The sequence below is a fragment of the Pinus tabuliformis genome, chromosome 8 (genome assembly GCF_031772625.1).
Source record: "Pinus tabuliformis cultivar Carrire ecotype Pingquan chromosome 8, CPIR1, whole genome shotgun sequence".
Taxonomy (NCBI): domain Eukaryota; kingdom Viridiplantae; phylum Streptophyta; class Pinopsida; order Pinales; family Pinaceae; genus Pinus; species Pinus tabuliformis.
Window position 1 is genome coordinate 1,417,905,139 of NC_142294.1, and position 72,089 is coordinate 1,417,977,227.

Genomic DNA, 72,089 nt, shown 5'->3' on the forward strand with positions numbered 1-72,089 from the left:
TGGATAAAGGTTGTAATAGACCCGGTGTCTTAATTGTTTCAACTTTATTTTGCTGGCAAACCAAACATTCCGCCACAAACTTTTGAATATCTGATTTAAGGCCATCCCAAAAAAATTCCTTCTTAACCCTGTGGTAAGTTTTTAAAAATCCTGAGTGCCCTCCTAAGGGAGAAGTGTTCAATTCCATAAGAATCTTTTGTTTTAGCTGGGAATTCTTACAGAGGTATAAGCGATCTTTGTACCATAACGAATCATTTTGCCAGCTAAATGTATCAGAAGTACTGGAATCTTGTTGTAGCTTTCGAATAAGTGCCCACACTTCTTCGTCATTCTTCCATTCCTCCCTTGCTTCGTTTATCCAATCTGGTTGGATAATAGAAATGGCACACAACAATGCTTCCACATCCTCATCCTTTCTTGAGAGTGCATCTGCCACCACATTTTGCTTCCCTTTTTTGTAGATGATTTCAAAGTCATAACCCAACATCTTTGTGACCCACTTTTGTTGCTCTTCAGAGGATAATCTTTGTTCTAAAAAGTATTTAAGGCTATCATGATCCGTTTTTACCTTGAAGTGTCTTCCCATTAGGTAGGGTCGCCATTTCTTAAGTGCATGGAGTATTGCCAACATTTCCTTCTCATAAATAGCTTTGCTTAAAAACTTTCCCTTGATTGGACGACTTTCAAAAGCAATGGGTCTTTCATCTTGCATTAGAATAGCACCAATTCCATTTCCTGAAGCATCACATTCCACAATAAAGGTTTTTGTGAAGTCCGGTGTAGCTAAGACCAGTGCTTGGCACATTGCCTCTTTAAGATGTTCAAAGGCCTTTGTTGCTTCCGGAGTCCATGAAAATGAATCTTTCTTCAATAATGTTGTTAGAGGTGCTGCTATTCTCCCATAATTCTTAACAAACTTGCGATAATACCCTGTCAACCCAAGAAATCCTCGCAAATGCTTTATGGATGTGGGGATTTTCCATTCCTTAATGGCTTTAATTTTGCTAGGGTCTACCTTAACTCCTTCATGAGATACAATATGACCCAAATATTCCACCTCCTGGACTCCAAAGAAACATTTGGATCTTTTTGCATATAATTGTTTCTCCTCCAATAGTTGTAGCACCCTGTCAACATGTTCAACATGATCCTTCCAAGACTTGCTGTAGATTAGTATATCATCAAAAAATACTAACACAAATTTTCTAAGGAATGGTTTGAAAATTGAATTCATCAAACCTTGAAATGTTGAAGGTGCATTGGTAAGGCCAAAAGGCATGACCAAAAATTCATAATGACCCTCATGAGTTCTAAATGCCGTTTTTGGAATGTCTTCAATCTTCATTCTGATTTGATGATATCCCGAACGAAGATCCAACTTGGTGAAGTAAATTGATCCATGCAATTCATCCAGTAATTCATCAATAACAGGAATGGGGAACTTATCTTTAATAGTGAGCTTGTTGAGCTCCCTATAATCTGGACACATGCGCCATGATCCATCCTTCTTGTGCACCAATACTACTGGAGCTGAGAAAGAACTTTGACTCGGTTGAATTATACCAGCCTCTAGCATTTCTGCAACCATACATTCAATTTCACTTTTTTGGACATAGGGATATCTGTACGGCCTGATGTTTGGAGGAACACTTCCGGAATCAGATGAATAGCATGATCATGATCACGCATAGGTGGGAGACCCTTGAGAGTCTCAAATACCTTGGAATGATTGTCCAAGACTTTTTGGAGATCTGGAGAAATAGATGATTCCAATGTGGAAACATCTAGCGAGCATAATTGTGCAATTACACCTCTTTGCTCCTTTTTTAGAAGCTTTGTCATACCATGAGAGCTGATTATCTTTCCTGGTTTCCCTGCAATACCCCTTAATTCAACTTCCTTTCCTTCCGTATAAAATTTGATGAAAAGTTCTTGAAAATTAAAAGCTATTGTACCCAAGGATTGTAGCCATTGGACTCCTAGTACAACATCAGCACCTCCCATTGGAATGGAAAGCATTGGGCTAGTCAATACATATTCTCCCATGGATAGCTTGATATTATGGCACTTTCCAGAGCAATTTATTGTTCCTCCATTTGCAATCATCACTTGACACTCTGGTGCTGGATATAGGAAGCAATTCAATTCTTTTGCTACCCTACAATGAATAAAATTGTGGGTGCTTCCTGAATCAATCAACACTATTACCTTTTTCTTCTTGATTTGTCCTTCTATCTTGATGGTTTGAGGAGTGGTAATTCCCACCAATGCATTACAAGATATGGTCGGATTTATTTGTTCTTCATCTAGGCTTTGTTCCTGGAGTATATCTTCTTCTTTTGACCTTTCTTGCTCCTTTTCTTCTTCCTCTTCACAATCTATGTAGAATAATTTCTTCTCAGCACACTTATGACCTTTAGTGTATTTGCTATCACAACTGTAACAAAGCCCTTTTGCTCTTTTTTCTTCCAATTGTTGTGGTATCAACCTTATAGGTTGTGGAAGACTAGGGGCAACAACACTTCCTTCTTTATAGTTGTGAGTGGTATGCTTCCTGGTTGCCATAATTTTGCTTTCCATTTTTCTTGCTAACCTGAATGCCTTCTCTAATGAATCAGGTTCCCAAAGGCGAACATCATGTTGGATATTATCCTTTAAAGACCCTATGAACACATCAATCCTATGCTCCTCTGGAATATCTTTTACCCTTATGTTCAATTTTTGGAACTCCTCAATGTGCTCCATTACTGAACCCTTTTGTTTGAGACTTATCAATTGGCTAAAAAAAGTGTTGCTTTTTGTATCTTCATAATGTGCTATCAATTCTTCCGTAAAAATTGCCCAAGTGATAAATTGTTTACGAGAGTAAAGCCATTGATACCATACAAACTGATTTGGTTCCAAATATACAGTTGCCATACGTACCTTTTGTGCGTTTTGCACATTATTGAGATCGAAGAATTGCTCCATCTGTAATATCCATGTAGCGGGATCCTTGCCATCAAACTTCCTCATATCGATTTTTGGAATATGGTGATTCTTCGATCCAACATTAGCATCTATGGTATCATGATTAACATTTCTTTTGTTCTCATCATGAGTTTCCTTTACTACCTTTTCACCATTAGTGACCCTTTCTTGTAGCAACTTCTTCAATTCTTCCATGTCTGTCTTCAAATCTATCTTCAAATCTGCCATGTCTCTCTTCAAATCTGTCTTCGAATCATCCATCTTAGCTTCCATGCCCTTTATCTTAGATTCCACGCCACTTATCTTAGCTTCTGTTAGCTTTTGTGAGCGTGACATTTGTTGCACTTGTTCTTGTAATTTTGATATATCATGTAGCATTTCTTCTTCTTCTTCATGAGTCATGCTAGAGCTTTCAGGTTCCTTACTAGATGTTTGCATTTTCTTTCCTCGGGGCATCAGTTACCGATAATAATGCTTTACTATGCCCTTTGAATTCCGTTAAACCAAGCTTACACAAAAATTTAAAAAAAAACTACACACCTTTTTTCACTTTATAGAAGCCTGATATTGAATCTGATGTATCTCTGTAATTTCGGATCATCCAGTTCTGAAATTGCTACCTGTAGTAGCCTTCTGCATCCTCTTTCCAATGCCACAAGTTTGAGCCAAATTGGATTCTCCAAGGAAGAGTTATGTGAAATCTCCCACAGTGACTTGCTTTTAGACTGGTTCAGTAGAGCGAAATTGTACGACGTGCCACGAGTCACTGTTTCAACCTTTGAATCTAAAACACACACACAAGAAACTACAGTCCGTCCTCTTTTTTTATCTTTTTACGAAATTTCAATCCGATCCTCAGAGAGAGAGTTATGACGATTTTCCCCAGGTCACCTGTTTTGAATGTAATTTAGGAGTCTGCAAAAATGCCAACTTCCTCAGATCATATCTCCGAAAATATCACGCAAAAAGCTCTGAAATTTGGACCCAAGGTTCAGCGCCAATTCGTCTCAAATGGGTTTTTTTTGTGACTTCTGAAACGTCACAGAAGAAAAGTTATAGTGAAAATTCCACGATGACCTGTTTGGAGCAGCGAAACCCTAGAATCCAAAGCTCTGACACCAAATGTTATGAAACCAGCTCAAGAAAAGATAGAAAAGATAGATCAACACCTTCGAATTCAGCCTCTTCGAGGGGGCAACCTCCTTTACATTACATAAATGAACAATTCTTGGATGATACAAATGACAAAACCTCCTTTCTATATATAGGAGTCTAAGGAGTTACTATATAATCCAGCCGACCTAACAATAATAATATAAAGCCACAAAAATAACAATAGAGGGATTCTATGGGGCACAGAAATAACAATATGGGGGTTATAGGGGCACAACAATATAAATAAGGGGTATAACTACAATAGTAATGGGGTAATCACTAGTATTATAGGGACCCAACACTACTACCCCGTAAGGTAATAGGCTCTGCAATTACCTCCTCTACCTCTACCCAGTGCTGCTCATGATTTTGTCAGAGGGACAACTCCCTTGCTTTCACCGGGGCAATAGGTCTTGTGATTTGTGCTAATGAGTACTTTAGGGTAGGCACTTTTATTTTGTCAAAGGGTGAAGGAAAATTACTGCCTCCTTGTTTGAAATCAATCTCTTAGAAATGGTATCATGCAGTTTTAGAATTATTTATTCTCTCTTGATCAATACACTATGAACATTTTTGTGGAGGTAGCCCATATAAGTGTGTTTTCTATTTCAGCTTGAGAGATTACAGCCCAACCAATCTAATTGAAATGGCAGTGACATCTAAGGATGTTCATGTCAACTGAATTAAATTAAAACCATAACAACATTTACAGCATTCTCTAACAGGCAGTAGATCAAAATGCTTTGGAAAGGGAATAGAGGATGTTCATGTCAACTGAATTAAATTAAAACCATAACAACATTTACAACATTCTCTAACAGGCAGTAGATCAAAATGCTTTGGAAAGGGAATAGAGTAGATTCCAATTGCAAAACATATGCCAACAAATATTTTTGCTATGTTGTGACTTTGAAGTATGAGGTGTAGATGTGTGGGGCCTCCTATTATTAGGGGGCTTGCCTTTAGGTTGCTGATATTGTGTGAGAAAAGAGAGGATATTTAGTTGTTCAAGACTTTCTATTAGCATGCTTTTACATTTACTCCTATGGATAATTCATGCATAACTATATATATTACACTTTATTACTTTTGATTTCATGTGAAATGCATGGGGAAATTTATAAAAGGAAAATTTCTATTGTGTATCACATTTATTTATTTTGAATTGGATTTGAAAGAATATTTAATTAATTGTATTTTGTATTTATTGTATAAAGATAAAATTGCTATTAAACATTTAACCTTCTTATGATATGAAACAGATGGAATGAGGAGGAGAGCAGAGATGGAATATGGTTTAACAAAAGAGTAACATCTTTTTGGTGAGTTGGAAGGTAAGAAGGAAATTCAATTCATGATATAGACCAATAGGATAAAAGTTAGATTTGAGAGAATATTTAGGTAATTGTTTTTGTTTTTATTAATGGACACTAAAATTGCTACTAAATATTTAATTCTCTTGTGATATGAAACAGATATATGGAAAATGTTCTTTACAAGAGTAAGGTATTGTGCAAGACAAGGTACATGCAGAGGGGAGGTTGATGGAAGGTCCAAATCATATAGGAGTAGCAAGTAGATGATGTGTAATTGGTTAATACAATTATATTATTGTTGATGTATTCAGAAAAAAAAATAGATATATAATCAAGCATTTTCTTTTTGAGAGGGGCTTGCCCCTTCTCCCAACCTTCATGGATAGCCATGACCAAAGCTATCATGGAGGAGTGTCTGCTTTTATTGTGTTTCTCATGCTTTGTGGTTTAGTTTTTAAATTTTTAATTATTTTTCTGTGCCTTTGGTTTTTAAAACTCTAATTTTAAATTTATTTCTGCCATCATTTTATAATAACAATTTTTTAAATTATTTATTTTGAACTTGAAAGATTAATAATATTTTCTTACTTTTTTAATTAAGTGTTCTTTTCATAATATTTTTAAAATAAAATTGCTAACAAAATATTACCTTGAAATTTTTACTGCACTCTTTATGTAAAAACTTTTGATATATTTAATTTTCAACCTCACATTTCAAAATTTAATTTTTGCATTTTAAAACTTGGATGTGTAGAGCTTCTATTTATTTTAAATATCCCATCTCAAAATTTAAATCTTAGCACATTTACATAATAACAATTGTAAAACTACATTTAAAAATTTCCATCTTTGATAAATCTGCAATTGCATTTTTAATAGAAACTAATCTTCAAAGTTCTAAAATCTATACAAGAACATTTTTACATGCCAACCACATTTATGAAAATCACATTTAAAAATTTCAATGTTTGATGACTTGGACACTTATACTATTTAATTTTGAATTCCACTACTTAAAATTTGATGCTTATACACACATTTACATACTCCAATGACATTCATAAAATTACATTTGTGAACTTTCATGTTAAAATCTGATATATTTAATAAACTGGAACATTATAGAGAGAAGCTTAAATCTAACATTATAAACAGAAGCTTAAATCTATATATTTGTGTTGTGTTGTAGTGTTTTGTTGTGTATCCTCTTAATGTCAAATGTTATGTTGTTGTTGTTGTTGTGTTTGTGTGTATAAGGTGATACACATAACACTCTCTATTTAAGTTGATTTAACTATTCAAAAATTGATGTTTGACAAACACATACTTTTATTGCATTCATATAATATTTAATTTCTAATTTAGTTTTATCAAAATAATTTAAATACTTTTGATGTTCTACACACCTAACCTGGAAAAAAATAGTGTTTCATTAATTGTATGTTAAACTATAATTTTTTCAAAAACATTATAAACAGAAGCTTAAATCTATATATTTGTGTTGTGTTGTAGTGTTTTGTTGTGTATCCTCTTAATGTCAAATGTTATGTTGTTGTTGTTGTGTTTGTGTGTATAAGGTGATACACATAACACTCTCTATTTAAGTTGATTTAACTATTCAAAAATTGATGTTTGACAAACACATACTTTTATTGCATTCATATAATATTTAATTTCTAATTTAGCTTTATCAAAATAATTTAAATACTTTTGATGTTCTACACACCTAAGCTGGAAAAAAATAGTGTTTCATTAATTGTATGTTAAACTATAATTTTTTCAAAAACATGTGATTTTTGTATGAAATTTTCAAATATAATGATTATATTGTTATCAAATTTATATTTTAATATATTATAATGACGAGTTTGAGAATGTAAATTTGTATTTCAAATTAATTTACATCCATTTGGACTACATTGTATGATATCCAAGTATATAATTGTAAATTGAACTATAATTTTATGAAGAGTTTGCCCTTTTTTTTATATATGGGGTGAATTTTTAATTATAATGATCCTTGTTTTTTGTTGATGCATTTTTTATGTTTCAAGTGAATCTAAATATAGATTGAATTTTTTTGGAATTTCTAAATTTATTTTGTACTTTATGACATTTTATTTGATAAATTTTTGAGTTTTCCATCAAATATTTAAATCTCAAATTTTCAATTTTTAATTAAACTAATTTATATCTATAATATAATGTATTTTAAATTAATTTGAGAGCTTGCATTTTAAATTCCACTTTTGTGTATTTTATATTCCATATTATAAAATTTCAAGTTTGGATATATGTTAATAACAATGGGAAAATGGAATTTAAAATTATTTTTTGATTTTTGAACATTTATACAATCACTTTTTACATTTTCATAATTGCTTTTAAAAGTTTTCGCCCTTTCAGTTTCACATTTTAAAATTTGATGCTTGTAGACACACATTTATATAGACCAATTGCATTTAAAATTCTTTGGGTTTGATTCCTTTATTAATTAATATGTACATTTAAAATTACAAAACACATAAAAAATAAATATCATAAAGAAACTAAAAATAAAAATAAAAAATGATGATTTCAAATTCTAAAATTTATATAAAACAAAAACTTTTAATTTATATGTTTTATTATATTTAGTGTCCTATGTTGTACCATGTTAATGTTTTATGTAAATGTTGTGTTGTTTGTATTTGGTTATGGTTGTAACACTGTGTGTTTTTACAAGAGTTTAAAATAATGTAAGTGTTTGGAAATTTGATGTTACATGAACATTTAAAAAAATTGTGTATTGTGTTTGTATGGTGTTAGAATTTTATATTGTATATTAAAACTATGTTTGTTTATAAATAAAATCTGTGAATTTTTGTTGAAATGTTTAAATATTTAATTAATTGTGTTGTGATTTTTGTATTTTGAATTAATTTGAATAAGTGTGCAAAGTTTGTGTCTTTTAAAATGATTCAAATACATTGAAATTTGATGGTTGGGGGGAGTGACTTGTAAATAAAAACAAAAACAAAAATGTATTTGATTGTATGACATCTAATTCTATAATTTTCAATTGCATATTAAGCTATGCTTTCACTAATACTTTCACATTTTTCATTAAGTGTTTAGATACAATAAATTAACACTTTAAGTTTTACAATAGTTCAAGATAATGCAAGTACTTAGAAATTTGATGTTTGAGAAACATGGACATTTAAAAAAAGGTGTATTTTGTTTGTATGATATTATAATTTTATATTGTATATTAAACTATATTTGTTTATAAAAAAAGTGTTATTTTTTCTTGAAATGTTTAAATTTTTAATTAATTCTCAATACATGTGTGAAATTTGTGTATTTTAAAATAATTTAAATACATTGAAATTTGATGTTTTGGGGGACTCACTTGTGTAGTTACAATAGGTTAATTTAACCAAGAAAGAAATGAAACTGAATGCAACCACACAATGCATTCACACAAGTAAAAACTCAAGATTTACGTGGTAAAACCTCACCGGGTGTCAAGGAAACATCCACGGGGCAAGGGATTGGAATTTCTATTCAATCAATAAATGATTCTCCTTACAATAGTTCGGGCATTCATTAGTTTTATATGAGCCTCCTCAGTTACATAACTGTTGATTCGGTATGAAACTAACTTGTCAATAACTAATACAACTTTACCCAAATTTACATTAATTAGTTGTCAATTACCAACAAACTCCACCTTGACAACAATTTCCCTAATCCCTTGCCCATGCCCATCGATCACATGTCTCATAAAATGATACCTTACATCAATGTGCTTGGTTCTGCTGTGATAAGCAGGATTTGTAGCCAAGTGAATAGAACTCTCACTGTCACAAAGTACATTCACTTTCTCCTGCGTCCTTCCAATCTCATCAAGTAGACCCTTTAACGAGATTGCTTCTTTACTGGCATCTGAAGCAGCTATATATTATGCTTCGGTAGTGGACAATGCAACTGTTTCTTGAAGCTTTGACATCCAACTAATTGCTCCACCTGCAAGAGTAAAGACATAACTTGTAGTAGATCTTCTTTTGTCTGATTCACCTGCATAATCACCATCTACATATCCACAGATTGATTCTTCACTACCATTAAAGATGTTGCAATGGTCACTTGTGCCTCTTAGATATCGAAGCACCCATTTCATTGCTCGCCAATCTTCTTCATCTAGATTTTCCATGAACCTGCTGACAACTCCAACTGCGTGTGAAATGTGAGGTCTTGTAGATACCATCGCATACATTAAGTTTCCTACAACATTTGCATATGGTACATGAAACATATACTGTTTTTCTTCATCAGTTCTAGGACTCAAAACCGAAGAAAGCTTAAAATGGGAAGCTAATGGAAAATTAACACGTTACACATTGTTCATACAGAACTTTTCAAGTACTTTCTCCACATACTTCTGCTATGATAACAAAAGCTTACCATTTTTCATGTCTATGTGTATCTCCATGCCCAAGGTATGTTTTTCTCCTCCAAGATCTGTCATATCAAATGTCCTAGAGAGCTGAGCCTTTAACCTATTGATCTCTTCCATGCTTTTGCTTACAATAAGCATATCGTCAACATACAAAGCTAAGATAATGAATATTCCATTGAAACTCTTGAAGTATACACAATGATCATACTCACTTCTAATAAAGTTCTCGCTCACCATGAAGGAATCAAACTTCTTGTACCATTGTCTGGGAGACTGCCTCATACCATACAATGATTTCCTGAGCTTGCAAACTAATCTTTTGCTGCGACCTTGTACAAAACCTTCTGGTTGTTCCATATGTCACTCTTCATTCAAATCACCATGTAGAAAAGCTGTTTTAACATCTTACTGTTCTAACTCAAGGTTAAGTAATGCAGTTAGTGCCAACACAATATGAATAGAAATAAGTTTTACAACTAGTGAAAAAATCTCACGAAAGTCGATACCTTCAACCTAAGAAGACCCTTTTGCTACCAGTCTCGCCTTATACCTTTCGATACTTCCATCAACTTTCCGTTTCAGTTTGAAGACCCATTTGCTTCCAACAACACTTCTCCCTTTAGGAAGCTCTACAAGATCCCAGGTATTTTTCTTGGCTAAGTAATCCATTTCTTCTTCCATAGTCATTTTCCATTTTTCACTATCCATATCATCTACTGCTTCCTGATAACAAGAAGGTTCCCCATCTTTAGTAATCAAAGCAAAAGATGAAGTAGAATCTTCATACCTTTTGGGAGTTTTTCTTTCCCTTGTAGACCTTCTTAGAGTAACTGGTTGCTGAACTGGTTCAAAAACTTCAATAGTTTCCTTTGTATCTTCAACACCTTTTTCTCCATAAGTCTCTTTTTCCTTTTGACTATCACCGAAAGGTCTAACCTCCAACTGAATTTGTTGATTTGGCGATACTTGTTCCTCTTCAATTCTTTCAACATTTGATTTTAAAAGAAAAGATTCATCAAATGTTACATCTCTACTAATGACTATCTTCCGCAATGTAGGATCCCACAAGCTGTATCATTTCACTGCATAGTCATACCCAACAAAGACATAACATTTCGATTTTGGACCTAATTTTGAACGCTGATTTTTAGGAATAAGAGCATAAGCATCATAACTAAATAACCTTAAATGTGAATAATCACAAGACCGACCTGACCAAACTTCTTCAGGAATTTTACAATTAATTGCTACTGAAGGTGATATGTTAACTAAATAACAAGCAGTGGATACTACTTTTGCCCACAACTCCTTTTACAAGTTAGCATTTTTTATCATACTTCTAGCTCTTTCCATAAGTGTTCGATTCATATGTTCAGAAACACCATTTTGCTGAGTATAAACAGCAGTTTTGTGTCTAACAATTCCTTCATCCTTATAGTATTATTCAAATTATATTGAAGTAATTTCACCACCATTGTCAGTTCTTAAAAATTTAATTGATTTGCATGTTCTTTTCTCTACCATTGCTTTAAATTATTTACAGATATTGAATACATCAACTTTCTTTTTCAGCATAAAGACCCAAACTTTACGAGAGAAATAATCAATAAACGTTAAAAAATATAGAGCACCTCCATACGATACAACAGGAGATGGTCCCCATAGATCAGAATGAATATAGTCTAAAATATCTTTACTATTATGATTTCCAGTTTTAAATCTCTGTTTACACTGTTTTCCATACACACAATGTTTACATAAATCCAACTTCAAAGATTTCAGATTAGGAAGTGATTTACGATTCATCAGTACCTGAAGACCTTTCTTTCTCATGTGACTCAATCTCTGATGCCATCGGTGAGTACCTTCTTCTTTTTCTAACACAATCGCTGCTTCACTAACCTGATTACTTCCTTTGAGTTTGTAAATATTTCCGACCTTTTCTGCTTTCATAAAAACTAGGGCACCTTTAGATACTTTCAACACTCCATTCCGACCTACAAACTTATAACCATCCAAATCCAACACTCCCAAAGAAATCAAATTTTTCTTCAATTCAGGTACATGTCTAACACTAGTTAGATTTCTAACCATGTTATCATACATTTTAATCTTGATATTTCCCATCCCAATAGTCTGACATGATACATTATTACCCATAAACACAGAACTACCATTTACATATTCATATGAAGTAAACCAATTGTTGTGTGGACACATGTGATGAGAAGCACCAGAGTCTAACAACCAACTTTCAAAACCCTGAGAGACATTACATACACGTAAAGTTTCATCTATCATACATAATTCTTCAGCAGATAAAACTTCGTCTGTCATACTTGAATCAACCTGATTTGCTTCCTTCTTCGGGTTATCACACTCTTTTCGTTTCCAACAGTCTTTCTTAAGGTGTCCAATTTTGTTGCAATGCCAACATTTTGCCTTACACTTCTTTCCCTTTGATTTAGATCTGGAAGACCCCCTTGTTTTTTCTCCTCTTTCCTTTAACCGTCCTCTAGCTATCATGGCTTTTGGTGTTGTTGTTTCAGTACTGGATTTCCTTCGTACTTCTTCAGATAAGAGAGCTCCCACAACTAATTCAAATTTCAAAGAATCAGCGGTGCTCAAACTGATTGAAGTTACAAAGGGGTCCCATGACACGGGAAGAGAACACAACAAGGTTATAACTTTGTATTCTTCTTGAATTTTAACTTCCATATCTGATAATTGGCATATAAGTGTATTAAAAACATTTAAATGCTCTCCAACTTTTGAACCCTCCCTCATTCGAAGACTGTACCATTATCTTTTCAAATAAATTCTATTGGTTAATGACTTTCTCATATATAGTTTTTCCAGTTTTTCCCGTAAGCCTAAAGGTGTACTCTCTTTAACAATGTTGAAGAGAACTTCATCCGCCAGGCATAACCTGATGGTACTAAGAGCTCGGGCATTCATGTCCTCCCAGTCTGAATATTTCATGCTAGAAGGTTTCTTATTTACCCCCTTCCAAAGCTTTGTGCAACCCTTGTTGCACCAGAAAATCCCTAACTTTCAGTTTCGAGAGAGCAAAGTTGTTTTGGCCAGTGAATTTCTCCACCTCGAACTTTGCATTCATCATTTTAGCCATTTCTTTCTAATTTGCTTCTAAACTATTACTTCTAGGGTTGAATTTCTCCACAATCTTCCTTCAATTAGCAACTAGGGTTTCTTTCTTTTCAACAAAAAAAAACTTAATTTTGTTGCCCCTTTCTTAAACCCTGATTACTGTCTTCAACTAGGGTTTATTTCTTTTCAACAAAAAAACTTAATTTTGTTGCCCTTTTTTTTTAAAAACACCCTGATTTATTTCCTAGAATTTCTTTTACACATATTGATTCCTTGAAATATACATGAAACAATTCAATTTTCCAGAAAAAATTACTTCAAACCCCAAAAAATTTCAAATTCACGAGCGTCTGAGTAACAAATTCTTATTTCTATTGTTGTTTTTTTTTAATTACCTGGACTTATTTATGTTGATCTATTTCCTCTAGCGACAAGCTCGATGGCTCTTCGACGGCTCTTCCTTTCGCAGCAAGCTCTTCGACAAGCTAGCAAACACACGTAGGCCCTCCTCGGCGGCTCTTCCTCTAGCAGCAGGTTCTTCGACTCTTCCAGCAACTCGACGAGCAGCATGCAGAGCAGAGAGCAATGGTTGCTCCACCTTGCTCCAATTCTGGACAAGAAACAGGCCTCTATGTAGGTTCTAGGCGACGGTTCTGGAACGGGCTCTTTGACAAGCCAGCAAACACATGCAGACCCTCCTCAGCGACTCTTCCTTCGGTGGCAGGCTCTTTGACTCTTCCAGCAACTCAACGGGTAACACGCAGAGCAGAGAGAAATGGTTGCTCCACCTTACTTCGGTTCTGGACAAGCAACGGGCCTCTACGTAGGTTCTGGGTGACGGTTCTGGAATGGGCCACCTTGCTCCAGTTCTGAACAAGCAACGGGCCTCCACGATAGCTCTGGTCCACGCAGAGAGCAATGTGGTAACGATTTTTCTACGCAGAGACGAGGCTCAGTTTCATACAAATCAAGCTGGTTTGGCAGCGTAGACTCCTCCTCGCTCCTTCTGGTCTTTAACACGCAACAACCATTCCACCGAAACAAATGACCCAACTGGCCTTTGATACCACGCAATGGCTCTTTGACCTTTTCTTTTGCAGCGTCTCCTCAACTCAACTCATTTTCCCTGATACCATTTATAGTTATAATAGGTTAATTTAACCAAGAAAGAAATGAAAGTGAATGCAACCACACAAGTGAAATATTCTTAGTGGAGTTAAACTGGACTTATTCATTTGGTTGAGTTCTTCAACAATACACAGTGATGCTTGCAATACAACAAAAAAAAATGATAAGTCATTATGCTTACGAATGTGGAACTACCTTGGTGCAGGTAATCATGTTTGTGTATTTTATAGGCATGTCCTTATTTTTCTAGTTTAAGAGTGATTCGTAATGTTTGTGTCGGCATTGTTAGCACTTGATATATATTTTCGCCTACTTTTTAGGTTGATAATTTGGTATGAGATTTCAGTATTGAAGCAACTAATTGTTCGTACCCTTATTGTAAAACCAATCTTATACAGTTAGTTATGAGTAGATTACAGATGTTATGTTCCATTGCATTTTAGATCAAACATGTTCATGAAAATATCTCAATAGTTATTGCTTGTTCACTTGTTGTTGAGTCAATACTCCATAGCCATCTTTCATTGTTGACACAACAAAGATAATAACTCTGAAATGTTAACTGTAAATTCTATAGGCATTAATTACAATTTTACCTTCAATTACCATTCACATTATGCACAATGCATTGTTGGAATGTAAGAGGCAAAAATGGTTCATGTTGATATCCTATTCAATAGAGATCAAAATGTTTCATTATATTATTTCTTCATTTAGTCACAATTTACATTATGCATGTCATTGGAATTGGAAGGGCAACATGACTAATACGAGATCTTGATATATCAAATACAACCTTTGTACGCACCTCCTCTAATCTAGACTTGTTCAGGAATGCAACAAAATATAAATACAAACATAAAGAGAGAGATGCAACAAAAATAAATCTTTATTTCATTAATATCAAATAACTAAAAAATGCTTACATACATAATGGAAATAAGCTAGCTCGGGTGATGGTAGCTTATCTTTGAGAAGATATGTGGTAGATACATGCCTCTGAACTGTGTTACAATGAGGCTTGGAGGCCTATTTATTATTGAGAAACAATGGAAAACCCTAAACATCCAAAAACCTATCCCTAGGAGATGAAGCACAAAAACTGTGGGGCCCGTTGGGGTAAATTTGCCATCAATTTCTATGGGTCGTAACTTTGGCATACTATCTTTGTTTGATGTGCACGATACCTCGTTAGAAACATCTATCCGAGGACTATAACTTTCACCTGCAGTTGTTTGATTAATTCACACTTTTGCTTGTTTTATGAAAAAAAATCGTTTAGGGCCTCAAAACGGCTCTGGAAGATAACGACCCAAAAAACTGCCAAAAATAATAAATTGTGATACAATTAAGGAAACTAAAATTGTGCTACAATTAAGGAAATTAAAAGAGAAAATGGTGGGTGTCTAAGTGGAATAGGTGGGTGGCCACCAATATCGACCTGGATCATCCTCTTCAATGAATGAAGTGATAAGATGTTTGACTACAGTTATAGGTTGGAGTAGGTACTTTGTCCAAAGAGAGAAAGATGCATCCCTAATAATTTCATGTGGGGTACAACATGATAATTATGTGCATCATCATCATCCACAATAATCATAGATTAACGATAAAAAACCTTATACAATGAAGGTGTAGAATGAGTTAAACTCCTCACAATAGGTTGTATTACTGCCGAGTCTGACCTCACAAAATTTTTAGGAAATTCTTGATTTCCTAACTATCTATCAAGACTAGTAATTGGTTAGTTAACTCCCTTCCTAACATGACATTTGGATGACCTTCAAAAATAAAACTGACCACATGATCTCAGATCCATGTTTGATGGAAAATAACTTTCTTATGATAGAAGTTCCTTCAACAATTGGGATTAGCCTTTATAGAGTGGTGACTAAGAAATTATATTTTGATGGAGCTAATGTAGGAAAAAGAAAGAATGTAGTGAAATACAACTAGGTCTATTACTCTGAATTGACATTTAAAGGATATCTTGAAAAACATAAATCTTCAAATTCAGGGAGAATATAAGTTAGAACATGTGATGGAGTTTGTTCTCCTTGTCTTGGATCAGCCCTAGTTAAAGGAGTAATGTTGTCACATTCAAGAAAACTAGGGGATTTGACAATGCATGGAGTCACCAAAGAAATGTTTGAAAATTTCATCGATCAATCAATTCCTCAATGATTCATAAGGGAAGTAGACCTACTTCCTCCCCGAAAACTATGTCAAAAATGTTACTGCTCAATCTAGCAGGGGTCCTAGGAGGGGTTCCAAAGGCGCAACTACTAGACCAAGTGGAAACAATGGGGAAAGGCCCACATTCACCTCAATCAATGTCCCCTGCTCTATACAGGCTTTTACGAATGGGAGGAGTCCCATTATATGGGAAATCACTAAGAATGATGCCTCAATGATGGAAGGATAGTGATTTTCAGAGCCCATACATAGGGGAGACTCAGATGATAGATCTTACTTACTCAAGAAATAAGGTCTATGACTCTCCAAGAAAGGCTCGAAGGGAATCCTAGATATAGGGTTTAGGGATATTTCTTAGTAATGGATAGCCTAAAGCTTAGAGTCCCATAGAAGAATGTTTCTAAGATGATCCTTGTGAAATTTGAAGTGATAAAGGGTGTGGGACTATAAATAATCCCAAGTGGACCCAAACAAGGTTAAGGGTTTTGGGTGAAACTTCAAACAAAAGGTCTTGACCATGTGACGGAGGAGTAAAGGATGAATGAAATTATATTTGACTTGATTTTTCAACAGAGTGATCCTTAATGAATCAACTAACAAAGGAAACCTAAAGCTAAGAACAAAGTTATAGCTAGGGCTTGGGATAATTCTGAATCTAGCCATGGGAAACTTCTCAAAATTTGTGAGGGCCTCAAGCACATGCCAATGAAATTGTAGCCCAATTGATCTTGAAATTTATAGGTGCAATGAACTTTTTGTGATGCACTAGGATATCCTTAGGGTTAGGGATTAGAAAAGAGAGGAAGAGGTGAAAAAGGTATTAGTTGAGGTCATCACTAAGGATATGATTATTGCTTGGTCTACTTGGAGAATGGATTCAATGATATTTCAACCTTTGGAGTTCTTTTACGCAATCAAGGAGTTCCCCAACAACTTCATATGGCCCTAAAGGTAGCAACTAGGTTACCAAAAAAATGTATACTTCTTATTGCTCCAATTTGATGACTTATCAAGGCAATTATATAGATAATGCACCCATGGGAACATTCATTCACTATACCAAACATATAACATATGAAATACCCTCACAAAATCAAATTAGCATTTCAATTAGAGAAGAATTTAGATTCCATGAGCAAAAATTCCATACATTATACATGTGTGCATGAAATAGAGAAATAAACTCGGAAAAATCACTTACAGGTATAGAAAATATATCCAATCATCAAAGAGAGAAAAAATTGAAGCTCCAAGACCAAGAAAATATTTCCAAGTGTCAAATGCATCAATTTTCATCCAATTCATCCTCCAATAGCTATAACGATTTTCAAGAAGAAAAAAGTTACAAATCAAAGTGCTGAAGAGACTCCATAATCCTCCCATCAATATATATCATCCTCTAAGGGTTTAGTTTTCCTAGTGAGGAATAATGATTCCTGAACTAATAAAATAATATACAAACTAATAATACTAATATTCATGAACAAATAATAATAATAATTAAAGAAGAAATTAAAAAATTAATATCAAAGCAATATTTTTGAGACAAAGCAATAGAATTAATTAATATATAATTTATATATATCCCTGGGTAAGGGAAGATATTGGTGAATTTTGATTTCAAACTCAACGGCCACATTTCAAATTTTATATGAGTTATGATCCAACTGTTATGAAACCAGCTCAAGAAAAGATAGATCAACGCCTTAAAATTCAGCCTCTTTGAGGGGGCAACCTCCTTTATATTACATAAATGAACAATTCTTGGATGATTCAAATGACAAAACCTCCTTTCTATATATAGGAGTCTAAGGAGTCACAATATAATCCAGCCGACCTAACAATAATAATATAAAGCCACAAAAATAACAATAGAGGGATTCTATGGGGCACAGTAATAACAATATGGGGGCAATAGGGGCACAACAATATTAATAAGGGGTATAACTACAATAGTAATGGGGTAATCACTAGTATTATGGGGACCCAACATGCCCCTCTCCTTCAAAAAAGTGTTGTCCTCAATGCTTGAGTAGTTCTGGATACTTCTGCATAAAATTTTCATCCTCCCATGTGGAATCTTCAGCGGATAAGTTCTTCCACTTGATAAGATACTCTGAAATTGATCGATTTCGTAGCTGTCGAGTTCTTGTTTCTATGACTGCTTCCGGTTCCAATATAATTTTTCCTTCCTCGTCAAGTTCTGGCAATATTGTTTGAACTGGGAGCTTGTCGCCTATAACCTTCTTTAAACATGAAACATGGAAAACTGGGTGCAATTGAGAAGCTGCAAGAAGCTCCAATTTGTATGCCATAGTACCAATCTTTTGCAACAACTTGTACGGACCATAATACTTTGGTGATAATTTATTATCCTTCTTAGTTTGCTTGACGGACATTTGCTTATATGGTTGTAGCCGTAGGAATACCCAATCACCTACATCAAAACTTCTTTCACTGCGATGTTGATCCGCCTGTCGTTTCATTCTATTTTGTGCCAACACGAGGTTATCCTTTAAGAGTTGGAGGACTTGTTGTTGATATTCAAGGTGATGTTCCACTTCCTGAACCTTATAATTTTCTCTTAAATATGATATGATGGATGGTGGTTGATACCCATAAAGTGCCATAAATGGGGTCATTTTTGTTGTTGTATGGAAGGAAGTGTTATACGACCATTCAGCCAGAGGCAACCATTTGACCCATTGTGTCTGTTTATCAGATACAAAGCAACAAAGATATCCTTCCAAACATTTGTTTACTATCTCAGTTTGCCCATCAGATTGAGGATGATAAGATGAGCTATGAGCGAACTGAGTACCAAGACAAGAAAATAATTATGTCCAAAAATTTCCAGTGAAAATGGGATCTCTGTCACTTACAATAATCTTTGGGTTTTCATGTAGCTTTTGAATTGTTTCCATAAATGCAGTGGAAACTGTACTGGCTTTAAATGGATGTGATAATGCACAAAAGTGTGCATACTTGGTAAGTTTGTCAACTACCACCATGATGACACTCTTTCCCTCAGACTTGGGTAAACCTTTGATAAAATCCATTGAAACCTCCTCCCAACGTTGGCTTGGAATGGATAAAGGTTGTAATAGACCCGGTGTCTTAATTGTTTCAACTTTATTTTGTTGGAAAACCAAACATTCTGCCACAAACTTTTGAATATCTTATTTAAGGCCATCCCAAAAAAATTCCTTCTTAACCCTGTGGTAAGTTTTTAAAAATCCTGAGTGCCCTCCTAAGGGAGAAGTGTGCAATTCCATAAGAATCTTTTGTTTTAGCAGGGAATTCTTACAGAGGTATAAGCGATCTTTGTACCATAATGAATCATTTTTCCAGCTAAATGTATCAGACGTACTGGAATCTTGTTGTAATGTTCGAATAAGTGCCCACACTTCTTTGTCATTCTTCCACTCCTCCCTTGCTTCATTTATCCAATCTGGTTGGATAATAGAAATGGCACACAACAATGCTTCCACATCCTCATCCTTTCTTGAGAGTGCATCTGCCACCACATTTTGCTTCCCTTTTTTGTAGATGATTTCAAAGTCATAACCCAACATCTTTGTGACCCACTTTTGTTGCTCTTCAGAGGATAACCTTTGTTCTAAAAAGTATTTAAGGCTATCATGATCCGTTTTTACCTTGAAGTGTCTTCCCATTAGGTAGGGTCACCATTTCTTAAGTACATGGAGTATTGCCAACATTTCCTTCTCATAAATAGCTTTGCTTAAAAACTTTCCCTTGATTAGACGACTTTCAAAGCAATGGGTCTTTCATCTTGCATTAGAACAGCACCAATTCCATTTCCTGAAGCATCACATTCCACAATAAAGGTTTTTGTGAAGTCCGGTGTAGCTAAGACCGGTGCTTGGCACATTGCCTCTTTAAGATGTTCAAAGGCCTTTGTTGCTTCCAGAGTCCATGAAAATGCATCTTTCTTCAATAATGTTGTTAGAGGTGCTACTATTCTCCCATAATTCTTGACAAAATTGCGATAATACCCTGTCAACCCGAGAAATCCTCGCAGATGCTTTATGGATGTGGGGATTTTCCATTCCTTAATGGCTTTAATTTTTCTAGGGTCTACCTTAACTCCTTCATGAGATACAATATGACCCAGATATTCCACCTCCTGGACTCCAAAGAAACATTTGGATCTTTTTTCATATACTTGTTTCTCCTCCAATAGTTGTAGCACCCTGTCAACATGTTCAACATGATCCTTCCAAGACTTGCTGTAGATTAGTATATCATCAAAAAATACTAACACAAATTTTCTAAGGAATGGTTTGAAAATTGAATTCATCAAACCTTGAAATGTTGAAGGTGCATTGGTAAGGCCAAAAGGCATGACCAAAAATTCATAATGACCCTCATGAGTTCTAAATGTTGTTTTCGGAATGTCTTCAATCTTCATTCTGATTTGATGATATCCTGAACGAAAATCCAACTTGGTGAAGTAAATTGATCCATGCAATTCATCCAATAATTCATCAATGACAGGAATGGGGAACTTATCTTTAATAGTGAGCTTGTTGAGCTCCCTATAATCCGGACACATGCGCCATGATCCATCCTTCTTGTGCACCAATACTACTGGAGCAGAGAAAGAACTTTGACTCGGTTGAATTATACCAGCCTCTAGAATTTCTGCAACCATACGTTCAATTTCACTCTTTTGGACATAGGGATATATGTACGGCCTAATGTTTGGAGGAACACTTCCTAGAATCAGATGAATAGCATGATCATGATCACGCATAGTTGGGAGACCTTTTGGAGTCTCAAATACCTTGGAATGATTGTCCAAGACTTTTTGGAGATCTGGAGAAATAGATGATTCCGATGTAGAAACATCTAGCGAACATAATTGTGCAATTACACCTCTTTGCTCCTTTTTTAGAAGCTTTGTCATACCATTAGAGCTTATTATCTTTCCTGGTTTCCCTGCAATACTCCTTAATTCAACTTCCTTTCCTTCCGTAGAAAATTTGATGAAAATTCTTGAAAATTAAAAGCTATTGTACCCAAGGATTGTAGTCATTGGACTCCTAGTACAACATCAGCACCTCCCATTGGAATGGAAAGCATTGGGCTAGTCAATACATATTCTCCAAGGGATAGATTGATATTATGGCACTTTCTAGAGCAATTTATTGTTCCTCCATTTGCAATCATCACTTGACACTCTGGTGCTGCATATAGGAAGCAATTCAATTCTTTTGCTACCTTACAATGAATAAAATTGTGGGTGCTTCCTGAATCAATCAACACTATTACCTTTTTCTTCTTGATTTGTCCTTCTATCTTGATGGTTTGAGGAGTGGTAATTCTCGCCAATGCATTACAAGATATGGTCATATTTATTTGTTCTTCATCTAGGCTTTGTTCCTGGAGTATATCCTCTTCTTTTGACCTTTCTTGCTCCTTTTCTTCTTCCTCTTCACAATCTATGTAGAATAATTTCTTCTCAGCACACTTATGACCTTTAGTGTATTTGCTATCACAACTGTAACAAAGCCCTTTTGCTCTTTTTTCTTCCAAATGTTGTGGTGTCAATCTTATAGATTGTGGAAGACTAGGGGAAAAAACACTTCCGTCTTTATAGTTGTGAGTGGTATGCTTCCTGGTTGCCATAATTTTGCTTTCCATTTTTCTTGCTAACCTGAATGCCTTCTCTAATGAATCGGGTTCCCAAAGGTGAACATCATGTTGGATATTATCCTTTAAAGACCCTATGAACACATCAATCCTATGCTCCTTTGGAATATCTTTTACCCTTATGTTCAATTTTTTGAACTCCTCAATGTGCTCCATTATTGAACCCTTTTGTTTGAGACTTATCAATTGGCTAAAAAAAGTGTTGCTTTTTGTATCCTCATAATGTGCTATCAATTCTTCCGTAAAAATTGCCCAAGTGATAAATTGTTTACGAGAGTAAAGCCATTGATACCATACAAACTGATTTGGTTCCAAATATAAAGTTGCCATACGTACCTTTTGTGTGTTTTGCACATTATTGAGATCAAAGAATTGCTCCATCTGTAATATCCATGTTGCGGGATCCTTGCCATCAAACTTCCTCATATCGATTTTTGGAATATGGTGGGTCTTCGATCCAACATTAGAGTCTATGGAATCATGATTAACATTTCTTTTGTTCTCATCATGAGTTTCCTTTACTACCCTTTCACCATTAGTGACCCTTTCTTGTAGCAACTTCTTCAATTCTTCCATGTCTGTCTTCAAATCTATCTTCAAATCGTTGATCTTAGCTTCTACGCCTTTCTTTAAACCATCCATCTTAGCTTCTACATCTTTCTTTAAACCATCCATCTTAGATTCTGTTCCTTTTTGTGCAAGTGACACTTGTTGCACTTGGTCTCTTAATTTTGCTATATCATGTTGCATTTCTTTCTCTTCTTCATAAGTCATGCTAAAGCTTTTAGGTTGCTTAATAGGTGTTTGAATTTTCTTTCCTCGGGGCATCATTTACCGATAATGATGCTTTACTATGCCCTTTGAATTCCTTCAAACCAAGCTTACACAAAAATTTAAAAAAAAACTACACACCTTTTTTCACTTTGTAGAAGCCTGATATTGAATCTGATGTATCTCTGTAATTTCAAATCATCTAGTTCTGAAATTGTGACCTGTAGTAGCCTTCTGTGTCCTCTTTCCAATGCCACTAGTCTAATCCAAATTGGATTCTCCAAGAAAGAGTTATGCACAATCTCCCGCAGTGACCTGATTGTAGACTAGTTCAGTAGAGCGAACTTATATGAAGTGCCACGTGTCACTGTTTCGACCTTTGACTCTGAAAAATATATACAAGAAAACTACAGTCTGTCCTCTTTTTTTACCTTCTTGTGAAATTTCAATCCGATGCTCAGAAAGAAAGTTATGACGATTTTCCGCAGGTCACCTGTTTGGAATGTAATTCAAGAGTATACAAAAATACCAACTTCCTCAGATCATATCTCCGCAAATATAGCGCGAAAAGCTCTGAAATTCGGACCCGAGGTTCAGCGTGATTTCTTCTCAAATGGTTTTTTTTTGCAACTTCTAAAACATCACAGAAAAAAAGTTATAGCGAAAATTCCACGATGACCTGTTTAGAGCAGCGAAACCCTAGAATCCAAAGCTCTGATACCAAATGTTATGAAACCATCTCAAAAAAAGATAGAAAAGATAGATCAACGCCTTAGAATTCAGCCTCTTCAAGGGGGCAACATCCTTTATATTACATAAATGAACAATTCTTGGATGATTCAAATGACAAAACCTCCTTTCTATATATAGGAGTCTAAGGAGTCACAATATAATCCAGCCGACCTAACAATTATAATATAAAGCCACAAAAATAACAATAGAGGGATTCTATGGGGCACAGTAATAACAATATGGGGGCAATAGGGGCACAACAATATTAATAAGGGGTATAACTACAATAGTAATGGGGTAATCACTAGTATTATGGGACCCCAACACTGCCTCACCTCCTGCTAGCCTGTCGGATTCCAAAATCTTTAGGGATACGAAATGAAATCCGATATCAATATAATTAGTATAAGCCTGCGGCATTAGGGAGGTTGTACAGGTGAAGCGAGGTGAGGATGGGAATCCTGTCCTTATGACAGTAAATAAATGGGTAGAGGAACCAGGCATGTGGGCGTTGTTTTTTACCTTCCCTGATTATGCCTTTACATTTGGTATTGTTCCATCTGAGGGTAACCGTGGAGTTTCATAATCCGCCGACCCATACCAGTGCCTGGAATTTAATTTGTGAGTTGGCTGAGCCGGAGATTGGACATGGTTGGGCTTTTTAGGTTGGTAGAAGAAATCAGAGCCAAATTTGTTAGATGTTTTTACCAGTTTTCTGGTTTGTTTTTGTTGTTTTTCAAGCATGGCCATGCTTAATTGAATAATTGTTTCAGTGTCTATCTCTTTCTGGGTTTTTGTTTTTTCTTTTATTTTAGAATTTTTGTTTTGGCTTGGTTCTAGTTTTCTCTTTTCAGTCTCTAGTTGGTTGGGGTTATGAGGGAGAGGAGTTTGGCTCTAGTTGGTTGGGGTTAGGAGGGAGGATGATGCTAAAGAGAAGAGAAGAGGACATGGGATCCTACTGGGACAAGGTATGCACCCTTTTATTTTTTATTTGTATTTTAAGATGGTTTTGTAATGGATCATCTGAATTAATTGTGTGTGCACTTGGATAATTTTATTATGCACATTTGTTTCCCTAATACTCTTTGTTTTGGATTTGTGTTTGGAGTACAAGAACACTATGGATTGCTATGGGTTTTTGCTATTGCAGGTGAGAATCTAAATTATGGCTTCCCTAATTAACAATTTATTCATAAATAAAACAGACTAGGGTTTAAATACCTGATAGTTTTCCCTTGTATTCCAACTCCAGGTAAAGTAAACATAGACCCAATTTAAAGAATCCATGATCTCTGATGCCTTGGATTTCTGAGACTGTATTCAAGAGCTGGGGATAATCGTCAATGCTTTTTTTCATTCAATGTTCTTGGATAGTTACACGTTTATTTTCTTTTATAATCTTCGTTCTTAATAGAGCAGGGTTATATTTTCGAGTATGGGTTGTTTTGTTTTTGCTTTTAGAGAAACCCGATAGAAGTTAAATCAATGAAAACTTTTCTAAAAAATTGGGGTTTATCCGGATTCGTTCAACTATATGGTCTCACACAACCCCAGTTGGCATAGCTATGGAAACAAATACTTGCGTGAGGGTCAGCGCCCTTGGTTTCTCCAAGGCAATGCGGCCCTGTTCTTGTTTTTGTTTTGTTCTTGCCTCTGTCACCCGGTAAGGTAATAGGCTCTGCAATAACCTCCTCTGCCTCTGCCCAGTGCTGCTCACGGTTTTGCCAGAGGGACAACGCCCTTGCTTTCTCGGCGGCAATAGGTGTTGTGATTTGTGCTCACGAGTAGTTTAGGGTAGGCACTTTTATTTTGTCAAAGGTTGAAGCAAAATTACTGCCTCCTTGTTTGAAATCAATCTCTTAGAAATGGTATCATGCAGGTTTAGAATTCTTTATTCTCTCTTGATCAATATACTATGAACATTTTTGTGGAGTAGCCCATATAAGTGTGTTTTCTATTTCATCTTGAGAGATTAAACCCCAACCAATCTAATTGAAATGGTAGTGACATCTAAAGATGTTCATGTCAACTGAATTAAACTAAAACCATAACAACATTTACAGCATTCTCTAACAGGCAGTAGATCAAAATGCTTTGGAAAGGGAATAGAGGATGTTCATGTCAACTGAATTAAATTAAAACCATAACGACATTTACAGCAGTCTCTAACAGGAAGTAGATCAAAGTGCTTTGGAAAGGGAATAGAGTAGATTCCAATTGCAAAACATATGCCAATAAATATTTTTTCTATGTTGTGACTTTGAACTATGAGGTGTAGATGTGTGGGGCCTCCTATTATTGGGGGCTTGCCTTTAGGTTGCTAATAGTGTGCGAGAAAAGAGAGAATACTTAGTTGTTCAAGACTTTCTATTAGCATGCTTTTACATTTACTCCTATGGATAATTCATGCATAACTATATATTACACTTTATTACTTTTGATTTCATGTGAAATGCATGGGGAAATTTATAAAAGGAAAATTTATATTGTGTATCACATTTATTTATTTATTTATTTATTAACTGAAACGGTTGTGTTTTATTGATAAATTCAGGTTGGGCGAAGCCTAATCAACCATTACAATTCGTAGATTTTATATGAGCTCCTATCTCGGTTAGGGAATAATTGTCATTTTCAAGGCACCTGCATTTATGTTGATCATTCCATTTTGTAGAGTGCATCCTATGTTTGCCAATTTGTCCGCTTCCTTGTTTAGATCTCTGAGTATGTGAAATGTTTTCACCGAGGAGAAGTCCTTCAGGATTCTTCTCACTCTTGAGAGCTGTTTGTTTAACGCTGGATCCTTGAGCCGTTTCTTGCTTATTAGTGACTTTATCAACAATTCTGAATCCCCAAAAATGAGCATTTCGCTTGGGCTTTCTTTTCTGGCTAATTGGCAAGATTTTAAAAGACTGAGAGCTTCAGCCTGATTGTTGGTTTTCATTCCGAGTCCCCAGCTGAAATCTTCTTTTTCCCCGTTCGGATGGAAGATTACCCATCCTGCTCCTGATGTGCCTAGATTTCCTTTTGAGGCACCATCAAAGAAGATAGTGCACTTGCCCTGGGATTTCCACCACTGTTGAAATCTATCCATGGATTCTCGAATCTGCCATCTTTCCTTATGGGTTGGCCAAGTGATCGATGAAGGTCTGGTCTTGCAAGAGAAGTCATCCAGCCATGCCCTTTCCTCTGTTCGTAGGGAGTTATCATCTTTGATTGAAGAGTAGTTCATGGTTTCTAAAAGGAGTTTCTTTGCCTGTTTTGCCACTTTTTCTGCAGGTATTTCATTTTGGTTGAAGATGATTTCATTCCGAGCTAGCCATAGCTTCCAGCATACATATTTTGGGGCAGCAATCCATACCTTATACCATAGAGATTTGCCAGCGATATTGTGAGAATAACTGGCTTTCCAAGTGGAGAACATATCTGCAATCGAACAATGAGCTGTGGGTCTCACATTTAGTCCGGTCAGAAAGATAGACCAGACCTTCTTAGCATACTCACAATTAATAAACATATGATCTGAGGTTTCCAGTGCATTTTTGCATAGAGCGCATCGATGGGGGCCTGCTATGTTCCTCCTACACAGGTTTTCTCCAATCAGGATTTTGTTATGGAACAATGTCCAAAAGAAGAAATTGATCTTGGGTATGCTAAAACTGTCCCAAACCTGCTTCCACACTGATTTCGGATGTGGCGAATCCTTTTTTCTTTGCATCTGTAAATATCCTTGTCTTGCTGTGTACACCCCCATCTTTCCCCATCCCCAGGTATCTTCTTCATCTTTATGAACTGGAGCAAAGTCTGAAATTGCCTCTTTAAGGGCGTTTAGCTGAGGGATTAGATGCGCTGGTGCCTTGGGAAAATTCCAGCGCTGCCAATCTCCTTTGTTGTCCCAGCCAGAGATGTCTTCAATTTTCTGAATTCCTTTTGATTGTAACCATATTCTTATCTCTGATATTTCATTGTTTTCTGTCATTGGGGGATGGCCCATGACTCTGTCTTTCCATAGCAGAGTGTTTTTGTCGTTCCCAGGAATTCTGTACAGGTGAGATCTGAAGAATTCGATGCCTTTGCTGCATAGCTTCCAGGCTTGCATTCCTTTTGGGGCTTTCTCCGGGATGAAGGATTTGATTGACTGGTGTTTGAGGTATTTAAACTTTAATATCTGGCTGACTAGGTGATTGGGCTCAGCAAGAAATTGCCACAGTAATTTACAACCCAACGTTACGTTTGCATGCAGGGGATCTCAGATTTGAAGGCCGCCTTCCTCTAATGGTCTTTTCGCTATTTCCCATTTTATTAAATGAAATTTGTTATCATTTCCTCGCCCTCCATTCCACAGGAAATTACGCATGAGACTAGAGATTTGGTCTCAAATTTTCTTTGGGGCCATCATTAAGTAGGCCTGAAACGTTGGCAATGCCAAGAGGACCGATCTAATGAGCGTGAGTTTGCCTCCTGTGGTAAGCCAATAGCCCCCCCACCCTGTGATCTTTTTTTTTAATTTCGATATCACCTCTTCCCACAGCTGATTTCTGTTGGATCCCATCGTTATTGGGAGACCCAAGTATTTGAATTTGTCCCAATCTGCGTATCCGTTGAAGCCCAGATCACTGGCAATTCTGTCGATAGCATGCTGCTCTGTATTCCATCCGTAGACAGCGCTTTTCCTTTCACTGATTAACGCTCCAGAGATACTGCAATATTTTTTAAGTATGGTTCTGAAGGAGTTTGCAATTCTTGGAGATGCACCCCCAAGCAACAGTGAATCGTCAGCGAACAGCGCGTGATTTATTAGTGTGATTTCTTTCACGATTCTGATCCCAGGGATGTTGCCATTTTGTTTTTCCAAGATCAATTTTCTGCTCAGGGAATCTGCCATCAGGATGTAAAGAAATGGTGAAAGGGGGCAGCCCTGCCTCAATCCCCTGGTGGCTAAAAAGAAATCTGCTGGTCTCCCATTTACCATTGGAGCTATCTAGATCTTCTCTAGGCAAGCTTTGATTAAATTTATAAAGTCCTGGTTAAATCCAAAGGATGAAAGGACCCTGTACAGAAAGGAGTGGTTAACTCTATCAAAAGCATTACACATATCCAGTTTTATAAGCATACCTTGTTCTTTGCGTGAGTGGCTCGAGTGCAGGGCTTCTTGGACTTGGATAACGTTGTCCAGGATATGTCTTCCTTTCACAAATCCCCCTTGGGCTGGAGAAATGAGCTTTTGCAGGAAAGGCTTGATTCTGTTCGCCAGAAGTTTGGCCACTATCATTCTGAGGAGATCAGGTTTGATTAGTTCCCAACAGATTCTGTAAAAGTGGATTGAAAATCCATCAGGTCCTACCGCTTTGTCTGGCTCCATGGACCAGACAATATTAGAAATCTCTTCTTCCGTGACTGAGCTCGTAAGATTTTCATTATCCTCCGTGCTGACTAGATTTGGTATGTTTGCGAGGAACTCTGATATATCTTCCTCGCTCCCATCCTTTTCTGCAGTAAGGAGAGTCTGGAAATGTTTCACTGCAGCTTCCTTGATTTGGGCAAATCCTTTGCATACCTGTCCATTAGATGTGGTGATTTCTGCTATGTGATTTCGGGAAAGTCGAGCCCTGTACTGTCTATGGAAATATGTGGTGTTTCTATCCCCAGCTTTAAGCCACAAGCTGCGGGACTTTAAGCGCCAATACTCTTCCTCGCTTCTGAAGGAACAATATGTTTTCCTTTGTGCAGATTTTTCTTTGTCTAAATCCATGGGGTAAATATCTTTCTCTTCCAATTCAAATTGCATTTCTTCCAGCTGAATGACAGCCTCTTTCCTCTGGCTGGTGGGGGTTTTCATAGGTTTCTTTATCCATTCTTTTAGGGCCTTCTTTGCATTTTTCATTTTTTTCTCCCACACATAGCTTGGGGAGCCTGAAACATCTATTCTCCAAGCTGTTTGAACTGTTTCAAAGAACCCTTCTCTTTCTTCCCAGAGAGGACTGAAGCGAAAGGGGAGGGGGCCTAGGTCTTCTTCATCTTTCAGGCAGAGGAGAATTGGTTTGTGATCCGAGGTGAGTTTTGGAAGAATCTTGTTGATGACTATTCTTTTCCCCATCATTATAGAGCTGCTGATGAGGAATCTGTCCAGCCTTGCTGCTATATGATTTTCTCCTGTTCTGTTGTTGGTCCAAGTGTATTTTCCTTTAACTGGCTTGAAGTCTACTAAGTCCCTCTGTAGTATCATATTCTCCACTGTGGTGAGAAAAGGGTCTCTTGAGTAAATCCCTCCTCTCTTCTCTTTAGAGTCAAGAATTATGTTCAGGTCGCCTCCTATAACTATGTTCCTGGGATTGATATGGTCTAGAAACTCCGAGAGTGTCTTCCAGCACTCTTTCTTTTCCTCATAGTGTACAGGAACATACATATTAAACAAAGCTAGGTTGAGATTGCTTGCTGTGTGGCGCAATTCAGTAAATATCCAATGCTGGGTCTCGAAGGATCTTTCTAAAGAAAAGGAGTTTTTTTACCAGAATGTACCTATTCCTCCAGTCGTGCCTCTGGCGCTGACAACCTTTCCAGAGTCGAATTTCCATTTGGTGTTACTGGTATTTAGAAGGATCTCCCCTATTACCTTTGTTTCTTGGAGCATGAGGATGTCTATGGGTTCCTTTTTCACTAGATCTTTAATGGCCTCTGCCTTAGTGGGATTCCCCAAACCCCTGCAGTTCCAAGAGACCAGCTGCATCATTTACCACTTGTTGGGGTAGGCCCTCCTCCCTTGGGGACCCTAGGTCTGGTATTCCTCCCAAGTGTCATCTCTATGGTAGCTTGACTGCCAAGGGTTTTTTGCCTTTCTGACTCTTCTTCCCTGGTTTCCCTGTTTGTTCTTCTTCCAACTTTTTTTGTTGGCCTTTCAAAGGTTTCATCGTCTGATGAGCCCATGTTCTCTGTGTTTTTCTTCTTTTGTTTGATTATATCAGCATAAGAAGGAGAGGAAGTATTACTTGGGGTTAGGTTTAGATTATTACCTGGCTCTAAAGTGTCGTTATTATCCAGCTGAGGTAGATCTTCTCGCTCTGTCTCTGGAGGATCTGGAGGTGGCTTAAGAGATTCAAAGGGGTTTTTGTCCTCCACGATGCTAATGGTTTCTCTGCTTCCAGTGTTTTGATTGCTTGCACTTTCTTGCCCTGCTTTATTCTCTGTCTCTTTAGCTTTATTTTTGTTGTTCTGCCTGTTACTTGTTGTTTTCTTTGCTTGTTTCCATTGTTCGCCCTTTTCTTTCTCTGATACCTCCTCATTTCTCTTTTTGCAGTATCTTGCGAAGTGCCCGTATTCGTGACAGTGTCGACACTTGAAGGGCAGCTGTTCATAGTCGAGCTCTTGGATGTGTGTCCAATCCGTCACCGAGAGTTTGATTGCATGAGGCAGCTCAATTTCCAGATCAACCTCTACACAGATACGGGTGCAAGAGTATTGATCCTTCCTCGGTGCCTGATCTATGTATCTTCCTAGGGCATTGCCGATGGATTGTAGCGAGTTCTGACTCCAGCAATGAAGGGGAAGGTGTGGGAGACGCACCCAAACAGGTACTGCCGTGGGCACATCTTGTGCTGGATCAAAGTCTGGGGACCATTTGTTCAAGTAGAGGCCTTGGGGACCCATGAAGTATGGCCCATTTCTGAAGATCAGGCTTCTGTCTTCTGCGTTATCAAACACGAAAACGAAGAACCCTTTGCCTACAAAATGACTCTTTATTCCTTCATTAACCAGTGGTATCCAGTTTCTTTTAACCCATTCTTCTACTGCTTTCGGGGATGGCCATAGCCCTGTAAACTGGCCAATGAGGCCTCTTTCTGCTAGATTCAACGTTGTTCTACAGGTTTCCTCCATAGGCAAGGTCACCGTGGGGATGTTGTCCAGTTTTTTCACAAACTTTTGTTGCGAGCTTGTGGTCTGATGTTTCCCTGCAGCTGCTATTAGAGATCTGAAGGCTTCGAGCTCCGGAGGTGAGGGAGGAGGGGCCGCTGGGCCACCTCCGAGCTCCATAGGGGACAAGATCGCGTGAAGGAGGGAGGGATCAGTTGGACGTGGCTAGGGCTGCAGCAGCCCAAAGCACTGCGGAGTTCTAACCAATGGTTTTCACAAACAATATTTTTTTACATTTATTTATTTTGAATTGGATTTGAAAGAATATTTAATTGTATTTTGTATTTATTTTATAGAGATAAAATTGCTATTAAACATTTAACCTTCTTATGATATGAAACAGGTGGACTGAGGAGGAGAGCAGACATGGAATATTGTTTAACAAAAGAGTAACATCTTTTTGGTGAGTTGGAAGGTAAGAAGGAAATTCAATTCATGATATAGATCAATAGGATAATAGTTAGATTTGAAAGAATATTTAAGTAATTGTTTTTGTTTTTATTAATGGACACTAAAATTGCTACTAAATATTTAATTCTCTTGTGATATGAAATAGGTATATGGAAAATGTTCTTTACAATAGTAAGGTATTGTCCCAGACAAGGTACATGGGGAGGTTGATGGAAGGTCCAAATCATATAGGTGTAGCAAGTAGATGATGTGTAATTGGTTCATACAATTATATTATTGTTGATGTAAAAAAAATAGATATATAATCAAGCATTTTCTTTTTGAGAGGGGCTTTCCCCTTCTCCCAACCTTCATGGATAGCCATGACCAAAGCTATCATGGAGGAGTGTTTGTTTTTATTGTGTTTCTCATGCTTTGTGGTTTAGTTTTTAAATTTTTATTATTATTTTTCTATGCCTTTTGTTTTTAAAATTCTAATTTTAAATTTATTTCTGCCATCATTTTATAATAACAATTTTTTAAATTATTTATTTTGAACATTAATAATATTTTTTTACTTTTTTAATGAAGTGATTTTTTTCATAATAATTTTATAATAAAATTGCTAACAAAATATTACCTTGAAATTTTTACTGCACTCTTTATGTAAAAACTTTTGATATATTTAATTTTCAACCTCACATTTCAAAATTTAATTTTTTTCATTTTAAAACTTGGATGTGTAGAGCTTCTATTTAATTTAAATATCCCATCTCAAAATTTAAATCTTAGCACATTTACATAATAACAATTGTAAAACTACATTTAAAAATTTCCATCTTTGATAAATTTGCAATTGCATTTTTAATAGAAACTAATCTTCAAAGTTATAAAATCTATACAAGAACATTTTTACATGCCAACCACATTTAGGAAAATCACATTTAAAAATTTCAATGTTTGATGACTTGGACACTTATACTATTTAATTTTCAATTCCACTACTTAAAATTTGATGCTTATACACACATTTACATACTCCAATGACATTCATAAAATTACATTTGTGAACTTTCTACAACCTCATGTTAAAATCTGATATATTTAATAAACTGGAACATTATAGAGAGAAGCTTAAATCTAACATTATATACAGAAGCTTAAATCTATATATTTGTGTTGTGTTGTGTGGTAGTGTTTTGTTGTGTGTCCTCTTAATGTCAAATGTTATGTTGTTGTGTTTGAGTGTATAAGGTGATACACATAACTCTCTCTATTTAAGTGGATTCAACTATTCAAAAATTGATGTTTGATAAGCACATACTTTTATGGCATTCATATGACATTTAATTTCTAATTTAGTTTAATCAAAACAATTTAAAAACTTTTGATGTTCTACACACCTAAGCTGGAAAAAAATAGTGTTTCATTAATTGTATGTTAAACTACAATTTTTTCAAAAACATTATAAACAGAAGCTCAAGTCTATATATTTGTGTTGTGTTGTGTTGTATCCTTTTAATGTCAAATGTTAGGTTGTTGTTGTTGTGTTTGTGTATATAAGGTGATACACATAACACTCTCTATTTAATTTGATTTAACTATTCAAAAATTGATGTTTGATAAGCACATACTTTTATGGCATTCATATGACATTTAATTTCTAATTTAGTTTAATCAAAACAATTTAAAAACTTTTGATGTTCTACACACCTAAGCTGGAAAAAAATAGTGTTTCATTAATTGTATGTTAAACTACAATTTTTTCAAAAAACATGTGATTTTTGTATGAAATTTTCAAATATAATGATTATATTGTTATCAAATTTATGTTTTAATGTATTATAATGATGAGTTTTAGATAGTGAATTTGTATTTCAAATTAATTTACATGCATTTGGACTGCATTGTATGATGTCCAGGTATATAATTGTAAATTGAACTATAAGTTTATGAAGAGTTTGTCCTTTCTTTCTTTTTTAATATGGGTTGAATTTTTTAAATTTTAATTATAATGATCCTTGGTTTTTTTGGATGCATTTTTTATGTTTCAAGTTTATTTAAATATAGATTAATTTTTTTTAGTTCTAGACGTGAATTTCTAAATTTATTTTGTACTTTATGACATTTTATTTTATAAATTTTTGGGTTTTCCATCAAATATTTAAATCTGAAATTTTCAATTTTTAATTAAACTAATTTATATCTATAATATAATGTATTTTAAATTAATTTGAGAGCTTGCATTTTAAATTCCACTTTTGTGTATTTTATATTCCATATTATAAAATTTAAAGTTTGGATATATTTTAATGACAATGAGAAAATGGAATTTAAAATTATTTTTTGATTTTTGAACATTTATACAATCACTTTTTACATTTTCATAATTGCTTTTAAAAGTTTTCACCCTTTCAGTTTCACATTTTAAAATTTGATGCTTGTAGACACACATTTATATAGACCAATTGCATTTAAAATTCTTTGGGTTTGATTCCTTTATTAATTAAGATGTACATTTAAAATTACAAAACACATAAAAAATAAATATCATAAAGAAACTTAAAATAAAAATAAAAAAATGATGATTTCAAATTCTAAAATTTATATAAAACAAAAACTTTTAATTTATATGTTTTACTATATTTAATTATATTTAGTGTCCTATGTTAATGTTTTTTGTAAATGTTGGGTTGTTTGTATTTGGTTATGGTTGTAACACTGTGTGTTTTTACAAGAGTTTAAAATAATGTAAGTGCTTGGAAATTTGATGTTTGAGAGACATGAACATTTACAAAAATTGTGTATTGTGTTTGTATGGTGTTATAATTTTATATTGTATATTAAAACTATGTTTGTTTATAAATAAAATCTGTGAATTTTTGTTGAAATATTTAAATATTTAATTAATTGTGTTGTGACTTTTGTATTTTGAATTAATTTGAATAAGTGTGCAAAGTTTGTGTATTTTAAAATGATTTAAATACATTGAAATTTGATGGTTGGGGGGAGTGACTTGTAAATAAAAAAATAAAAAAAAAAATGTATTTGATTGTATGACATCTAATTCTATAATTTTCAATTGCATATTAAGCTATGCTTTCACTAATACTTTCACATTTTTCATTAAGTGTTTAGTTAAAATAAATTAACACTTTAAGTTTTACAATAGTTCAAGATAATGCAATTACTTAGAAATTTGATGTTTGAGAAACATGGACATTTTAAAAAAGGTGTATTTTGTTTGTATGATACTATAATTTTATATTGTATATTAAACTATATTTGTTTATAAAAAAGTGTTATTTTTTCTTGAAATGTTTAGATTTTTAATTAATTCTCAATACATGTGTGAAATTTGTGTATATTAAAATAATTTAAATACATTGAAATTTGATGTTTTGGGGGACTTACTTATGTAGTTACAATAGGTTAATTTAACCAGAAAGAAATGAAACTGAATGCAACCACACAATGCATTCACACAAGTAGAAACTCAAGATTTACGTGGTAACCTCACCGGGTGTCAAGGAAACATCCACGGGGCAATGGATTGGAATTTCTATTCAATCAATAAATGATTCTCCTTACAATAGTTCGGGCATTCATCAGTTTTATATGAGCCTTCTCAGTTACATAACTGTTGAATCAGTATGAAACTAACTTGTCAATAACTAATACAATTTTACCCAAATTTACATTAATTAGTTGTCAATTACCAACAAACTCCACCTTGACAAAAATTTCCCTAATCCCTTACCATGCCCATCGATCACATGTCTCAGAAAATGATACCTTACATCAATGTGCTTGGTTCTGCTATGATAAGCAAGATTTGTAGCCAATTGAATAGTACTCTCACTGTCACAAAGTACATTCACTTTCTCCTGTGTCCTTCCAATCTCATCAAGTAGACCCTTTAACGAGATTGCTTCTTTACTGGCATCTGAAGCAGCTATATATTCTTCTCCAGGAGTGGACAATGCAACTATTTCTTAAAGCTTTTACATCCAACTAATTGCTCCACCTGCAAGAGTAAAGACATAACATGTAGTACCTTAGATCTTCTTTTGTCCGAATCACCTGCATAATCACCATCTACATATCCGCAGACTGATCCTTCACTGCCATTAAAGATGATGCAATGGTCACTTGTGCCTCTTAGATATCGAAGCACCCATTTCACTGCTCGCCAATGTTCTTCATCTGGATTTTCCATCAACCTGCTAACAACTCCAACTGCATGTGAAATGTGAGGTCTTGTAGATACCATCGCATACATTAAGTTTCCTACAACATTTTCATATGGTACATGAAACATATACTACTTTTCTTCATCAATTCTAGGACTCAAAACCGAAGAAAGCTTAAAATGGGAAGCTAATGGAACATTAACACGTTTCACATTGTTCATACAAAACTTTTCAAGTACTTTCTCCACATACTTCTACTATGATAACAAAAGCTTAACATTTTTCATGTCTATGTGTATCTCCATGCCCAAGATATGTTTTGCTGCTCCAAGATCTGTCATATCAAACATCCTAGAGAGCTGAGCCTTTAACGTGTTGATCTCTTCCATGCTTTTGCTTGCAATAAGAATATCGTCAACATACAAAGCTAAGATAATGAATATTCCATTGAAACATTTGAAGTATACAAATGATCATACTCGCTTCTAATAAAGTTCTCACTCACCATGAAGGAATCAAACTTCTTGTACCATTGTCTGGGAGACTGCCTCATACTATACAATGATTTCCTGAGCTTACAAACTAATCTTTTGCTGCAACCTTGTACAAAACCTTCTAGTTGTTCCATATGTCACTCTTCATTCAAATCACCATGTAGAAAAGTTGTTTTAACATGATCTTACTATTCTAACTCAAGGTTAAGTAATGCAGTTAGTGCCAACACAGTATGAATAGAAACAATTTTTACAACTGGTGAAAAAATCTCACGAAAGTCGAAACCTTCAACTTGAGAATACTCTTTTGCTACCAGTCTCGCCTTATACCTTTCGATACTTCCATCAACTTTCTGTTTTAGTTTGAAGACCCATTTGCATCCAACAACACTTCTCCCTTCAAGAAGTTATACAAGATCCCAGGTATTGTTCTTGGCTAAGGAATCCATTTCTTCTTCCATAGTCATTTTCCATTTTTCACTATCCATATCATCTACTGCTTCCTGAGAACAAGAAGGTTCCCCATCTTTAGTAATCAAAGCAAAAGATGAAGCAGAATCTTCATACCTTTTGGGAGTTTTTCTTTCCCTTGTAGAAACTGGTTACTGAACTGGTTCAGAAACTTCAACAGTTTTCTTTGTATCTTCAACACCTTTTTCTCCATAAGTCTCTTTTGCCTTTTGACTGCCACCGAAAGATCTAGCCTCCAACTGAATTTTTTGATTTGGCGATACCTATTCCTCTTCAATTCTTTCAACATTTGATTTTAAAAGAAAAGATTCATCAAATGTTACATCTCTACTAATGACTATCTTCCGCGATGTAGGATCCCACAACCTGTATCCTTTCACCGCATTGTCATACCCAACAAAGACATAACATTTCAATTTTGGACCTAATTTTGAACGTTGATTTTTAGGAATAAGAGCATAAGCATCATAGCCAAATATCCTTAAATGTGAATAATCACAAGACTGACCTAACCAAACTTCTTCAGGAATTTTACAATTAATTGCTACTGAAGATGATATGTTAACTAAATAACAAGCAGTGGATACTACTTTTGCCCACAACTCCTTTTGCAAGTTAGCATTGTTGATCATGCTTCTAGCTCTTTCCATAAGTGTTCGATTCATACGTTCAAAAACACCATTTTGCTGAGTATAAACAATAGTTTTGTGTCTAACAATTCCTTCATCCTTACAGTATTGTTCAAATTCTATTGAAGTAATTTCACCACCATTGTTAGTTCTTAAAAATTTAATTGATTTGTGTGTTCTTTTCTCTACCATTGCTTTAAATTATTTACAGATATTGAATACATCAACTTTCTTTTTCAGCATAAAGACCCAAACTTTATGGGAGAAATCATCAATAAACGTTAAAAAATATAGAGCACCTCCATACGATACAACAGGAGATGGTCCCCATAGATTAGAATGAATATAGTCTAAAATATCTTTACTATTATGATTTCCAGTTTTAAATCTCTTGTTTACACTGTTTTCCATACACACAATGTTTACAGAAATCCAACTTCAAAGATTTCAGATCGGGAAGTGATTTACATTTCATCGGTACCTGAAGACCTTTCTCGCTCATGTGACCCAATCACTGATGCCATCGGCGAGTACCTTCTTCTTCTTTTTCTGACACAATCGCTGCTTCACTAACCTGATTACTTCCTTTGAGTCTGTAAGGTGAAGGGAAATATGTCCCTTATTCAAGCCAAAGAAATCTTATAGAATGGCATCATTCATAATGTTAGCAACATGTGGAAGTCATTGTCTATAGTAGAAGAGGAAATGATCATCATAAGAGATTTGGAAAATCTAATTATGGCAAATAAACAAAAAATACAACAAAGAGCTTAGTTCGCAAAGAAAATGATTTATTTACTTAATTCAAGAACTTCTCAGCAGTTAAGGGAATTAGGAGTTGAAGATAGAACTAAATATGTGGTAGAAATAAATAAAATAATTGTGAAGAACCTCTACAGGAAGACATCATCGATAAAATTAGCAGAGGAATAGGAAGTTGTAATGAAGTTCAACATTGATTTTGATAAGAGAACTAGAGCAGGTTTTCCTTCATGCTGGGACCAGCAAGGTAATTTATTACCCTGGGAGACTTATGAAACTTTTTTGGTGGAGGCAAAAAGAAAAATTGTATCAACTCATGAAAGAACAATAGTGTTGAAGGGAGCTACTATTGTAAACTATTTGTAAAGGGTTTTTTGGCTATTGTGGTTGATGAGAACTCTTTTTGTGGACAAACCGACTTATAGAAAATCACTAACTTCAAGATGGCACACACAAGGTTTGTCAAGAGTCCCAGTTCAAATGGAACCATGTGGAAAAAATGCAGAGAGTGGATGTCACCAACAACAACAAGTGCAGAAGTAGGACCTTCATCTGCAGCTCAATCTCAGATTACCAAATGAAGCAGCGACACCTGTCATATAATAATTTTGATATATATTTTCAATCATGTATTTCAATTTTCTCTTTTCAAAATGTAAAGTTCAAAAGAACTATTAATTTTGAAGTAGTTTAGGAAGTTATGCAATTTTGATAGTTGACATTTTCTTAATTGTCCTTTTGCAATTTTGTATAAATCTAATTCAGAAAGAGAAATGAGGGTTCTGAGTTTTGGACCTCAGAAGAAGAAACTACTTGTTTCTTTCAATATTCATGTGGATTTGAATAAAGTATTTGAAGTGATTCCAGACACCTGTTGAGTATAAATGTGTTTCCTGTTATCTTCATTTTACGTTTTTCTTCATAGAAATGAGTAATGAAGTTGTTGGCCTTTAATTTTATAGTTCTGCAAAATCAGTTTCCTGTAAATTAAAGTTAAAATATCCTTAATCATGCACTCCTATTTTCTATATATCATCTCTTGCTAATTCCATATTTCTTCTAAGGTTGAAAACAAATATTATGCATTAAGCAGCCTATGTTGGAGACTTTCCATCGTCTTTTCTAACTGTTCTTTCATTAAATTTGTATTTAACATCAGAAGGCCAATTTAAATAATTTTTCCTTTCCATTGAAGATCAAGAAGAATTGTCATTTAATTATAATTTCTAGGGTTTTAACAATGCGATAATAAACTCATATTTTCACAGTTTTAAACAAATGTCTTCGGTACTAACCTCTCTTCAGCTAGAGGTTGTCTTCCAAGGTACAAAAATTGCCAACTGAGAAATCGATGAGGCTTGCTGGCTAACTACAAAAGATGGTTTTTTTTTTTTTTTTTTTTTTTTTTTTTTTTTTTTCTGTATTCAAGCTTTTGTGATCCATAATGAATTAAGCGAAGTCTTTTGGTAGAAATCACATAAGAGAATTTTTCGGCCGATGCATTTTTCCCTACAATGCTAGTAAATCCACTGGAGACTATGTTGGGTGATAACTTTTGAGAGGTGGAGGTACCCAGAGCTATTGGGATGATAACATATAATGGTAGTTCCATGGGATTTGGGTTGAGAACATAGGTGGAAAATTCCACTAAGATGCTTGAAAGTGCACTCTTATTCCTTGAAAGGTAACATAACAAATAAAGTCTCCATGTTATTAGCTATATCTCTCTCTCTCCATATTTGAGGTGATACTCTCTTTGTCTGAATCCCTATAGATGTTGAGATGTTGGGATGTTGTAAGTTCCTCTTCATAAAATAAAGTGTTCTCTTCCTGATGTGAAATTGTTGAATAGTTGGTGGGTGAAGGCAGGGTTGCCTTGAAACACCTTGTTTCAGCTAATGATATTGGTTTAATCCCCTGTGTGGAACATGGTTGTATGCCAATGAAGTGGTTCACTGTGTCTATTTGATTTTGATAGCTAATGGGTGGAGGTGAGGTAGCCTAGAGACACCATATTTCAAATGATAATATTGGTTTAAAACTCCTCTGAAAGCACTCTACCTGAAGCTTTGGAATTTGGCTCGAGGGTGATAGCTGCAAGAAAGGCTTGGTTGCAGATTGTATATGGTTGGGTGGAGAGTTGAAGTCTCGCATATTATTTTCTTGGTTCAATATATCAAATATAAATGTCTACTTATGACTCTCATATTCATAATTATTATGCTTATTTAATGCACTATTTTAACATGGTTTTCGATGCTAAGGGATGAGGTATTCCTATTTGAATGTACATTGTTTATTTAAAGACATGTATTGTTGGGAAAAATACTGAGAGGGGAGGTGGGGTGCGGGTGAATCAGTATTTTCAAATCATAAACTTTTCAATTTCATATTATAATTTCTGTACGCGACTTTACTGAAGGGAACTCGCGTGTGTATGCGATTGTTCTTAAGATAACTAGCATATATCCAATAAAATTACTTTCCAGTTAATTCATCTTTTGTTTATTTTGTTCCAGTGCATCAGTACTTCATTAAACATTAAATAGATAGTAACCATGTGTAGTAAGAACAAAATAAACCATCACACATAAGCAACACACATGAACACCAAGATTTAAGGTGGAAACCCAATGCGGGAAAAAACCACCTGCTGCTATCATCTTTGTCTTCCTTTTAATATAAAGAAAACCTTTTACAATTTTGTACTGGCACAAACTTATACTAGTACACAGGCACCCACCTACAGAAGGATACAACCTTCGCTCATTCTCCAGCTCCTACTGGAAGGGAGCTCCAACCCCATGAATCTTGTATTGTCGTAAACTCATACCAGTACGCAAGCACCCACCTGCAGAAGGCTACAACCTTCACTCATTCTCTAGCTCCTATTAGGAGGGAGCTCCAACCCCCTGATTTAATTTACCAGCTACCACTGGAAGGAAGCTCCAACTCCCTCATCTTCAGGGACCATGTTTCATAAAATTTCATATTGGATCCACCTGCTACACAACATCAAAACATGTAGGCCACGTTTCATCAAATTTTCATATTGGACACACTACCAACATTTAAGCTCAAAATCATTCATCAAAATTGAAACATATCTTTGTAACCCAACCATTGACCCAACGAAACATTGAAAAAATAGAACTAACCAATCATTGAATTAACCAAAACTCAACCAATCAACTAGAACAATCATATCACTATAACCAGAATACTAAACATCCTACTGCAAATCACAGAAATCATATTTTGTTATTGCAAACCCTGATCAACCATCTATCAAAATATGTACACTACTTTGCAGTAGCAAATCCGCATGTGTACGTGAATTTCATTAAGCATACTCGCATACAGATATTCAACCACTGAAACCTGAAAACTGGACCACTATCACTCTAAAACAAACACTGAATCATACAAAGGTTTACTGCAAAATTCTGAAAGAACCACAGAACCTTCACTGATCTTCAATCGCAATCACCAAGTAACTTCAACATTCTTCAATCAATCAATCCATAATCAAAACATCACTGTTTAAACCCAAATCATCAAGAATACTTCATTGACAGACAACAAAAACACATCAAGACTGATTAAAATGACTAGACATCCTTTTAATCAAAACCCTACTTTTTGTACGCGCTTTTCTCAAACCATATCCCCATGTATACGTGCTTTTCAAGAAACAAACCCGTATGTGCACGACTTACTAGAAACACACTAGCATGTGTACACGCCTTGCAGGCTATAAAACCCGCGTATATATCTGCAAATTCAGACTCAAATCTTCACTACAACACAGAACTTCAGACATACCCAGATCTCGGGATACACAAGAAAATCACACGTTAAGATGCTATTAACCCAAATCAAATCATTTTATAATCATGATTTTCATCTTAAATCTATTGGATATGATCCATCATCAAATTCTCGGGTGCATACTTAGTTTTAGATCAAGCAAAGAATCAATAGCCCATTACATGCATATTTTCTTCAGATCTAACTATTCATAAGATTTCCATCACTTTCACACACTTATACCACTTTGATCTTCATCACCTTATATAGCTTACCCTTTATCCAACACCTCAGGTCAAAACCATACTCCAACCAATGGTTTTCTTAGAAGGGATCAAAACATCTGTTACTGGGCTCAATACCACAGGAAAATACCATGGTAAGTACCCTTGGTAATTAGAATACCATGGTGTGGAAAATGTACGTGCCTTTGTTTCTTCATACTCGTGTGTGTATGCAGATTTTCTTAACATAACCCTTGTATACTTCTTGAACTTTCAACTTTATCATACCTCTGCCTTTGAACTTCTATGCCTTTGTCAAAACACTCTGTTGCATTTGTAAAAAATTATGTCACATCCTGTTTACATCTTCAACAAGTAGGTTTCCATCAAGAGATAAATCACCAAGTAGGTTTCCGTTCATCAGGTAGGTTGTCATCAAAAAAAAAAAATTCATAATGCCAACAATCTCCCCCCTTTGGACTTGATGAAAACCACTTTGGTGTTTGGTCACTAACCCCTGTAAATCTAAGCACCAAACCAAGCTACTCTCCAAAGACCAAACTACTCTCCCCATTTGACATCAAAGGCAAAGGGATGACCAATGTTGAATGAATACTTCCATATCTGAACTGCTGAGTATGAACACTGATCATACTCCCCCTGAGCACATGCTGAAGTTTCTGACGAATGTACAATGAAGTACATGACTCTATGACTTGTCCTATCATGAAGGACTCAAACTTGCATCAAGCACCCAATCATAGTGGGTTTACATATTTGACATCATTATTACATCAACTTCCAAAACATAGTTGGATTACAAATTACATCACATGTCCAAAAGGACTTGACCACAATATTCCATACATGAATGAATTTTACAATGATTACATCATAGGTATTTACATGACCCTCACATCAAATGATAGATAAGACATTTATAACCAATACCAAAGACCTCAATAAGATCATGATAGTCATCAGAAACTATCATACACCATATATGATATGCACCATAAGCATCTATCAGTAGCCCCAAGAACAACAACCTGTACATTTACATCATCAATTCACAAGATAAGACAATGTAGCTTCAATATCATCAACCTGTGACCAAATATGCGGCCACAACATCATAAGAGAGAACCAAGCATATCATCATAAAGTAATATAGGATAGTGTAGCATCATTCTTCAATATGCCATGTTTCCAAGTATCATCCAACAGATGTAGTAGTAGCATATAACCATGTCTTCGCAACATGATTCTCTTGGCTAAAATTCTTCATAATGAAGAATTATCACACCAACACCATTTCATCAAGATCCATTTCATCAATATGAAACTTAATCAGACATAATCAACTATTCATCATAGCATGATATAACAAATTCATCATTCAAGAACTTCATAAGAAGCATCACCAAAGAATCATAATGTATGAAACAAACATAATTCCAACAATGCATTATTAGAAGCATAGAAAATTCTCCCCCTGAACCTGTGCCAACTGTTCACTGTTAGATCTAATCATATCATTTCCTCCATCAATTAGGACATCAAAGTATCTTCATCAACCAGTCACCCATCAAGGTATCAACAACTTATAAGACCAAAATCAATTCTAAATAGCATCAACAGACTGTAACCATCAACCATCAGAGCAGAAAAGCCAAAAAATAATTGATTGAAACATATCAAACCCTTCTCCTGAGTATGTCCCATTGTTTCGTCATCAAACCAAGATATGCGTGACTATTCAGTTCAGAACTCACGTATACATGCCACTTTTCTTCATATGATCCACATACAGAAAGTGAAATACTGAAATTTTACACCTTCATCTCCCCCTGAGTCTGTTTTGTCTATACCTATGCACTGTTACTACACCAGAGCCACTATCAGTAGTATAATCATCATGAAAATAAAAAACAACCATGGGAGTCATCATCAAGACAACACATGTATTACTGCCCTTGAGATTACATATCACTGATCTTGAGGACTTGATAATTATCTTCTGTTTTCATGAGGTCAAGTAACTCTCACCACTTCTGCAGTCAATGTTAGAAATATTCATTTAATAATAAGAGATTGCAATAGGCACCATATTTTACTCTAAGTCTGAACCTTTCTCATATCTATGAGAATTTCGTTCTTCAAACACGTATAATTTGTCTCAATTTCTATATCCTCTTATTATGACTTTTCCATTTACTTTATTCATAACCTTACACTTGGTTGATGTAAACACAATTATATTTCCCTTATTTTCCATTTGTCCTACACTTAGAATATTCTTCTTTGGCCCTTGAACTAACAAAGCATCAGTTGTTGCTCTAGTTTTATTAATTCTGGCTTTACCTTGTCCTAGAAATTTTATTGAAACATCATTTCCAAGAATAACATTACCATGATGGTTCTTCCTGAGAGACTCCATTTTACTCTTATGTCCAGTCATGTAATGAGAACATCCACTATCTATGTACCATTCATCTTCATCTTCAAATGAGCAGAGAGAAAGACCACACCTTATTTGTTCTTCTTTTTCTTGCTTATTGGTGGATCCACCCTTTTCAGGTTTTCTGATATTAATATTTTATCTGATTTCTTACCATGTTGTCTATGGCGATCCATAGACTTGTTCCTGCATTATTTTGCTACATGCCCAAAATTATTACATGCATAACATCTTATATGTTTCATATTTCTTCTATTGCAATTAATGGCTTTGTGACCAAACATATTGCAAGAAAAACAATATCCCTTAAAGTACTTGGAAGATGATGATCTTTCTGGGAGACGATTATTAACTTGAAACATTCTACTACTGCAATTGGCTGCATCATGTCCATAATTATGACATATAGAACATTCAACATTATTGATCAGAGGAGAAAATCGATTAACACTTCTATAGTCAGGAATTAATTGTTTCCTTTCAAGATTTTATTTCCTTGATTGTTGATGAGGTTGACTTCTTTTCTTGTTGTTGAGTATTTCAGATTTTGCATTAGAATTCCTTGCCTCAGCTTGTGAACTAGATTCACCTTTAACAGTTTCAGGAAAACCAATACCGGATTTGATGGCAGGAGACCTTTGACTACTAAGAATATTATCCAAAATCTTAGTATTATCTTGCAATCACAAATGTTTATCCTTTTCTTATAATTTACCTTTTAGGATATTTACCTCAACCTAATATTTGTTTTCTTGTTTCTTCATAATTTCTTCAATCTTTCTCCCTTCATCCACTTGTTCTTTTAATTTGAGAATCTCTTCTTTCAACCCATTTTCTTCTTCTTCAAATGTTTGAAGTAGTTCTTCATTCTTCTTATTTGGTTTTTCAAGATTTTATCTTAGAGAGATGACCTCAGCTTCAAGACCTTCAAATATTGGTTAGGTACCATACCAGCATGATCCTTGTTATCGCAGTTATCATAAGCCTGTAACTTATCATTAAGATTAACAATATTTTTCAAAGCAACTCCATCTGTCATTTTGGACACATTGTTAGATATAAGATTACTTGAGAAATATTCCTTTAGGAGTTCTTCATGTATTGCTTGTAACTTATCCCACACTTGCTTTGCAGTAGTATAATGCATAACCTTATTCAATATTGAATCGGATATGCTACAAAAGATGTTACTCAAAGCCTTAATGTTCTTTTTCACTTCTTTGTCGAATGGAGGAAACTTGGTGTAACCATTGCACACTAGATGCCAAACATCGATTTTCATTAGATTATGCTTCATCTTTCCTTTCCATTGTTGATAATTATCTTTGCTTAGCGTAGGCACATTTGCATTTTCCATTGATTCTAACTTGCCTTGATTTGTTGCTTCAAGGGGATTGGTTTCACTTTTACCCATAAATGCAAACTCAGTGGTTTCACTATCACCATCACTGTCATTATTGCATAGAAAAGAAAATGGATCACATTTTGAACAAAAACCCATACCTGAGGATGCTTTGTCTTCTTCATTCTTGATCACTAGAAAGTGGGTTTCTCCCAAACTTGAATATTTGCTAACATCTGTAACTATTACTGCGTCTGATATATTCCTGTAAAGTTTTCAATAAAAGTACTCTTTTCTTCTAGACCATCAAACTCATTATTACTTTTATCTTCAAATTCCATAAGTAAGTGACAATCTTGATCAGACTTGCCTTCTTCACCATTTGAAAGACCATCACTATCTTCATGTGTATAAAAACTTCTCTTGTTTTCAAACCTCTTCCTATTTATTTTAGCAACTTCTTTTCCTTTCTCCTAATTTTCTTTATAGGGACACTTAGCAGCATAATGACCAACTCTACCACAAGCAAAAAATTTGAAAGGAAGCTTACCTCTGAATCTTCCTGTACCCACTTGGAATTTCTTTACCAAGTTTGCCTCTTCTTCTTCTTATACATAACTTTATTCTTCCTTCTCTTTTCCTTTTGCAGTAGCTTTGAAGGCTACTTCTCTCATATCTAAATGACCACCTTTCTTCATCTCAGATGTTGTCAATATTCCATGGAGTTGATCAAGTGTAAGACTTTTCAGATCTTGCATTTCTTCAATAGCATATGCTTTGGATTCGAACTTTGGAGTTAGATATCTCAAAATATTTTCAATAATAGAGACATATTTTATTTCTTAACCAAGATTTCTCATGGAATTCACAACTTCATCTACTCTAAGAAAAAATGTTGCAATGCTTTCATCATCATGCATTTTCAATGTCTCATACTGAATTCTGAATGTTTGAAGTTGAGCACTTTTTAACTTGGTGTTGCCTTCATAACTTTGGATAATCTTACCCCACATTCCCTTTGTTGTGTTCAGTTGCATTACCTTCATGAACTCGGTCTTGGCTAGACTTCCCAAGATGGCATTTATAGCCTTTGCATTGGTTTCATACTGCTTCTTTCCTGCAGTATATGAAGGAATAGAGGTTGGATATTGATATCCACTTTCAACTATTTCCCACTCATCATCTCCTAGTGCCTGCAAGTATGCTCTCATCCTAACTTTCAAAAAGACAAAGTTAGTTCCATTAAATATAGGAGGTCTTATAGAAAATACTCCTTTGTGACTACTCATCTTGACGAATCTCCTTCAAGCGATCAAGCTTCTGCCAAAGGACCTATTCTGATTCCAATTGTTGGGAAAAATAATGAGAGGGAGGGGGGGTGAATCAATATTTTCAAATCATAAAATTTCAATTTCATATTATGATTTATGTATGCGACTTTACTGAAGGGAACCCGCGTGTGTACATGACTATTCTTAAGATAACTAGCGTATATCCAGTAAAGTTACTTTTCAGTTAATTCATCTTCCATTTATTTTGTTCCAGTGCATCAATACTTCATTAAACATTAAATATATAGTAACCATGTGTAGTAAGAACAAAATAAACCATCACACATAAGAAACACACATGAACACCAGGATTTAAGGTGGAAACACAATGCAGGAAAAAACCACCTATTGTTGTCATCTTTTTCTTCCTTTTAATATAAAGAAAATCTTTTACAATTTTGTATTGGCACAAACTCATACCAATACACAAGCACCCACTTGTAGAAGGCTACAACCTTCGCTCATTCTCCAGCTCCTACTGGAAGGGAGCTCCAACCCCCTGAATCTTGTATTGGTATAAACTCATACTAGTATGCAGGCACCCACCTGCAGAAGGCTACAACCTCCGCTCGTTCTCCAGCTCCTACTAGAAGGGAGCTCCAACCCCCTGATCTGATTTACCATCTACCACTAGAAGGAAGCTCCAACTCCCTCATCTTTGGGGACCACGTTTCATAAATTTTCATACTGGATCCACCTGCTACACAACATCATAACTTGTAGGCCACATTTCATCAAATTTTCAGACTGGACCCACTACCAACATTTAAGCTCAAAATCAATCATTGAAACTGAAACTTATATCTGTAACTCAACCATTGACCCAACCAATCACTGAACCAACACAGCCAACCAATCACTGAATTAACTAAAACTCAACCAATCAACTAGAACAGTCAGATCACTGTAATGAAAATACTAAACATCATACTGCACATCACAGAAATTAGATTCTGTTACTGCAAACCCTGATCAACCATTTTTCAAAATATGTACTCTACTTTGTAGTAGCAAGCCCATGTGTGTACATGCCTTTCATTAAGCATACCCGCATACAGATCTTCAACCATTGAAACTTGAAAACTGGACCACTATCACTCTAAAACAAACACTGAATCATACACAGATTTATTGCAACATTATGAAAGAACCACAAAACTTTCATGTTATCACCAAAAAATTGATCATCTAGCCTAATTTACTAGATGGATCGAAGTACACCATGTAAAGCCAATTTTACCATAGTAAAATTTCTTTCATTGTCTGAAATTACTGAATAAACCACCTTTGTTAAGTAATTTATAGTTAAACCCATGAATAATAATTAAATAAATCACTATTTATTTGATTTTCTTCTAGGAATAATTAATTAAACCATTGTTCAATTATTATTCCTTGTCATATTTGACCCAATCATGAAAAATAAACAGATAAATCATTAATTATCTTATTTTTCTCTAAGAATAATTAATTAATCACTAATTAATTATTATTCTTTGTTAAATTTGACTAAATACCTTAGGAATAATTAAATAAATAATTACTTGTTTATTATACATTAACTAATTCCTTGAGATGATAAATAAATCATTTATTTATTTATTATTTCTAAATAAAAGTTTTAATACTTTTTCCGTCCTAAACAAAAATAATAAAATATTCTAGGTGGTTATTCCAAGAATGCAATCAATAATATTTTATTATTGCTCATTATTCGAGGATAAATCAATATTTTGTTATAAATAGAAGGGTTTTCCATTCATTATTCACTTTTGATTATTTTCATTGTTGCACTCACTATTGTAACTCTGATTATTTTCATTGTCGCACACCATATTTTTGTTGGGTTTACACATTATAGAGGAGAGAGACTCTACACAAGCTGAAGACGTTTGAGGATAGCCAAGAACCCATCCCATAGAGGGGGACTGGTAACATCTATTTTTTCCCTTCATAGGTGTTATAATAAAATTATTCTTTACATATCTGGTTTCCATTGGATGATTGGAGTTATTACTCTTTATTTTTGTTATTTAACTATGATTGTGGCATAGATCCAGACTTTGGCAGGTTTTGTTTCTATCAGTTGTTGTAGATCTACAATGTTTAGCAGCCATTTATATTGTTGAGATTGTTTGTCATCCACAATATTAAGTGGGTTCTTTTCGTACATCTTTGAGAAGTAAACACTACAACACTTCACTGATCTTCAATCACAATCAGCGAGTAACTTCGACATTATTCAATCAATCAATCCATATTCAAAACATCATTCTTTAAACCTAGATCATCAAGAAGACTTCATTGACAGACAACAAAAACACATCAAGAATGACTAAATTGATCATACATCCTTTTCATAAAAACCTTACTTTTTGTATGTGCTTTCCTCAAATCATATCTGCCTGTATACACACTTTTAAGGAAACAAATATGTGTGTGCGTGGCTTACCAGAAACACACTAGCATGTGTATGTGCCTTGCACACTATAAAATCCACGTACATGTCTACAAATTCAGACTCAAATCTTCACTGCAACATAGAACTTCAGATGTACCCAAATCTCAGCATACATAGGAAAATCACACGTTAAGACGTTATTAACCCAAATCAAATCATCTCATAATCATGATTGTAATCTCAGATCTATTGGATCTAATCCATCATCAAATTCTCGGGTGCATACTTAATTTTAGATCAAGAAAAGCATCAATAGCACATTACATGCATATTTTCTTTATATCTAACTATTCATAAGATTTCCATCACTTGCACACACTTATAGCACATTCATATTCATCACCTTATATAGCTTACCCTTTATCCAATACCTCAGGTCAAAACCATACTCCAGTCGATGGTTTTCTTAGATGGAATCAAAACATTTGTTACTGGGTTCAATACCACAGGGAAATACCATGGTAAGCACCCTTGGTATTTAGAATACCATGGTGCGAAAACTGTATGTGCCTTTGCTTCTTCATACTCACGTGTGTACGTGGCTTTGCTTAAAAGAACTTGCATATACTTCTTGAAGTTTCAACTTTATCATACCTCTACCTTTGAACTGCTACGCCTTTGTCAAAACACTCTGTCACATTTGTAAAACATTCTGTCACATCCTGTTTACATCTTCAACAAGTAGGTTTCCATCAAGAGACGACTCACCAAGTAGGTTTTCATTCATCAGATAGGTTGCCATCAAGGACAACACATAATTCATAATGCCAACATGTATATGGAATGGTTTGAGTATATATGTTAGCCTAAGGCCTTTATTAATATGGAATTAATGTGTTGGTTCAATGTCTATGATGTGCCATGAAATGTGATTTTCTTCTTACTTAAGGAATGTTGAATTCTTGTATATGTCCTGAGTAAATAAAGGATTCTGGCATGTATTCATGGATTTGTTTTCTTATTATTGTTGATCTAAGATGCCTATAACTTCTTGGCTTGTTATGAGTTTGAAATTTATTTGATGGTCCACAATGAAAAAGAGTGGGCAGATCTCTGTGCATGAGTTATGAAATTGATAAGAACTAATAGGTTATTTCTTGTTCATGATCTTTGTCTTATAATATTAACTAATGAAAAAGTTATTTCATTTTCTTAAGTTAATGACCAAGGATGTCAACCTGGAAACGAAATGTATTCCAGGTGTTCGGTCATCTTCCAGGAATCTATTTATCCCTGTGCTCATCTTGGGTTTGAATTTGGGCTAAGGGCCTATGTGTGCAGGGATGAGAATATCTCTATTGGTTTAAGTAAACGTGTGAGTCACAAATGAATTAATTATTCATCTCAACTATACACATATATATAAGTATGAATATGGTCGGATCATATATGTGTTTCATATATATATATATATATATATATATATATATATACATATATATATATGTGTGTGGTGTGTGGGTGGGTGGGTGGGTGTATGTATGTATGTTGCAGGCCGAGATTATTCATAAGTTTAAGAGAGTTAGCAGGGGGGCTATAAAGGTGCATATACCTGCACGTTGATACATGTATTCGTGCAAGCTAGATAAGCCTTAAATTTGAGTGAAAGGGCTAAGTCATAAGATGGGTGTACTGAGCAAGGGAAAAAGCAGAGGAAAATAGAGTTGTTAATTGCCAAGGCATCCTCACCATCAGATGGGCCCTAGAGGTTATTCCCTAGAGGTTTCTCCCCTATGGTTTTGAATGGAGTGAAAAGGAGGAAATGATGGGATAAAATTGTCAGGATGATGTGGTGTGGTGGGCCACTGTATTGGTGCGTACGTTGACAAGGAAAAAATCCCAAATTCTCATATAACACAAAAGTCATGGATTGTAGGATTTGAAGATTACGTGGGACCCAGTCCACATGAAGTGATGGAGGATGACACCACCCTAACATTTAAGGCCAATGGACATCACCCCAAACCCTAGTACCTAGAGATTTTGGGCAAAGGCCCTAGTAGAAACTACTGAGATCTATTCACGAGGTGACTTGGCACATGGGGCCCTTAGTGGCTTCAAGTGCAGCATGGCATAAATTATTTTATGCACAAGTCAAAGGGGGATAGATGAACCTTACGAAGGTGCATACTACCATGTAGCCTAGAGGGAATGTCTTTGGTACTTTTGGTGGGGAGTAGTATGGGAACCCGTGAGGGTTCTATGTAGTGGTGTGATGTGGCCATAGAGGGATCACACCTACTTATCTTATAAAATCATATGTGTGCTCATTATGTTTTGGATGGGTCTGGCATATGAGCAAGTCAACTTGGGAAAATATACCACGTGGGTGGTGTCGTGGCCATAGAAGGGTTTATGCCACTATGCTTTATATTTGTGTATGTATATATTACGTCCATTGTATGTTGGACCTCATAAAGTGGTCTAACAAGTATGAACGGGTTGAAAACAATGATGTGTCATGTGACTTGGAAATTCACATGGGGACCATGTGGTTGCCACACAGCAGGCCTAATGATGTGGCATTATATGATTTGGTAAGACTTTAATAAACCATATCTTTTTATCCAGAAGTCAGATTGAAACAAATTTTATATCGTTGAAAAGGTCTCGACAAGATGAACACAATGATGTTATCCTTTTTACATTCTGAGATAGTTGTAAAAGAGAAAAAACTTTAGACCTCATTTCCATAATGGGACTTTGGAGATCATTTCAACTTAGTAACAACCTCCTTCTACCCTTAGTAGGGGGTATGTTACACATTTCTTGGAGAGTGTTAGTTAGGCCTTTCCCATTTATTAGAGATTGGGTCATGTGGAGGAATGGTAATGGTAGGGATATTAGACTGGGATTAGGTCTGTGGGCTGGTGCAGGTGATGATTATCTCTTATCTGAAAATTTCATATCTCCTCTTAAGAATGAATCTCTCTTTCCTTTTTGATGCAAAATCTTAGCCTAATCAGATGTTGGGAAGGAAGGGCTGGAAATGTGCTACTAACCGTAACCTCCTTAAGTCGGATGTTAGTGATTGGTATGTGTATGTAAGACATTTTGTCTCATCATTCATTTTCCTTTTAGAGGAGGATGATGATCGCCTCATTTGGTCCAAAAATCCATCTTTCGGTGAACTCTCTACTAAACTTGGGTACAAATCTTATGTTGAGTCTTCGTTCTTTGGAAACATAAAAGGGTAGTAGTGATTCATGTGGAAACAAAATAGTACATTAAAATGCAAAATTACTATTTGAATTGTGCTCAATAACAAACTACAAGCATGGGATAATATTGTGAAAAGGGGAGGGTGTGAGAGATATCACTACTCTCTCTACCTTAAATATTCTCAATCAATCTCACATATTTTATATCATGTCCCTATGCAAGAAAAGTATGGAGTCTAATTTTCCATGTATTCTCTCTAGCCTCTGCATGATGGGATAAATCACCTTTAGAGGATTGCGTAATGGATTGGGACCAGGACAAATTTGTTCAGGAATTTCATGCTTTCCCTTCTATCTTCATCTATAATATTTGGTCGGCATGAAATATGTCCATATTCCAAAAATTACTATGAGGGTTATTGAAAATATTGTAGATGAGTTATGTTTCGAACCCAAAAGGAAAGAGGCAAGGTTGCCTACTATGCCAAATTTAGACAAAGAAATTCCTTAGGGTTTCTTCGATGGTGCTAGTCAAGGAAATCCTCACTGCGATGTAGAAGAAGTATTATATTTGAATCCAAACCATCAATATCTTTTACATTATGCTCGTGGAACACGCTCAAACAATAAGGCCAAATTTACAACTCTATAGACACTTTTATATACTGCTTGCCACCTACAAGTACAAAACTTACAAGTGATAAGGGATTCACAACTTGTCTTTAACAAGGAAAACAAGACGATTAAAGTTGACATTCCAAAACTAAATCACATTCTTAAAGAAATAAATTTAGAATTGGAAATACTTTGAATGAACCTCTTTCTCTCCTATATAAAGGGAACTTAATCAACAAGCTAATTAGCATTTGAAAGAGGATCATTAATGGTTAGTTAAATATTTTGGACAATATGAAATGTACGATTATCAAAAAAATAAATTAAATACAATTGAAATTATGAATGGTGAATTGTTTTTTGTTAATGAAATTTTATGACATAACTAGTTTTTAAATTATCTGGTATATTTTAAATAAAAAAAATTATATTTATTTATGAGTTTCAACTTTTTGTTTCTTCAAAAAAAACCTTTAAACAATCTTATTTTTTTAACACCTTACCCCATATATATATATATACCTTCCCAATCATAAAATGTTAATAAATTAATAAAAAAATATAAAAAAACATTTAAGTAAATCTTATATGATTTTCAATTTATTATGTAAACTATATTTAACGAAGTAATTAAAATCCCTTAAAGCACTTGAGTGAGGGTTATATGATATTCAATTAATTGGAATAATCAAAAGCCTATAAACTTAGACATGCAAATTTAGCTTGATAAGTTTGGTCTTATTATTTGATGAATTTGCAGGTGATGTTCCCTTTCATTTTATGTTGTGTTATATCTAATTGTGATGTAGATTTTAAGTTATATCTCATTTTATGTTGAGTTATATCTAATTGTCATGTAAATTTTAAGTTATATCTCATTATATCTAATTGTCATGTAAATTTTAAGTTATATTTCATTTTCACATTTGACTTTAAGTTATATCTCATTTTCACATTTGACGTGAATTAGTTTTCTATTTTAAGTTATATTTCACATTTTTTTTAATTTTATAATTAGAAATATGAAAGAATGATAAAGTATTGATTCTATATTAAAAAAAAGAAGGATTATTTGTTTTAATATTAAATAATACATAATAATTTAAAAATATATATATTATTAATAAAGAGTTATATTTATTTAAAAATGAATTTTCATAATTAATTATCAAGTATATTTGTTTGTTAATAAAAAATGATATATATTAAAATAATTACATTCAAAACTGAAAATTTTATATATATTTGTAAATATAAATATGTGGCATTTCATTTCAAAAAGTTGAGTAATGTATGAGAAATATAGGCTTGATCATAGCCATATAAACCCCTTATCAACTGGAAAACTAGAATCAAAACGACAACACCAACATTTACAATGACCTTCAAGCTTTGGATTAAAAACAACCATGATTCCAGACAAACTATAATTGTTACCAATATGTGCACTAAAGGAAACAAAAACCATCAAGCATTAAAAGCATACAAAGTTATCCACACCCATAAAACCATAGACAACAAATACATCAAATAAGCATTAAGAACCCTTTCTGCAATGGCGAAGATAGAGCACTGAGATAAGGCTACATACAATGCTTTGTTAGACAAATATCACACCAGAAAATAAAATCTTATCACCTGGATATGAGCCAAAGCCACCAGCATATCACAAAACCACTGAAATTCCATGCACCACAAGACCACCTTCATTTAAAAAAAAACAACTATAACCCCACATTCCATAGTGCCTGAGAGAGAAGGAAACAAATGAACACCTCAGAAGGTTGCCTAGATAATACCAAACCAAAGTAACACCATAAAAAATGAATGACCAAATTACCTGATACCACCATCCTAGTCATGGTCTGAGGAAATCAGAGCAAGAGTTTGAACACTATATGTTGGAGGGTTAGTAAGATCTCCAGAAGCAAAATCACTAACAAAGAAACTTTACATCCATGCCAAACGAGAATCAATATTATCTAGACAAAACCTCTAGTTGCGAAGCATCCGTTTGATATCTTCTAAAGAAGAAAACACATTATAATTTTCTACTTTTTTCTCTTTGAAAATGAGACACAACATATTTGTCATATGTTGATTCAAATCCAAGGACCTCATGAAATGCAACCTCCTTTTCATGAATCTACTAATAGTTGGGAGCCATTTAGCATCCTTCCCCACCAATTTCGAGTAAAAGTAGTAAGGGTGATCCCTTCCCTCCTTGTTTTCCAGAAACAATATCTCCTTCCTCACTTCTAGAGGAACGAAATCAAAATTCATAGCCATAGAATCATAGGCAAAAGGGTGGACCTTTTTGTGCCCTATGTTGCCTCTAATCCCTCTCTGACTACTCATCCTTTGTCTTGGAGGCATGAGAAACACTGTAAATAATCATAGAGGGAAACAACTAGATATACCTCTACTAATAAAGTTAGATGAAGAAAATTAAGGGAAACCTTCAAATCCAGACCTAAAAACTAGTAGGTCATCACCAAAAGACCACACTAGAGGCCCAAAACCCAAAATATTGTCCAATTCACTACAATTCAGACTCATGACCATGCATGAAAGCCTTCGAACCTCCTTATGACCCAGACTAGACTCAAAGGAATTATATTAGAGTTTCAACACCTAAAGATTCTTGTTAATTAGGGCAAGCCACACACCTTGAGTCAATGGAAATTGAATCAGAAAATTACAATTAGAAGCTACATACACCAAGAATACCAATCTGAGAGACCAATAACGTAATGCCAAAATTACCACAATTGACCTCAACCACTAAGTATATAACTCTATAAGCACCCTTGAACTAAGAAACTTATGTAATTTCCCCAAAGGCCCAGACACTAACAGGAAAAAGAGGACCAACAAACCAAAAATACACATTAAGAACAACAATTTCCAGTGTGAGCTTGTGCCAAACAAATTAAAGCTCACTAAAACCGAAATACTCTCACTAAATACCATAGTGGATACCTCCAACTAAATACCAACCACCAAAGACGTCACTAAATGTAGAATTCCCATGTGAAATTCTCAAACATCGGAATGCCCAAAATCCATAACAAAAGAAATACCAGCGGGAGAAATCACCAAACATAGAATTCCCATGCCCAATTCTCAGGCACTGGAATACACACCATGTGTAACAAAGGAAATACATGCCAGAGAAACCACCACCAAACACCAACTGCTAACAATATGAAACCTCTAATGGAAGCTGAGGAGTGATCCTTGCATGCCTGCACATAAAACTTGAAACTATGCCCTTCCATCACCATACACCAACATTTAAATTCACAAAGCGACACACATACTAATGTACCGACATTAACTTCCTCCTAACATGACCACCTGAGGATGATCCAAGTGTTCATATCACACTGTCTCTAAAGAAGCCATAAAAAGCATATTGACACCCCCATCGGGGATTATTTTATCCACATCCAACAAACTATGAATAGTAGCTTGTTCACCCTCCAATCTGGTAAGAGGCCATTACTCATCGAAATCCAAATCTCTAAGTCAACAACCCATATTGGCCAAAAAATCAACCACCTTATTGCTTTCTCTCCTAGTCTGTTGAGCAACTACATATTCCAGTTTATCAAGCAGACCATTTATACTTTCCACAATCCCCTCGAACCTCCATCTCTTCACAATCTTCCTTGGAGGTTACCATTCAAGAGTTTCCGAACACATTGGATCACAAGCTGTGAATCTCCCTCTATTTGTAAAAGTTTAAACCACTCCATGATAACAATTTGAATACCTTTCTCCAATGCCATAAACTCTACTATATTGTTTCTTTCCAACCCATAGCTTTGAGCAAAGACTCTCAGAGTAGATGAGATACAATCATGAAATGCCCCTTCAAAACCAACTGAAATAGGATTACCTTTAGATGCTCCATCGAAGTTCAATTTAATAGTCTCTTGGAGGAGAAGAGAAAGAATATTTCAAGGATATATTTGAATCCAAGATTAGTTTTTCTTTGAGACTGACCATCCTCTAATCCAAGTTCAATTTCTACATAATATCTATCTCAACACCATCAACCTTCTAATATTCACTTTACCATGATATAGTAAGGAGAGTTTCTCTTATATTTGATAGGACCATCTCCCTAATAAATGTGTCGATTCTTCTCATTTCTCTAAAAATTATATTGTTCCTTTCCTTCCACATATTCCACAGGATAAACCCTTTCACTAGAATCCAGGCCCTGTTAACTATAGGGTTCTTGAACATCAAATAATTCCATTGTTCCAACAAAATGACTAAATTCTCTTAATTAAGAAGGTTAATTCTAAATATAAAATTAAGTACCAACCATACCTCCTCGACAAGTGAATACAAATGAAAGAGATGATCCATATTCTCTTCAGCCTGAAAACATAGAAACCAGAGAGATGGGCCTTCATAACCTTTCCTTCTTATTTGATCTCAAGTAAGAAGCCTATTCCTTTTGATCAACGAGAGAAAAAGAGTGATTTTTGGCTAATGGACTCTAAACCAAAAATTACTATAGATAACATCCTTTTCCATAATAAAATGACCTGCAATAATCTCATAAGATTCTTTTAAAGTAAACAAAAATATTTGGTGCATACTTGATCTCAATATATCCCTACTTCGAGAGAATCCAATCCTCTGTTTCCATAATACATGATGATGAAAATCATATGATGGTTAGAAATGTCGATAAAACTACCCATAATACCTATTGAAAAACTTCCCGAGGTGAGTCTTGTGAATAGCATGGTCAATCCTCCTTATCTTTCCATCTCCTCCAAAACATACAATCCAAATCTCGCTTGCAATAATCGCTAAACTACACTGCTCCCATATCTATTGTAAAGAGTTTCAAATTACAAATATTATCATCCTCATTTAGATAAGGCAATTGTTTCCAGATTTCGTCCGAGAAAAAAGTCGAATCACCTTTCTTGATTTCCCAAATAGCATGCTTCCACACTACTACCCTATTTTCCTGCTCCCACTTCCATATGCTTGAACCAACAAAGGTTGAGTCATATCTAAGTCTTTCTTCTTGTGACATAAAAGATAAAAATTTCCTCAACCATATTCTCTTCCATAGTTTATTTCTTGTTGTCACCCACCTTTGCCATATCTTTGCTACAAAATCCGCACTTAACATTTCAGGGTCATGTAGACCCAAGCCCCCAAGCAATTTAGGCTTCACCAACATTTCTGAAGCCACTAAAGACCATCTCTTTTCCTTAATGGAACCTCACCAAAGAAAGTCTTTCCATAGTGGCCAAATATTACAAAAAATAGCTTTGGGGATCAACGTAGCTGAAATTTGATATATTGGAATAACTTGCAGAACAAACTTAGTTAAAATCAACCATCATGCTAAGTTCAAGGATCAAAATGTCTAGTTATTTATCTTATTGGATTTTTTTTTAATAAATTCTTGCCAGCAAGAGATTTGTTTGGGATTTAAAATTAATGGTACCCCCAAATACTTAGACATAAAATTGGCTCTTCGAAACTCTAATACATGTGCTAAATAAGACTATATCGAATCCTTACGATTGAAAAATAATATACTAGTCTTCTCATTATTGATGAGGCTACCTGATTCCATAAAATTTAATAGCATGGAGTGAACTACTTTGACTTATTTGAGGGTTGGAACTCCAAAATGACAAACATCATCAACAAATTGTTGATGTGTCACAGGGAGATCCTCTCCAAATAACCGCAGACCCTTAATATTTCCATGTGAATAGGAACTTGAAAAGAAGTGACCCATACCTTACATAGCCAATATGAATCAAAAGGGAGACAATGGATCACCTTGGCATATTCCATGCGAAATATTAAAAGTTCTAGAGGGAGACCCATTAATCAAAATTGAGAAAAAAGGGGAAGAGATGAGAGAACATACCTAAGAAACCTAATACCAAGAAAAACCAAAAGCATCCAAAACTTGCACCGGATAGTCACAACTTATCCAATCACAGGCATTAGACATATATAGCTTTATCATCATACCTTGTTTCTTCGAACTCCTCAATGAATGAACAATTTCCTGAACTCTAATGATGACATTCGAAATTTTTCTTCCCTCAACAAATTTTGTCTGCTATGGGGAAATAAGATATGTTAATAAAGGTTTCAAACGATTCACAATCACCATAGCTTTCACCTTATAGATGACTTTACATAATTATATGGGTCGAAAACCACCTGGATCCATAGATTTTCTAGCTTTAGGGATAAGGGAAATAAATGTTACATTGAGACCACCCCACATTGACTGAGATTGTCTAGATTCCTCCACCACCTCATGAATTTCATGTCTTAATAAATTCCAACAAGCCTTGAATAAATCAGAAGTGAATCCATCAGGCTTAGGTGATTTAGTTCATGGCATGTCCATAACCACTGCCTCTACTTCTTGAAAGGAGATCAGATAGATCAAGGCCACATTTTGTTCTTTACTGGTAAGCCTTGGAATACACGCAAAAATCTTATTAATATCTAACTATTTATTATATTAAGAAGGATCTATTAGGATAGCCTTATTATAAGCAATGAACTCCTCTTTTATTTCAAAATGTTGTAGTTTTCATAATCTGTCTCTCCCTACAATGGAGAATATTTGTTTAGAGTGCCATATCTACAACATGGATTTATGGAAAAAAATTAAATTTCTGTCACCCTCCTTCAGCCACTGAACATGAGATTTCTGCCTCCATGAAATTTCTTCTTGTTGTCTCCTCAATTCTAAATTTTTGAAAGTAATTCCTTCCTCCAACACTAATTCCAGTGTTCTCCCTTCAAGGATCATGTGTTGCTCTACTTCTTGCATGAAAAATTCCAATTGCAGTTTATCTTTAAATCTATTCCCAAACTCTTTTTTGTTCCATAATTTAATTACAGTTTTTAACGCCTTAAGTTTAAAATAAGATGTATGCATTATATTCTTACCTTGCATAGAAATATCCTCCTACCATCCTTGTGCCTTCTCCATAAAATCTATCGCCTATAGCCAAAAACTTTCAAATTGGAAAGACCTATTCTCATGAGCTTCTTTGAGGTCAATTTCTAACTGCATCAACCAATGATCTGATCCAAGACAAGGAAGGATGGTAGCTTCAATGAAAATGTCTTTGTCCAAAACTTCTTCTGAAACTAAAAATCGATCCAGATAAATTTCCACCCAGTGTCTACCCCCTCATCGGTTACTCCAAATAAAAGTACCATTAATGTGGGTACATCCACTAACTATAACTTCTCAATAAATCCAACAAAGGATGTCGATTCGATATCGAACTTACTAAGTCCTCCCTTTTTCTCTTCTAGAGATATAATGAGATTATAATCCCCACCTAAAATCCAAAGAGAATTAGGGATAACTTTTTTATGAATTTTAATGTTCTCCAAAAACTTCAATTTCTTTGCCATCACTAGAGGACCATTTACCGTAGTCAAGACCACCATTTCTTTATACCCTATATACCAAAATCTGCCCATCAAAATTTTGGGACTTGCCACCCAGTCCTGAAAAATAATTTCTATCAGATTCCAAAAAACTGTTAGCCCTCTCGCACTACCATAGGCATAAAGATCCATGACTTCACACCCCTTACAATAACTAGTGATTATTTCAGACAATTTATTCATTGAAACCCTTGTTTCTTGTAAAATCACCACACCTAGCATTTTTGTCTTAATTTGATCTCGTAGGTAGTGTTTTTTCCTTTACTATTTAAACCCCACACATTCCAAGTGAAAATTTTCAATGTGATGATTGTTGAGAGGGTGAAAAAAATTCAGAAATCATTGTTTCTTGTCCTAAATTATTTAATTCTTCCCCTATGTATTGAAGCAACTCTTTCACCCTCCTTCAACCCTTCCACTTGGGATCCTTGACAAACAACTCTTTACTCTTTTTCTTCAATTCTTGCATTGATCAAACCACATTTCCATCATAGGTGATCTATCATTTTTTTGTCTTCCAATATATATAGGCTTTCGCATACAACTCCCTTTGTCCTTTCAGTAACTTAGCCAAATCATTGATTGCCCAATTGTTTAGGAGATTCACCATTTTTCACTGCTCTTCTAAAAGAGTCTAAAAATTTACCTTTGCCAATGGCATGACTTATGTTATCATGTTGAAGGTGCTAGACCCACCAACATTTAGGGGATCTCCTCGATATGAATTCCCAATCAGACCTCACACCGTTTGGTGTAGGAGTCCCATCTGGTATAAAGGCCTGGTTTCCAAATCCTTAAATATTTTCCTCGGCTCTAGCTGTCAGCACAAGAGAGTGATGCAATGGTGTCTTCAAAAAGAAAGGGAGGTGTGCCTGGTGAGTTTGCATTTTCAATTGTGTCAAGGTTCTTCTACTACAAAGGAGGGAGAAAAGTGAAACTCTAAGTGAGAGGTGATAGTACCACCCAGGAAGAGACACAAATGAACTAGAAGGGTCTATCTAACATCCAGTAGAATAGTCCAAAGCGGATGCGACAGTCGTTACAACCAACAAATAAGGATATATTTGTCTAGTATCCCACAAAATAGTCCACAAGGACGGGACAACAATATTAACCATTACAACACATTCTCAATAAGATAAGAACTAAAATAACCAACATAGTTCAACTATCTTAGTACATGTGAAAGAAAAATTGAAATACAAATGTCCAAAGAATAGTCTTACAAACATTCATAGTCCATGCATGAAGAACATGTTGGCCTGAAAAGGATTCTATTATTAAGAAAAAGTTGCAAGACACATGTTTACAATGTACATCACTAGCCCCAGTAGTGGGACATTGGAGCCACTCCTTTCTCGTCAAAGAACTAGTTGATCTCTTTGATGCCTTGTAGGAGGAGCCAAGGTGAAAAGTCCTTTGCTCATAAAATGAGGGGGTATATATAACCAAGGGTTGATGTTTCCCCTTTGTGACTCTTTGACTACCCTCATGAATCTTTGACTTCCTATGACTTTTCAATTTACATGACTCTTCGTATTCATGTGTGTCCTTTGGACTTCCACTTCACAATACATTTGAATATAATATACATGGTCCACAATAGTGATGTGGCATATGACCACTCATGGCATGACATGACATGACACTACTGACCTGGAATGCTTGGTGATGTGGCAATGTTAATTCATTGTTGCTGTTGAGTGTTGGATGTCTTCTTGGATATGTTTATCTTCACCTCCACATGGCTTGATGAGGCGGAGTCTTCAATGATCTTTAGTCTTGGATGGTAGTTGAAAACGTGTGTCCCTTTTCTTCTTCTTGATTGATCTTCTTGTGAGTTGAACTGCAGGGGAGACTTTAGCCATTCTTACCTCCTTCTTTTCCTTCTTCATCATCTCGCCATGACTTGATAGTGTACTTGTTCCTGCAATTCACTCATGACGGGACGACATCAATCTGAAAACCCCTTAGTGTAGGATGATGCATTCTTATCCATGAACTGAGCCTGAGACAAGCCACAGATTGGGGAAAAGGGCCTAGTGACTGCATTGCGTAGTTCTAACAGACATGGGGAGAGATTGGGCTCTGATACTGCACAATGTGTAGCTTAGGGAGGCTTGAAAGACAGAACTGTGCAGTTTCTAGAGGCAGTGGGATCTGAATGAGGGAAAGGGCACTAGAGGAAGAATCTGAGAAGTTTTGGAGGCCAAGGAAGGTTGGGCTTCTGTGAATTACCTAGTTCTAGCAGACAAGGAAAAGGTTTGAGGGTTGAAGATGTGAAGTGCGCAGTTCAAGGCTGACTCGGAGACATAACTGCGCAATTCGGGAGGTCAAGATCGGGAGTTGGACTCGGCAATTGCACAGAGAAGCAGCCCTGGAGGACAGGGACTACGCAATGCGCAGTTCGAAACAACAGGGTCATATCCTAGAGGGCTAAGACTGCACAATACATAGTTGAGTCCGGGCCCAATGAAGCTAAGTTGCCCGGTCGGGAAGATTTTCCGAAAATGGCTAAGTGTAGGATGGGAGATGGACTTGTGATGAAACTTAATTGTGATCACACAATTAGCATACTTTTATGACACGACAACATAGATCATTAGAACTCAAAAACAAATCATTCCCCTCTGTGTTACTTCCACATGACAAGATATGACAAGTGCGACACTTAATATAGGCTTTACGATGACCGTGACGACACTTGTGTGACAGTGCTCAAGACTTTGTGTATGGATGCGACGGATGTTTACATGGTTAAAATATATCAAATACACAAAGATCGACCTTCAAAACCATCAGAAAAGGCTCGCAAACATTGTATGACATTCAAACTCGTGAAAAGATGACAATTAATCCAACATGCGAAAGGGACAAAAGAACTTCAAGAAACCTCATGAAATGATCTATAATGTTTGAAACAACAAATGAAAAGACCAAGGAAGGCTCTAAAATTTGAGTGTAAGCCAAAATTTTGGAGGGCGTTGCAGTAGCTACAACACTTGGAGACACACTGGTTGAACTCTAGCTTCTCTGTCTTGGTTAACTTATTTTGTGCAGGGCCTTGGTTCTTCAGGGAGTATTGATTCATCGTGCATATTACTTTGGCCTTCCCACTTACCCCATGAACAAACATTGTTCCCTCTATACCTTCTTAGTTGAACACAACATAAGATTCATCATAATCACAATGTTTCAAGTTGGGAAGGGTAGTGTAGCTCTCGAGCTTAATATTTCAGAGCATAATTTTCATCTTTGGTGTTACTTCGCTGCCAATAGGCCAAGATAGTACTCCGATGGAGTCACGCAGGAACACAAACATTGCTCTGCTGCCAATGAGTCTGGACAATACCCCGACGGAGTTTCTTGCTTCACCTCTTTGCACAGGAAGCCTTTCTCTTCTTTTTCCTTTATTTATTTATTTAAAGAGAACTATGCATTGGAACTTATTTATTTTGGGGTGGAAGAGGGATCCTGACTTATTGAGGGAAAAAGTGGTTGTTCCTTTAGAGAAGCATATAGAAACCTCTGGTCTAGTTTTCCTCATTTAGATTTTTCCCCTTCTCTATTTTGACTAGCTGGATAAGCTTGATGTGGAGTACTAAAAAGGTATGTTTTTGATGATCATTTCAGTGGATTTTCAGTGGAACTTGTGAACCTTTTTGCATCATGAACTTGGAAAACAATAAAGAATTATAACAAAACATGTGGGATTGATATGCAAGACTTAACCACTGATAGTTGTCATTCTCCTGTGCAGGAAGGGGTGAAAACGAGGAGATGTTGTTCCAAAGAAAAAGATAAGAACAGGGTAATTGTTGTCCCTTTGACGAGGAACCGAGTGTGAACAAGGCTAAGCAGATCGAAGCAAACTGGCCCGAAAAAGGAGGAGAAGACACCAACTCGGCAGAGGAGAAAATAAGTGATTAAGGATTAACAGTTTGGCGAATCCCTCAGGATCTTTGATCCTGAGGGATCGCTACTTTATTTATCTTGTTACTTAGACATCTCTGTTGTCACCTTTATATAAAGGGATGGCACTGTTAGCTTTGGGGGGATTATGCTTTTATGTAATTTTCTGTTAAAGATCAAACTTTGATCATCGAGTCTCGTTGAGAACTGGTTCATTGTACTTTTGTTTTATGCATTAATATAAACTTGGTGATTATCTTATCTCTGCGTCTGGATTAACTTAAAAGCGGTGTACCCTTGGAGGCTAAGGGCCCGCCCCGGAGGACACTTGCTTCTGTATCACTACGATTTGATTTCTGCGTGGTTTGCTTATCGTTGTTATTTGGTAATCTGATATGCTTTATAAGTTGACATCATATTCTCTGTAAAGATTCATTCATTAAGGTTTTTACAGACAGAACTGTTGTATTGACTCTGCATTATATTACTGATCCTTTCAGATTTGATTGAATATTATTAGTCTTGACCGAATATTGTTACTATTTTGTTACAGAGCTTTTATGCTGTACATTCATGTTATAGGATTTATCTGAAAGTTGTGTTCTTTACGATTCAGGAGTAATGTTGTTCCATTTTGAAACGCAGTCGTATCCCTGTTAATTAAGATTGATGCTAGATCAGATTACTCTTCAAGCGTGTTGTGTATGTATATGATTTCCAAGCGATGTTCCATAACTTATCAGAAATTAGTGTTGTTCCATTAGTGTGTGCTGCTTGCTTTGCCTTAAGAATGAAAGCTTGCTGATTGATTACGATGAGTGCATTTGAGTTAGTAGATTAAGTTTGACCACTGCTCGCGAGACTTAGTTGTTTGATTGCTGTTCCATTTCAGAATTGTTGTTCCATTCCAGATTTGCTGTTCAATTTCTTATTTGATGTTCCATTTTTCTAGCATTTGTTGTTTTGGTGTGAGAGACGATCTGTGGCTGTAGTGAGCCTTGGCATTTACTGTCTAGCTCCCAGACCCGTGGTCCATGCTCTAATTTTCCTTCCGTCAGTTTCCAAAGGGATGGGCTATCGCTGCCGAACCCTTGACTGATAAGTTGCCTAGTTTCTGAGTGTGTGATTTATTCCTTTAAAGTAACTTAGTTATAGACAAGCATCCGTTTACTCTTGTATTTTTGAACGTTGTACTACTAGCATTACTCTGGCAAATGATAGCCTCAGACTGAGACACTCTTTGAAATAACAAAACGATCCCGGATTGACGTATTAATGTGAGGTAATTAGAGGTGAAAGAGACCCTTTTTATAGCTCTACATTTTCGCGCCGTTGCCGGGGAAAGAGTGTAGCCATTTGTCTTTTTCAGAGTAGTGTACGAACCTGCTAGGGAAGAGTTGGATCTTAAAAACAGAAGGTAAGAACCTGTGTGCGGAGCATGTAAAAGCCCTGCTCCACCGTCCGCTTTCCTAATAGATTTGTTGTTGCTTTGTTTGAATAGAATTTAGTAGTTCATTTGAGTGCATCACTAAGCAGAAAAAACCAGAAAAGAATATCAAACCTCTATCCAAACCTGAAAAAGCTAAGGGGCCGGTGACCCTTGGCCGAACGACCTTCATAGACGAAATTTATAAGAAAACAGAATCTCAGCCATCAGTAGGCCCCAGGAAAATCATTTCTAAACATCCTACTAGTTCCCTTCAGGCCACAGGATCACCATCTGTAGCCTTTGCTGAGGTGCATAGTCAAACTGAAGAGCAGGACTTTCAAGAAATTGAAAATTCTACTCTAGAACTATTGCAGGAAGGGAATTTCAGCAACTTTTGTGAAGGAGAAGGAGAAACAGGGGAAACCGAGGAACCAAAATCTCCTATTGGAACAAATCACCCATTAAATAGACCAGATAAGGGGAGTGCTGCAAAAATCATTGTTGAAGGAATCCAATCTCCTCAGACATCAGTTATTCTCATTATCCCAGATAAAGGAAGTGTTATTAAAACTATCCCTGTCAAAATCGTTCCCTCTCAACCTAGGAATACCCTCCTAGATATCCCAGAAGGTTATTGGCATATATTCAATCCTATGGCTCAGAACCAGCCAAATGCTCAAACCTCTACATTACAATATCCTATAGTGGACTCTGCAGCAAATGCGCCCATGAAAACTATCCCTCTTCAACATATCCCTACATTTCACGGTCTCACATCAGAAGATCCGAATGCATTTTTATTCGAATTCGATGTGTTATGCAGGGGATATGGTTACACCACCGATCCCCAGAAATTGAAATTATTTCCCTCTACATTAAAAGGGGCTGCTTTAAGATGGTTTATGGGACTAGGTGGTGGGTTCATCAACAATTGGGATCAAATGAAAGAATCTTTCTTAAAAAAATATCAGGACTATTGTAGGTCTAGAGAATTAAAGGACGAAATATTCCAAATGACAGCCAAACCGAATGAAACATTAGAGGAGTATGTGGAACGTTTTCAGTACATCCTACAAAGATCTCCTTATGCATCACTACCTTTACCTGATAATGTGTTAAAAACTGCATTAATAAGGGGCATGAAGGAACAATGGATTGAAACATTAAACATCATGGGAAAAGGGGATATTTATCAAGAGAATTTTGCTGACATCATTCATTTATGTATCAAGAGTTCGAGAGGCAGCACAAGAGTATAACCGGCAGAATATGATCGGTTTGTAAGAGATAATAAAATACCAACAGAAGGAGTAACACGTGTAGAGATTAGAAAATTTTAAAACTGATATTCTAGGGACACTAACTACACAACTTGATATTATGCAGGCTCAACAGAAGCAGATGGAGGCAGAACAGAATTTGGCGATCTTCTGTCCCCGATGCAGGAAAAAGCATAGCCACAAGGAATGTCCACTGGATACAGTCCAAACATGCGCCATCTGTACAAAAGATCACCTTACGGAAAGTTGCCCCTCACTTCCTGGATTAAAAGTAGTATATAAGGAAGCGGAAGAAGAACCAGAATCGGTGTACTTGATCAACCAGCGCCGCCAGTGGCAGCCAAGACAATCTGGCATGTTTTCAGACCCAACTTCTTCTTTTTAGCCTCCACAGTATAATGCTCAACAATATAGTATGTGGCAAAGTCAATCTCAACCCCCATTTTCAAACTGGTCACCACAGTCGTTTCCTTCTTCAAACCCGTGGCTGAATCAAGCAAGCCAATCTGGTTGGCCGAATTTCCCTTACACTCCACCATATTGGAAAAATGGCCCATATCCTCCACAATGGACTCCCCCTACTTCACAAAGTTCACCCTGGCAGACAAACTGGCAAAGACCGATGCACCAGCCAGTAGGAACTATTCCGCTCCCTCAACCTACTCTGCCAGCCTTACAACAAAATCCCCAGTCTAACCTGAGACCGCAACTCCCAGCCCAACCCAACCCCAATCCAAATAACAGACCAGTCCAATCTCTTCAAATTGTAGAATCACCAGAAATAGGACCCGACCTGAGGGAGTGTAATGATCTTCAGTTACGATCTAGGCGTATTATTAAAACTGAGGGAGATAAAACAGTTCATATTGAAGATCAGTTACCAAGAAAACATCAGTTGCAACAAGAGGATGTAAATAAGCAGCAGACTCATAATCAAGCAACCACATCCTCTCCTCCGTTCCTAGAACAATTAGTCATACCTCGACCTTTACAGTATCCCAACTTCAACATTCTGGGAGAATTACAAAATCTGTACATAAAAATCCCATTCCTCCAAGCCATTCAAGACATTCCTATATACGCAAAAACTATCAAAGAATTGTGCATAAAGAAACCAAGGAGGAATATAACAACTAATCCAAGAGTCCAAATAGTCGGTACTTTATCTGATTTACTATCCGGGAAAGAAACACCCATTAAATATGAAGACCCAGGAAATCCAATTGTAACTATTCAAATTTATGGTCAGACCCTGTCTAATGCCTTAGTTGATCTAGGAGCTGCAATCAATATTTTAACAACCACTACTTGCCAAAAGCTCGGCATTACATCTGTAGAACCCACCTCTACTTTGTTAGAATTGGCTGACCGATCTGTGGTTAGACTAGAGGGTACTCTACATGATGTCATGGTCTCTGTAGATTCCTGGGAATATCCAACTGATTTCCTGATAATTAATCCAAAAACCCGACTTGATGAACACCCGCTAATCCTAGGTAGACCTTGGCTTGCCACTGCCGATGCTTACATTGGTTGCCGGCAAGGAAATATGACCATAACCAAAGGACCAAATATCAAGAATTTAGTTCTATACCCTCCAGCGCAGCCAAGTGTCACAATAATTAAAACTAACAAACACCCTGTATCATACCTTACTGATAACATTAGATCTCCATTAACTATACAAGAGGCACTTGAGTTTAAAGATCAAACAGAATATGATGCCATTAACAACTTCATTAGTCAAACTGAATCCGGATCCTACACACAGTGTCACATGATAGAAGCAACATTTGACAATGAATTTGAGGAAGATCCTCTGAAAGATACACATGACCAAACAATACCCGTTACTTCTGTTGCAAATAGTAAAATTGTGGAAATTGAACCGGGAAAAACTTTAAATATCAATGCCAACCTCACACCTGAACAAGAAACAAAGCTCATCCATTTGTTAAGAAAATATCAAGAAGCATTCGCATGGGATTACCCTGATATGAAAGGAATCGATCCCCAATTATGTACACACCACATTTATATAGAAAAAGATGCCAGACATGTTCGTCAACCACAAAGAAGACTTAATCCTCATCTAAAGGATGTGGTAAAAGCTGAACTTCAGAAACTTTTAGATGTCAATTTTATCTATCCTATTTCTGATAGTAAATGGGTCTCTCCACTTGTGGTGGTACCAAAAAAGAATGGGAAATGGAGAATTTGTGTGGATTACAGGGAACTAAATAAAGCAACACAAAAAGACCACTTTCCTCTCCCATTCATAGACCAAGTATTAGATACTTTAGCAGGAAAGAAATTCTTTTCTTTCCTGGATGGCTTCAGTGGATACAATCAGATTCAGATTGCCCCTGAAGACCAGGACAAAACTACTTTTACTTGTCCTTGGGGAACATTTGCCTATCGAGTTCTACCCTTTGGCCTATGTAATGCTCCTGCCACATTCCAAAGGGCTATCCTTAGCATTTTTGCAGATTTAATAAATGATGGACTTGAAGTATACATGGATGACTTTACACCATATGGAGATGATTTTGATCCAGCACTAGACACCCTAGAGAAAGTCCTACAACGCTGCATAGCTACCAGGCTTTGCTTAAGTCACGAAAAATGTTACATGATGATGACTAAAGGACTTATTCTAGGACACTATGTTTCAACAGCCGGCATTCAGGTAGACCCGGCCAAAATCCAAATACTTTTGCTTATTCCCACTCCTACTACTCAAGCAGAGGTACGCAGCTTTCTTGGATTTTCTGGTTATTATAGACGGTTTATAGAACATTATTCGCACATTGCTGCACCTTTATATGCACTAACTGGTAACGTTGATTTTCTTTGGACAGAAAAATGTGAGTGTGCTTTCAAGGATTTAAAGAAGCTCGTATCCACAGCCCCAGTCCTTCGAGGACCAAACTGGGATTTGCCATTTCAGATATCATCTGATGCCTAAGATACAGCCATCGGCGCAGTCCTTGGGCAGGAAGAAGATAATAAACCATATGCTATCTATTACATCAACAAAAATTTATCCCCTGCTAAATTAAATTACACTGTTACTGAAAAAGAATTCCTAGCTGTAATACATGCTGTCAATAAGTTTAGACAATATATTACAGGCTATCCTGTTATCTTGTATACAGATCACTCTGCCATAAAATATTTAGCAAACAAGCCTGTCACAAATGCCAAAATAACTAGATGGTTGATTTTATTGCAGGAATTCGATATCACAATCAAGGATCGGCCTGGCAAAGAAAACCTTGTAGCTGATTTCCTCTCAAGAATGCCAAAGCCAATCGATGCAGCAGCAGTTGAAGATCAGTTTCCGGACGAACATCTCTTTGTTGTTGCCGTTCAAACACCCTGGTATGCAGATGTTGCCAATTACCTCGTAGTAGGTAAACTACCAAAACACCTAACCCCTAATGAGCGCAAACAGATTGTTCAGAAGAGTACTCGATTCTCCTGGATTGGGGGCTACTTGTTTCACACAGGGGCAGACATGCATATCAGGAGATGTGTTCGAGAAGATGAAATCTTTGACATCCTAAAAACCTGTCATGATGGACCATGTGGTGGACACTTCGCTGAGCGTAGAACTGGACATAAAGTATTGCAGACAGGATATTATTGGCCCACGATTTTCAGAGATGCAAAGAAATTTGTCCAAGCCTGTGACAGCTGCTAGCGAGCAGGACGTCATGGTCAAGCTGACGAGATGCCTCTGAAACCACAGTTAGTCATTGAACCATTTGAGCGATGGGCTCTTGATTTCGTTGGACCCATCAACCCCTCATCAAATCAGAAAACATATATCTTGGTGGCAACAGAATATGTCACCAAATGGGTTGAAGCAGAAGCATTGCCAAGAGCCACAGAGGACTCTGTCATACAGTTCCTGTTCCACCTATTTGTACGTTATGGTCTTCCAAGGGAAATAATTACAGACGGAGGACCACAATTTTGCTGGGAATAGATTAGCTGCAACACTCAACAATTATCACGTCCAGCATAAAATCACTACTCCATACCACCCACAGGCGAATTGACAAGTAGAAAGCAGCAATAAGGTAATAGAATCAATCCTAACAAAAACCATTGCGTCACATAGGCATGATTGGGCTGCCAGACTACCTGAAGCACTCTGGGCCTATAGAACAACATGGAGAAGCACCACTGGTTACTCACCTTATCAATTAGTGTTTGGAAAACAACCCATT

At 35.7% G+C, this 72,089-nt stretch overlaps 2 protein-coding genes across 2 annotated transcripts; both read right to left on the reverse strand.

Moving 5' to 3' along the window:
- Window positions 1-26,110: 26,110 nt before the first annotated feature.
- On the reverse strand, window positions 26,111-27,595 carry LOC149240902 (uncharacterized). Its single transcript, XM_089370354.1, has one exon. It carries the CDS (start codon window positions 27,593-27,595, stop codon window positions 26,111-26,113), a length of 1,485 nt encoding a protein of 494 aa, XP_089226480.1.
- A 276-nt stretch (window positions 27,596-27,871) lies between these two features.
- LOC149240903 (uncharacterized) lies at window positions 27,872-31,524 on the reverse strand. The gene is made up of 5 exons (XM_089370355.1): window positions 30,769-31,524; window positions 30,329-30,681; window positions 30,016-30,197; window positions 28,612-29,931; window positions 27,872-28,374 (listed from the first exon to the last, which is right to left on the reverse strand). Exons 1-5 carry the CDS (start codon window positions 31,522-31,524, stop codon window positions 27,872-27,874), a joined length of 3,114 nt encoding a protein of 1,037 aa, XP_089226481.1.
- Between the last annotated feature and the right edge of the window lie 40,565 nt (window positions 31,525-72,089).

Excerpts from the sequence above, each read along its gene's own strand:
- LOC149240902 (XM_089370354.1), bottom strand. The coding sequence starts at position 27,595 with ATGCAAGCCTGGAAGCTATGCAGCAAAGGCATCGAATTCTTCAGATCT.
- LOC149240903 (XM_089370355.1), bottom strand. The coding sequence starts at position 31,524 with ATGGAGCTCGGAGGTGGCCCAGCGGCCCCTCCTCCCTCACCTCCGGAG. Across the intron at positions 30,198-30,328 it reads AGGGAAGAAGAGTCAGAAAG|GGGTTTGGGGAATCCCACTA; the intron begins GCAAAAAACCCT and ends TTGGAACTGCAG. Across the intron at positions 29,932-30,015 it reads AGGCACGACTGGAGGAATAG|CAAGCAATCTCAACCTAGCT; the intron begins GTACATTCTGGT and ends TGCGCCACACAG.